Below are 69,358 nucleotides of genomic sequence, written 5' to 3'. Positions count from 1 at the left end.
ATATGCGGAGATAACTAGTCAGATCAGTTTAAGTCAGACAATAAGATCAGTTTTAAATTGAGACCCACTTGATTATCAGGTGCTTGAAACCTATCAAGGGCCACCTGGTCTCATTAGACCAACGACCATTGATCTCTTCCCTCTAATCCGGCCATCGCTTCCATGCATCCCTGGCTGTGACATCGGCTCCTGACTATCTCTAGATACTCAGCGCTAAAAGTGACCTCATTATGATGGACGTCTGAGAGCTCGAGGAGCCGCCCGAGGCCTGCCGTTTATCTGTCTGGGACATCTGACCGCCTTACGTCGACTGGACCTCCAGACACCTCCTTTTCGCTATCTCTCGTGCGATGCGTCCCAGGACCATCAGCAAGCTCGAACTCCCAGGTCCGCTGAGGCCGGCTGCTGTCACTAGTACCCCCCCCCCCCCCCTCCCCCGCCCCCCTCCACTCTCACCCCTGGTGACAGCCACCTTTGTCGATCTGCTTCCAAACAAGGCTGGCCTACTCAATCAGCCGGCCATCGCGTCTGGCCCGAGCAGGAGCCGGCGCCAACGTCGCCGCAGCCCGAGCAGGAGCCGGCGCAACGCCGCCGCAGCCCGAGCAGGAGTTGGCGCCAACGTCGCCGCAGCCCGAGCAGGAGCCGGCGCAACGCCGCCGCAGCCCGAGCAGGAGCCGGCGCCAACACCGCCGGAGCCCGAGCCCGCTGCCGCAGCTCCCGGGATAAAGCCCGAGCCCGTCCCCGGCCTGCGCGCGCTCCCGTCGAGCACGTCTCGAGACTGCCCACTGTCTGCGTTCCCCTCTGTCCCGTCCCTAGCCTTACCGCGCTCCCGTGTGTCCCGTCCCTAGCCTTCCCGCGCTCCCGTCTGTCCCGTCCCTAGCCTTCCCCCGCTCCCGTGAGTCCCATCTCTCCTGTCTGCGCCCCCGTCTGTCCTGGTTCTAACCCACTCGCGCTCTCCTGCCTGTCCCATCCCCCTGCCTACGCTCCCGTCTGTCCCGGCTCTAGCATGCCCGCGCTCTCGTCTGTCTCAATCTCAACCCGGAAAGAAGCGGGAACCTCCCTCTAGCCTGTCCCGGATAAGAGATGGAGAGAGAGAGAGAGAGAGAGAGAGAGAGAGAGAGAGAGAGAGAGAGAGAGAGAGAGAGAGAGAGAGAGAGAGAGAGAGAGAGAGAGAGAGAGAGAGAGAGAGAGAGAGAGAGAGAGAGAGAGAGAAAGAGAGAGAGAGAGAGAGAGAGAGAGAGAGAAGAGAGAGAGAGAGAGAGAGAGAGAGAGAGAGAGAGAGAGAGAGAGAGAGAGGGAGAGAGAGAGAGAGAGAGACGCCTGTCATTTCGCCTTTCCCGAGTTTTTTATATCACGATGCATGCGATGCGATAGACTTCGCATCTGTTTTGAAAGACCTTGATCTTGCAATGTGTTTCCCGGCCGCTCAACATTTTATCAACATCAACCAAAGCCTAACAAAACACACGAATAGCGGAAACCCTATCATCTTACCCCTGGCAAACATCTAAGCAGGTCTCCTTCCCTTACAACTCCGCGAATAATTTTGGTGAGGCTCCGCAGTTACTTTGCGTTCATGGTAAACGCAACTAAGCCTTTCCTTTGTCATGCAACACACCTATCCCGATGGAGCCGCCCGCTGTAAGCGGACTGGCTTCATCATTAGGGCTTCAGTTTTGCCGAGGTGTTTAGATCCATTGACCACAAAATGTCACTTCAAGGTCACGCTCCTGTATTAAAAGTTGTCAATGATGCAATCCCGGTCGTCGATGTGACCTGTTGAAGGAGCATTTTGATCTGCAAATTGTATGCCTCTAGGATTGGTTAAGCTTTAGCACTGCGAAACCGGCGCTCTAAAGGCCAGCCACGCCCTGCAACCTACCCGTAAAGCAAGCAGAACGAGCTGCTGACATTTTCCCAGCGTGTTGCAAGCTGCTGACCTAAAGGTGGCTATATTGGCACACTTTATCCATGGTTGTGCCGAGTATGTCGCAGTACTGTTTCCTGGCATCCTGTTGCACTGTCCCTGGTCACGACACCCCACTGCATCTTTTAATGGCGTGTGGTATCTGGGCGAGATTCACCGCACCTGGCACTGTACTCAACGCACCGCTGAACTGTACCTGAGCGGACGGCCGTACCGGCTGCCGCGTTACGCGAGTGAGCGGTACGAGTCGCTGAGAGGTAGCAGTCACGGCTCAGTTCCTGTCGCTGCAGTACGCCCCAGGGTGGGTGGCTGCACCACCCGCAGATACCAGCTGGGGCATGCAGCGACGCTGCTGTAACCGCCGCCGCGCGCACCGCCGCGTCCGCTCCCCCGGCGACGCGGCGCCTGAAGCCGGCTTCATGCCATCCTGTTTGGGCCTCGAGGTGTCCACTGGACCTAGGGGGCATTGTGCACGCTTCAGGCTGACATAGTACAACCGTCTCGTTTGACGTGTTGTTGTGTGACGTCTAGTTGCGAGTAAAACAATGGAACGCTCTTTCGGTAATCTGGGTAACTCGAAGGAATTCAAGGCACTGTGTGGGCATCTTTGTTTCACTGAACCCGTCATGAAGCGACATGATCACATCCGGTTTGACGGTGGGAAATCAACAGAGGCATTCATACAATTTCGGTCGTTGGCGAGGTCGACTGTCGTGGCCATAACCAGCAGGTAAATTCATTCGTCCGTTGCACCCAGCGACGATTTATATAATAGGCACTGCATCTCAAGCACCCTGGGATTCACAATCAGCTGAGTTCGCAAAATGGCCGCCAGCCACTGCAACTTCCCTGATCATGCGACGGCCATTGTTGTAGCGTAGCAAAATCCATTTCAACCGTCTAATTAACGCGGAACCGGTTTGATTGCTGCAGCGCGCTGACGTCACAGACGCTCGGGCCAATGATAGCGCGGCGCTCATTAAAGCTTCTAATTAACGTCGAGGCGGCGACGTCGGCTGGCGGCAGCGGCGTCCGGCAACCAGTGGCGCCGACTGAATATTTATCATTCGACGGGATGGGCGGGGCCACGTGTTTACGCGACTTATTTGGCTAAGCCCCGCCCCGCCAGCGTCTTTCGTCACCTCGGGCTGAAATTTGCATACAACGGAGGGCAGCACGCGCAGGCCTGCTCAGATGCAGCGCGGCGCCGATCGATACGGCGCGCTCGCCACTCTGCCGGCGCTCCGGCCTCTGCTCAGACGCCGTCACCCCCGGCCGCCGCCGACACATTCAGATGTGGTGAAGGCCGGCGCGGGCGGCGCGCGTGGAAGGGGTTCCGCCGGCGTGGGCTGGCGGCAGACGTAAGGTCAGACAGCGCTCGGCAAGGGAGTGACCTGGCGGAGACCCGGTCACGAGAGCCGAGGTCACGAGAGCTGAGGTCATCCGTCGGATGCGGTCGGCGGGGCTGGTTCAGTCGCGACGACCGAGCGGTCGATGTGAGTCTAATAAAGGGCACCGGAAATAAGTACGCCGACTCTCCTTGAGAGCACCATCCAGCGGATTCCGCAAACGCACTATTCCGGAGGGAGTTGCTTGCAGGGAATTCGGCAATGATCCGAGGCATTTCACACTAACGCACGTATGTCTCATGAACACTTGTGTCATGCGCTGCGGAACTAGTGCGCATCTGTACAGAGCATGTTTCTGATGAAGCCGTGTCAGGTCCAGGGAGCGTGTTGGCGCAAGTGTCCCGAGCAGTTTTCTTTTTTCCAGTGCATCAGCGAAAGCAAAGGTCTGTTTGTGACACGATATATGTATGGGAATAGCTTGCGGGGCCTTTCATTTGTGTGACGGGGATGACAGGGGCTGCTTGCGACCGCTGCCATCTGTTTTGCTGTTGAGTGGCCCCGCAGAGGCTTCTGGCTCCAAGGCCACGGATGGTTGCAAAAAATGAGCTATCGAGCTGCGCGTTTATCAATGAAAGACGCGCGCTGTCAGATGAACCGCATCTGGATTCCGCCTTGGCTGCCGCCTATCCTGAATACCCGAACAGATCACGCTTGGGGACGGAGGGCCAGGAAGCAATGGTACTAAACACCGAGGATTTGAGCCACCATAGAATAAGCCAAACTGCTCACCAGTTTTTTACACAAAACAACCGCGACATGCACATCTGCTTCTCTAACTGCGTCCGCTTCTCTGCAAGCCAGCCGGATACAGAGTGACCGGCGTGGCGCCTGTCAAAACACAGCCCCAGCGGCCGCTCTTGCGGCGGCCGCGCGGCCCGCCGCCCGCCGCCCGCCCGTCTGGCTGGAATGCTGCACTGTGTTTGCAGGGCCAGTTGGCACGTGTCGCAAGTCTGGTCGGCAGATAAAGCCGCATTGTGCCCGGCAGCCGCTTGTCAAAACACGCGCCATCGTCGCCGCGTAGCGGGCGCCGTCACGCAGCGTGACACGCCTGACTCACGCTGGTGGGACGGGCGCAGTGGCACATCGCCTGACTCACGCTGCCGGGACAGGCGCAGTGGCACGCCTGACTCACGCTGGTGGGACGGGCGCAGTGGCACATCGCCTGACTCACGCTGCCGGGACAGGCGCAGTGGCTGGCCTGACTGACGCTGGTGGGACAGGCGCAGTGGCTGGCCTGACTGACGCTGGTGGGACGGGCGCAGTGGCACATCGCCTGGCTCACGCTGCCGGGGCAGGCGCAGTGGCACGCCTGACTGACGCTGGTGGGACAGGCACAGTGGCTGGCCTGACTCACGCTGGTGGGGCAGGCGCAGTGGCACACCGCCTGACTCACGCTGGTGGGACGGGCGCAGTGGCACATCGCCTGGCTCACGCTGCCGGGACAGGCGCAGTGGTTGGCCTGACTGACGCTGGTGGGACGGGCGCAGTGGCACACCGCCTGACTCACGCTGGTGGGACAGGCGCAGTGGCACGCCTGACTGACGCTGGTGGGACAGGCGCAGCGGGGCACCGCTTGACTGACGCTGGTGGGGCAGGCGCAGTGGCACGCCGCCTGACTGACGCTGGTGGGACAGGCGCAGTGGCACGCCTGACTGACGCTGGTGGGACAGGCACAGCGGGGCACCGTCTGACTCACGCTAGTGGGGTAGGCGCAGTGGCGCAGCCCACCGTCTGCTCCCCTCAGCAGGCAGGAGGCACGTGCCGCGCTGGGGTGCCCTGGTCCTATGGGGGGCTTCTCGTGATGGCACACCTACCCACAGCCCTACATGCGTCCTGCCGAAGTGAGCCAGGCGCCTTCCCCAGCCGTCGGCAGCTGCTACCGTGCTGCTACACAAGTACATGCGACAGAGCCTGTCACGATAGCCCAGGCTGCAGAGAAGCCGACGCGAGGCTTACGCGAGCCGCGCAAGCCGCTGCAGATTACCAGCTGTAACCGTCGCTTGTCACATTGTAGAGGATCGGCGTACTCTGCCGCCGCTTTGGCATCCAGCCCGGTGTGGTGAGTGACCCCACTTGCTTGATGAAAATTTTGGGAACTCAAGATCATTAGGGCTGCGAGGCATTCTGGCGGCGCCGTTTGTGATCTTTCCATCGCATTCTTACGTGTAGTCATGTGCTTTGAACAGATCGGGTTTAGCTAAACACAAAATATTGATCTAGCGACGCACGATTTTATGACGTGTTATGTCGCGTGATTCATGCCAAACCTTAATTACTTGGACGGCTCAGCTGTGATCAATCGGTAAGTAGAGTGACAAGCTGTCCATTCCAGTGACTACTGCCCGGCTAGTATCGAACGCGACTGTTTTAGGTGGGTCAGATCGGTAGAGCACTCATAAAGACTTATCTGACCGACTTACCTTGGGCTTTACCCCAGTTTCTGTTGCGTTATGCTTATGATGCAGGAGGTGACCTTCCGTTGCCGCAGAGTCGCTCCAAATGATCTGATCTAAACATTGGGCCCTGAGGTAAAAAAAGATCAGAAGTACAATCAGACGGCCACAGTTCGTGAAAGGCTCGGGGCAGACCAGGTTAATCCCGTCGATGAAAGCGATCAGCGAAAGTCGCGCAGATTGTCCTCTTCAGTGGTAATGCCACCTCAGCAAAAAAGGCATCTTAGGGGCGACCTCAGCCGACGGCAACGCAAGGATGCGGGTGGCACCGTGTGAAAGCTCCTCCACAGGCCGAACATTTGGAGAACTGGATCATGTCAGCGAGTTTCGCTCCATTCATGGCCGTAGGTGTATTTCCGAGCTCCGTAAAAACTGACGGATGACGCATTGTCATCGACCGCCAGGTGGCGAAGCCCATAAGGCCATGTTTAGCCGGTTTTGCCGTAGACGAGTCCTGGAACGTGACCTTCCGTCCAATCAGCGTTTACCCATCAACAAGAGCTGGACGTTTGGCAGTCTGTAACGCGACTTTGGGTTCTTGCTATCATTTCGCTTGAAACGCAATCAGGCGCGCAAGCCATCTAAATACCAGGTGCTAGAAGGAGTGGGCGACGGCCGTAGAAGGCCAAATTGAAATCTCAGTCGGTATTTAGAAGGGCTTTCGTTGTATCCAGTGAATGCGCCGCACGGTCGTCAGAGTCGTCGTCAGCAACGAGTGGTGGGCTGCGTGGCCTCGATGCATAACATCGTGAATCGAATCAGCTTCTATCCCTTGAAGCACGGATTTAAGGGCAGGCGGGCGCTGGGGCCGAGCGGCTGGGGTCCGTGTCGCGGCCCTTATGGAAGGTCAGGAATCTGGCAGCCCAGTTGGTGCAGCGGCAGCGCCTGCAATGGAAGTGACATGTTAGGCGACACCGGGGAAGCCGAGTCATGCTCAGAACCACCGCCTTGCGTACACGCACTTGAAGATCACAATCCCAACGCTGTCCGCTTAAACGGACTGCACATTTTAAAGGTCCTCCGAATTATTTGTATCTAGAATGAAGAGAAATCCGAGTTTTAACACGAATCATTTATACTCTCAGCACATACCAACAACGATTTTATTCCAATTTTTACGATTGATTACTAGGCTGATCCCCAAGTAGTATCGCAGCCCCAGCAGTACCATGGATCGAACCACAGCTCCAAGTGTTGGCATATTTGAAAGCAGCGCGATCCATGAAACCACTTAAAAATGACCCAGAACAGGCAAGCATGCTTCAAATTGCCCCCTTCGGTGTATGCAAGCACAGACAGCCGCGCAGGTCTCCACTAATAGTGTGTATGCTAGATCATACCACGTGCCTCACATCGACCATGATCCAGCATCGACGTCAATATGTACCCAACTCAGTCAAACGGACCATTTGGCGAGTGTTGAAATATTTTCGGACCTAAATGGAACGACTCCCGGCTCATTTCACAAATCGAAGGCGGTACCGTTAAGCCCCAGGCGGCCGTGGCTAAGCTGGGAACTACCGTGATGTCGCATGAACTGGGGGCTCAGCTGGCTGCCCCAGTCGGAGCGGTACACACGCGCCTTGCGCCCACTCCGTGACCCCGGAGAATCTCCGAGAGGCGCGAGTGTCGCACGGCAAACCCTTCTTGGCCGCCATCTCGTGCGGTGGTGGGGCACAGTGCGACAGTGCAGCGGCAATGGTTGCGTCATATGGCCGGGAGTGGGCAGAAGTTGACGGTTGCCGGTCACAGACGGGACTGTTTGCAGCAGGTGCGGCGAGCCAGGACACTGGGTGTGCTCTGCTGAACAAAGCCGGCCGGCTGTGGCTCCCCGGAGGCGGCCGCGGCGCCGGCGAGGAGGCGGTGACAGCGAATCGATGGCCCAGCGTCGACAGCCGTACGCACCAATCAACAACGCTGTCCGCGCTGTTTGTAATACTTGAATTTGTATTATAACCGTTCCTGCGGTACGTATTTAGGTACCACATGAGCGCACCCACCTACCAGCGACCATTGGGACAAAGGGGGATGGCACTTGTCCAATGTCCTCTCTCTAGCAGGGCATTTAAACGGCGCTGTCGCTTTTTAGAAAGCGTTCACGTAACTTTTTTGAATGGGCAGGAGTTTGTCACACATATTAACGATGCGTCACTCAGCGCCCGTCGAAATCCCAACAGGCTGCCAACGTGCAGCGACAAAAGGCCCCTGGGACGGCAGTAAGGAGCAGTAAGGATGCATGTAAGGAACGGCAGATTTGGGTCGCGTAGGAGGCAGATGCCTCCTCAACGTTGAAAAGTGTAGCAGTAGCCCTTCAGCAGAGAATGTATATATATATATATATATATATATATATATATATATGAAGAATACACATTGTATATATAGATAGATAGAGATATATATATATATATATATATATATATATATATATATATATACGTATAATCTTATATATGGAACATTCTCCGACAGTAAGAAGAAGTAAAAACTTTATGGCGAGGAAAGCAGTAGCTATCATTTATGTGATTTTCAACATTTCGATACATTGCGTATCATCATCAGGACGAGTACAGTGATAAAAGTTTAATCAAGTTACTATGAAATATTAGAACGTTGGACCTACATCGCCAGGCATGATAACGGTCATAGGTACATCATTCAACACGATCCCTCTGCGCATAAATAGGTCAGATTAAAAAATGTTGAAATCACCTGACAAAATATCATCGTGACTGCGTATGAAATGTACGTATGAAAAAAGCTATCTTGCAATTGATAAAGGGTATGCAAACTCATGATATTCAATGGAGGACCTCATAACATTCAATATTTTTGGTGCATATGAAGTGATCCCACAATCCTAACATCAAGAAAATCGCTGTAACGCCCTAATACGGAAAAGTTTTCAATGTTGACGTGAGTGTCGCACGCAAATGGGCGGTCCCGGATGGGCGAAGGTTCTGGGTTGAAGAGAATGCTACCTGTACGATAAGACCTTTCCCAAATGTTGCTGCACTCTGAAATGCAAATTGCGAAGGAATGAACCAGTGTTTATGCTCCAAACGAAGCACAGCAATATTTATAAATGACTGCAGAGATAGAACATATGAGAGGCTTGTCTTTCAACTTAAAGAAAGATCCAGAAGTAAAAAAGTGTTTACTAACATCGTTGTACTCGTCCTGATGATGATACGCAATGTCTCGAAACGTCCACAACTACATAAATGATAGCTATGTTTTTGCCAAAAAGATTGTACTACTTGCACACACACACACACACACACACACACACACACACACACACACACACACACACACACACACACACACACACACACACACACACACACACACACACACACACACACACACACACACACACACACACACACACACATATATATATATATATATATATATATATATATATATATATATATATATATATATACATATGTTTCCTCAATACCCGATATACACAGCTAAAGTTGGCTTTGCATCCCATCTCTCTGAAACCTATCCAGATGCTGGTCTATGAGAAAGACCATAGAGTACGATACACATGCTACCTTGCTTTTTCTTATGGCAAGCACGCCCGTTATCTTTTCTTATTTCTAGCTCAGTAAGGGGCCAAACGAACGTTTCATTTTGGGACACTACGCTAAAGACAGCGTAACCAGGGGGGAGGGAAAGACCAACTTTCGTTTATTAAACAAGCTCTTATTACTAACATGCCCGGCCAGTGCACCTCATTCCAAGTTTTCCACACACAAAAAAAACATCCATATTGCCTTGAAATAGTAAGTCATTCATCCGTAGCCGAATGATTTTGTAATATATGAAATATTGAAAATGTGTTCTGTTAGCATAAGTGACAAATCAAGGTTGTCGAAATCCGAGGAAGAGTCTGATTTTGGGTTTGGTTTATGTCAACCTCATCGGCTCAGCCTCCCTCAACCGATTTTAGAAAGTGGCACTCCTGATTGCAATCGGCATTCGGGCCCAATGGGTACCGATACCCGGAGGAGCAACGGGTGTTAGCAGGGGCTCGACGGCTTTGTGGAAGCTGCAGACACCAGTGGCCTGCACCCCTGGGTACAGCACCTGCGCTCAGGAACACTAGGGACCCATGGATGACTCCGGCCTGCGCCCATGACCAGTCAGGCTGCCGGTCTTCGATATGAGACGTCATCAGCCGCAGCGAGCCGCCGCGGCAGCCCTCGGCGCGCAAACATGAGCAAATCTCCGCATAGCAAGCGGGCCAGACACAACTGTGGAATATGAAACCGTTCAGGAGTCGTAAATCCCGCGGGTCAATGACAGCTACGGCCGTGATCCGGCCGACGCGGCAACGTCCGGGGCATTGCTTCCGGCACCAGTCCAGGGGGCGAGCGGGGGCGGGGGCGGGGCCCCCGGTGACCCGGTACCGGAGACGGCGGGAGGAACCGGGCGGAGTGGTTCCAGCGCGCGCGCGGCGCGGAGGCAGGCACGCAGGCAGCCCAGCCGGCCGCGCCGTCCGCGTGTTAATATGCACGGCGGACGGCGGCGCCCTGTCTCTGACCGTGGTCCGTCTCCGAGGTTGATGACACTGGACCGGCGGTGAGCACCAGGTCGGCAGGCAGCTTACGCAGACAATGGCCGTGGCCGCCCATTTGTGCCAAAGAGCTGACAGCGGCCACTTTATTCGCGCTGCGCCTGGCACCGCATGCGCCGCCCGCGACTTGTTCGAGCCATCTGGCCGAGATAGAACCGGTCTTTCCGGACCTAAAGGGCAAATGGTGCACACGCATGGGGAGCTGCGCTGGGGCGATGCCTGACTGATGACAAACAGGAGCAAACGCACCTTTTGACTGCAGTGAAAAAGTCAAAAATTTATTTTAAAAATGCACACATCAATGCAAAAAATCATGTTCAGCGGGTACTTATTGCCTTTCGCTTATTACTGCGTACGTGTTCATTTGGCAAATTCTACACCGATTGGTGTACTCCCGTCAAAAGGATGCAACGAAGTGATATGTCGTTGGTTTTGGCTTCTACAGCGCAGCCTGTTTGTCTGCCCTTCGTTCAGCAGGGCCAGGAAGAGTTTTGGGGAGGGCCGCATTTGGATTAATGATTTAACATACTGTGTCAATGAACTTAAAAATTTATGTGGAGTTCAAGAGGCAGCTAATACATTTCAGCAAAATCGGATGAGTCACCGCCCTCAGTTGTTCGCCTCGGCGGAGGGTGGTCGCTAACAGCAGTGATTTTATGACGTTACTGCATTCGTCCTGTGACCTGGGCCGGAGCTGGGTCATTGCCACTCGTCACTGACCTGCCGCACACCGCTCGGGACCGCACACCGCACCGGCACTAACTTCCGGCCATGCGTCGGAAACTGGGGCTGAAAAACTGGTCTGAATGTGCTCTCTCCTTCCGACGCGCTTTCGGTGCGCACTATTCTGTTCCGTCATACCATGATTACATATCCAACGGGCCTCGGGCTATCCGGGCGCAGTGGCGTAGCCAGGATTCCGCCCAGGAGAGGACCATATCGGGGCCCAGAGGGTCTCTCAACCAAGGAAATGGCCCCGGTTTTGGGATTCAGAGGAGCCCTTTCAGTTTGGGACTCTTCTTTGATATCCGGTGCGTGGAGGTGGGGGTGGGGGATCCGTTTTGGGATATGTTAGAAGCTTACCAATCGTCTTAAACCATCTAAACAGAACGGGACCGTCATCCCTAGGAGACCTGCCACCTACAGAAGGTGGCCATGCCCCCCCCCCCCCCCCCCCACTTGGCTACGTCACTGTCCGGGCGGTGCCTCGGTTGGTTGTCGACCCGCATTGCGTCCATGCTCGTCACGAACATGAATATGAATATGAACATGAATACATGAGCTGCCCTTATACGCTGCAGGTGCCGGGCTGGGTCAGGACGGTCGGACCGGTCAGGGGAGGCCAGCGCGGCCCGGCCAGGCTGATGGTGGACACCATACGTTACTATGAACAGCGGTCAGCGAGCACGCTTGGTGGAACCGGAGCAACGGTCAATGTGTGGGCCTTTGTGTGGTCAGGGGGTTTCGTACAAGAGCCTGAAACGTAACAAGCGAGTTTCCCCCAAACCATTATTAAGCACACTGCAGCAAACCTATTTTGTATGAAAACCGGAGCAATGACTACTCTGGTGCTGTGTGGCAAAAATAAAACAGAAACAGAACCTTTATCAAAACCACTGGATATATTTTGCCCATTGCATTCACGCATCATAAAGAAACAACATGTCAGTGAGGACTGGTGAAAGAATACGTCCAGCTGATCTGCCTCAGCTGTATCACATGTGTATTTCTCTGATCATCTTTGATCACGCAAGTGGGACACGCAGTATCTCTTGATCAGAAGGCTGGTATTTCCTTGTTCTTCGAAACCTCATCAATTCGGGCTCTAGAGAACACTAGCAGCGCGCCGTCTCATCGTTATCCTCAGCGTGCCCAGTCTAGGATACCAGCCAGGAGCCACGAGCTCCATCTCCATTGACTCTCCCAGCCCACACCTTTTGCAAAGTTGTTCGTGGCTTACCCATGTGAATATTTACTTCTGAGCGAAAGCTATCGAGGTCTCTCCTTCCATGAAAAAGATTATATGGCAGCCTGTGGATGTCCTCATGCCAGGGGATATTGTGGTGTGCCCCACATTTGTATTGGACCCCCATAGTCCCTACCAACTCAGCACCATGGGAAATGATGGATGTGGACGGATGGGGTGTGGTGGATAGCATATGTCCAGGCAGTTCCATGGCGATCCACTCCTAACCTGCGCCATGAATGGCAGCCCGGAGTCCCTCAGTTGACGTGCAGTGACCTCTATATTTCGCCATACTTCCGGCTACATACGCGCATGCGTCTTTAAGTTGTTTTGACACTATCTGATTATCAAAAAAAAAAAACACGTACTCCCTTTTACTAAAAAGTACAAAGAAATCATCAAAGTTACCTTTTGATTTCTAAAAAACCTAATTTGTTTTGCATATCGTTCACTCATCGCGATTAGTGGAAATGCATGATCCCACCGTGCAGCCAGATTAATCTGACTGCTACAGCAAGTGGTGGCGAGGCACCTGCATGTGCTGTGTTTATCGCAGAGCCTCATGTCTCTCCTTATGTCTCTTGTGTCTCCCGCCAAGGCCAGATTGCCGAAGTGAGGCGATCTTTCTCCCAAGATGGCGGCCGGCCAATGCTGCGCCACTTTGTGTGGGGCATCTGTCGATCATGCGCAGTGTCGACAATGGCGCCATTGAAGGATTGACATGGGGTGATGACCATGAATGAATGTCACGCAGATAATTGGTCGACATTCGGCATACTTATGTAGAATCATAATTCTCACCTGAACAACCGAGACCGAAGCGGCAAGCATTGTGAAAACTCCGTAGCAGACTAAAAAGGTAAACATATCGTCATGTCCTATTCACGGTTAATTTGAAAACAGCACAGACGAGCGCATCATTTGAACAAAATATCGCAACGTTTACAGCTTGCCTATTATGTGAAAGACTTCATGCACAGCAAGGCATCAACACATCTTCCCCAACATGTGACACAATTTGCTCCCAGGGTTGGGTACGTTGCATCATTTGAAAGGGATCGGCTCAGAAGGCATTTACCAAAACGCGCTGCGTGCTCTCCAAAACTTAACCGCTTCGGTTGAGCTGAAGGTTAGGTAGAGCTGTCTGTAGATAAGTCTCAGTTTTATACCAAGAAGTTGCGGCATGGGGGGGGGGCTCCGAGCAAAACCTGATGCAACCCTGCCTGTTCCCACACCTACATTACTTGTCTGGGGCAACACTTCTCGAAGTGCTTGGGGACTCCAACAGTAGCTTTAGGCTTTTGATGCTATTGTTTCTCTACGCTGTCATAAGCTAATGTAAACAATCTGAAAGGATAAGAGGGCCCGTCAGCCGCTGAAGCATGTAAACGGGCACGCGTGCGGCGCGGGCCCGCCATTGGCTGGATGCTGGGCTGGCGACTCAGCTCCTCGGACTCCCCACGGCTTCGGCTCCGGCTCCAGCGGGCCCGGCCGCGAGTTACGCCGGCCGCGGCGGCCTGCAACCTGCCGAAATTAGCACGGCTCGTGTGACATCGGCCCGCCAGGCTGCGGCGCTGGAGCGGCGCCGCCAGCCGCCGATTGACACCATCGATCGGCTGCACACAGGCATACATTAAACCAGCGCGCCCGGACGGCCGCCGGCGAACCTCTGAACGGGGGGGGGGGGGGGGGGTCGCGGCGCTCCGTCCAGGCGGCCTGCCACTGCAGCCTAAATCGCACGGCGAACTTTCTCCGCAGGGCTGGCCGACGGTTGCTCTACTGTCCCGTTGGGGGTGCTTAGTGATTGGGTGCGTGGGTGCATTGCGTGGGTACGTGGGTACATTACGAGGGTGCATGGGTACGTGCGGAAGCGTCTCAGAAACGTTTTCAAAAACCCATCTTTATTGACGTTCTGGCGATTGCCTGGCAGTTTGTAAGCCTCCGAAGGTTGGCCGGTTTATTCGCACGACATTCTGATACTTGCGTGGTCGTGAGGCGTTCATCGGTGCTGGCCAGCATGTTAACGTGTCGGGAAAGCCCCGACAGAGCCGCGTCGACGGATTCGTTGTCGCCGAGCTGTCCTGCGGGTTTGTATCCCCGGTCTCTCGGGACGACCAGGCCGCAGTGAGATCATCTGGCGTACTCTGCCCGCGACCATCAGCTCAGGGCCGCTCCACTGCTTGCGGTGAGCTACTCCTGCTCCCATCACGAGTTCCTCGTTCGGGAGACGCTGGAATGACGCAGTTCGGAGGTGCGTACGCAAAACGCGTGCCACACCTGGTTTACAAGGACGTGACTGTAGTGACGTGACGTCACGGCCGTTATCCGCTTGTTTGAAGTCATGTGGGGCCTCTTGAAGTCATTGATTGGGGTCAAATATTCAGCTGACGACTTCATGCATGCATTGCCGACACTGATGTTGTAAAACGACACAGTTTTGCCTCCGTTGGTTGTTGTGTCATGCAGCAATGCGGGCGTTATCAGTCAGTTGCGTTAGCTCACTGCCTTATAATAAGCGATATTCAAGAAACTAGGTGCCATAAAGCTGGGACTGCTCGGAATTGTACAACGTCGAGAAATAATCAGGACAACTCAAGAGCTTTTGAACTGATTCTCGTAAAATGGTCATGCAAGTTTGATTTAGCAATGAAAAATAAATTATGTTCCAATTTTAAATTGCAGTCAGTGATGTAAGCTAGATAAGGCAAAGGTTCCCCCTTCACGGCAAGAGGTCGGCAAGTTAGGGAGGATTCTTGACGCGTTGAATCGTCTTTAGCAAACTACTGCAGTCGTTTCATGAAAAAGGCGAGCTTCCTCGGAATGGGCACAGCCAAGGAAGGTGCGAGTCCGCCCCCCCCCCCCCCTCCCTACACATACACTAACGCCAGTTGACTCCTATCAGAACGTTAAAAACTAGCATGATGAGCAGCTCCCCATAAGCTCCGCCACCACCCATTAGGAATGGCCTGCCCGAGCGCCTGGGCTTCGGTAGCTTTCCGTGGCTTGAGGAGCAGCTGGCTATCCAGTGCTGTGGTCTGGAGAGCCGCAGACCACCAGGTCCGTGTCCCTGGGAGCCACACGCCGTCAGGTTCGTGTTCCTGGGAGCCGCAGATCGTCAGGCCCGTGTCCCTGGGAGCCACACGCCGTCAGGTTCGTGTTCCTGGCAGCCGCAGACCGTCAGGTACGTTTCCCTGGGAGACACACGCCGTCAAGTTTGTGTTCCTGGGAGCCGCAGACCGTCAGGCCCGTGTCCCCAGAAGTAGAGAACCACCGGGTCGCGCGGTACTGAGGCAGCCGATAATCAGGTCCGTGTCCCTGGGAGCCACAGACCGTCAGGTTCGTGTCCCTGGGAGCCGCAGACCGTCAGGCCTGTGTCCCTGGGAGCCACAGACCGTCAGGCCCTGGGACAGACGACACTCGGATGCCTCTGGTTGAGGGAACAGCTTACACCACCCGGGCCTGTTGTCCGGAGACCGGCTGTCCCCCAGTGCTCCAAGGCTCGACTGACCATCCAATTCGTGTTCTGGGCATCAGCTGCCCATCAGATCCGTGGTCTGGGCATCAGCTGCCCACCAGATCCGTGGTATGGGCATCAGCTACCCACCAGATCCATTGTACGGGCATCGGTTGCCCATCAGATCCGTGGTCTGGGTATCAGCTACCCATCAGATCCATGGTATGAACATCAGCTGCCCATCAGATCCGTGGTCTGGGGATCAGTTGCCCACCAGATCCGTGGGCCGGGCATCAGCCGCCCACCAGATCCGTGGGCTGGGATCGGTTGTCTATCACATCCGTGGCCCGAGCACCAGCTGTCCGCCAGATCCGTGGTCGGGACATCGGCGAAACTCCAGATCCGCGGCTCGCAGGCTCTCAGCGCCGACGACGGCGCCCCTCGTCGGCGCTGAGACGGCCTCTGGCAATCTCTCGGCCGCCCCGTGCTCTTAATTATTGTGAGTAGGTCTGAGATGGATGGCGCCGCGGTAATGCATCATTCACACTAATTAGAGGCCGAGTTTCATCTGGTAATGCAATCACAGAGCGGCGATGGCGGCGTCGACGTCAGCGGAAGTGGACTCTGGAAGGGTGGGGCGACCTGGTAGACGTGACGACCGCCAGGGGTGAAGCGGTCCAGTGGGCGTCGCCACTGAGTCACTGAGGCGCTGTGGTGGGCATCAAGACTGACCCCGCCACGAGATCTTGAGGCTTGAGCGGGTGGCGCTGCGTTGGCGTTTTGTAGCTCTGTGGTGGCGGTGTGGCCCATGTGGCACGCATGAGCTGGAGCAGCGTGGTCACTTGTGTGGCGGTCGGCTGCATTTTTGCAATTATTTATTTTTATTGCTTATTTTTTATAATTTACAATTTATTTTGTATTTATTATTTCATTTTGTGGACCCATACACAACTCCTGGATTGACTGCGCCTTCCGCGAGCTTATTGCACGGCTTTGAGCTTCGAAGTGCCACAAAGAGTTGTGTGAATAGTTGCCCCCTCCCCGTGCTCCATCTCAGCAGCAAACTCTGAAAAGGACAATTACTGTTCTGATTGGTAGTTGGGATCAGACTTACAACAGGGCCCCTCTGTTTGGTAGGGCCCTTCTCTTATGAAGCTGTTCCGAATGAGACCCAAATGCGGCTGCATGAGCAGTCTGGTAGCCTGGAGTCATGCCCTGTATCTCCCAACATGGCTTAGATTCCGAACAGTGAGAGACATGGCCACAAGTTGTGTATCGCCGTCCCTGCAACCATCACTACCGAGCATCGCATCCCATGGTTTTTATTTATGACGCTGAGCAGGGACGAATGATTTCGAACAAAATTTATCTCTATTTCCAAAAGCATGCCAGGTAATTGACCAATGACTATTAACTAATGATGGCTATTGGTCGACTGGAATATACCGTATCGACATTAACCATAATTAAGAACTATTGGTCGATTGACCAATAATCATTGATCAACAGATGGCGGACCAATAATCACGGCTACTTTAAAGTAAACTGCAGCAGATTGCTTCCGTCTGGTGGCCATTTTCTGTAAAAGAGGCATTGCTTATACTAAGCCGAATCATTTAAGAAGACAAAGCCTGCAGTTTGCATTTAAACTTCGTAGATTTGTCGGGTATTTACTCTTCTTACTCCTATTACTCGTAGCATACTGGGTTAAGCTCCATAGCCTCATGTGCATATTCTTCACGCCCTCTTGCTTATACCCTTCACATTTGTATGTTCTTACCTTTCTACCATTTTTTATACACTGCATATCCTGTTCCACAACATTAGTGATGCAACAAAAAGTTCTACCACGGGAGTGCTACGACAATACGTCCACTACAAATACTTATGCACAGCATTAGTGTCAAACGACAAAACTTATGCTGTAAAACAAGTATGCTCGTCATTACTTCTACTGCTAACACTTATGCGGTCACTTCTTATACACGGCATTACCTCTAACGCAAAAACTTATACGCAACGTTAGTGCTGCACGACAAAACTTATGCATCAAAACTTTATGTTCGTCATTCTACTGAAAAATATGCGCAGACATTACATAAACATGACTTTACTTCTACTGAAAAGACTTCTGCGCGACATTAGTGCTACACGACAAAACTTTTCGTTCAAAAACTTATGCCCGTCATTACCTTTACTACAAAAAAATATATACAGCCACTGCTCATACACGGCATTACTTCTACTGCAAAGACCAATATACGACATTAGTGCTGCAGCGAAGCGATCAAGTCTTTGCTGTAGAAGTAATGACTGATATATGTTTTTGCAGTATAAGTTTTGTCGCGCAGTACTCATGTCGTGTACGAGTTTTTGCGGCAGAAGTAGTGTCGCGCATAAGCAAAGACTGCATAAAATTTGGCAGTAAGTGCAACGACGTGCATAATTCTTTGAGCGACAAATTTTGTCGCATAACATTTATGTCACACATAACTCTTTGTATCAGGAGTAATGTTATGTATAACGGATGCCGTAGCACTCCTATCGGCAAGAGTTTTTGTCGTAACACTAATATCATGACAGCCTCATATTGTTATGTATTTTTGCACGTCTCTTATGGCCGTGTTCTTAATTTTCTCTCTTTCACACACCATCCCACATAATTTTCCTTGCAATCCACTGCTCGATGAACAGTGGAAGGGTGCGATTAATGTACGACAACCATCTTGTATGCCTCCCACAGGTTTCCAAACACTCGCATCCAGTCTTGTTCCGCAACCTCCCACTCCCAGATGGCCTTCCAAATCCTGGCGCCGTTTCGGCCACTGCCGGCGCAGACAGTACCTGCACTTTGGTGAAATCTCCTCCCACGCGACGCCTGGCTGCGCAGCGGAGCGGTCGGGTAGCTCTTCTTACGTCATGTCGCGTATTCGAGCCATTCCATCGCGCGTCTATGCAGTCTAAACCAGTGCTTGCTCACGAAAGCACAGACGACGCCAGCACTTGTCGGAATGGCAGCCTTAAAGGCATTTCGTGTCATCTACCTGGGATAGTGGTAGTAAAGTGTGGGCTTGGAGCGACATCGCTATCGCCAATTATATTTTTCTTTTTAAGAGAGTGTGACCCACGTCATCACAAACTCTTTTATGGAAGGCCAGCGACCGACCATGCTCGTGTCCGGGGGGGGGGGGGGGGGAGGGGGCAACCGGAGTGCGAACCCAGGCAACCATCTGAGAACCAAAGTACCAATCACTAGACCCTTGGGCTTCCCACCAATTACGCTACAAAATAGGCAGCTCCGTTCCTACCGATAACAAAATCAACATTTAGCCTGAACTGAATCAACTGAAGCAGCTGAAGCAACTGTGCGGGCACCTGAAGAAGTTTCGTTAGTCTGCCACCGGCAGCGCACATCATCCCACCAGCCCCATATGGAGCCACTTCATAACTGCCTCGCCGCCATCTTGGTTACGTAACGGGCCAGCTGACAGGGCGACAGTGGCGATCAGGTCCACCCGTCCGTGCCGCGCGGGCCGCTCCAAAGCCCGAGCCTCGTGCCGCACCGACTCAACGGCGGCCGTCGAGTCGCCTCACGAAATTAGACGTCCCGGCTGGCATGCTGATCGGCTATCGACGCCAGATGAGGACGGCGCCGAATAAAAACAGCGCGCTTGCAATCGCCGCCGACGCGCCACATTTGCATCCGGATCAATACGTGCGCCGGAATTGCAGCGACAAATCCTATCTCGCCGGCCAAATTGCCCGGCCGGGCTTTACATTTCTCGCAGAGATGTAAAAAGATCTTACGGGGGATTATGTAGCCGGATGAAAGTAAAACGAGCGCTCGCCGGAGCTGCAGGGGAATTTACTTGGACTGGGAAGTTGTGAGGAGCGTGATTTGGGGAACACCATGACAGAGGCAAATCAGGTGGGTGAGAAGCTTCACATTTGCTCCGCATGGGTAGACCAGCGCTCTGCTTTGTGCTAAACATTTGCAAAGATGCTTGTTTCAGCCGATTATCGTCCGTCGAGAACGACGCCAAAAGGGCAAGTGTGCCGTTTTGGACAAAACAACAACAAAAAAATGGTAAAGGGGCTCTCTCATGACGTATGCATGTGTAGTGCCGCTCAGCATTGCGACTGAGACCACCACCCTTGATGGGGCCATGAGCACGTGTGCCGTAATGTAGGCTGAAGCCCACCACCACTTCTCCGGAACTAGGACTAGCGCGGCTGTGGCCGTCACGGGCCGCATAAATCGCGGAAGGCTCCACACAGGCATCACTCGCCGCCTGTGTATCCACAGTGTACAGAGACGGGGTCCAGCGTCACCGGGTGTAGGTCCAGCACGTGGTCCTTGTTGGCGCGGCCAGCACACCAGTGTTAACTGGCGTGCTGGCCGCGTATATCCACATGGCTGGGTGCAGCCATGTCATGACATTTTACTGCTAAAAAAGGCTCACTTGTGGCCGTTGTCTGGAATTTCGACGGTATAATGGGCCTTTGAGCTTCAATGCCGTCCGCCCTGCGTGACGTGTTCGCAGTACAATCAGCCGTCTTTCCGCAGTGTACATCCATAGCCCGGCCATGGCATGGCGCACAAACGACTGGAAATGAAGATGTGCTGCGTGGTAAGGGGTAGAAAGGGAGAGGAGAAATATAGGGAGGAGCTCCTCATGCTTCCCACAGCTTGCGGTGGATTTTGTTTTGTAGTCACTCTGTACCTCCGATTCAAGTTTCCCACCGTATTTCCGTTCGGCTGCCCACATTGTAGTCATCACTTTGGCTGCTCCGATTTGGCTCATTACAACCCACTCCACCCTCCAATCCGCTCTTCGCCCTCTAAGGCTGCCGACTCGCATGGTCACTCGGTCTCTTCTGGTACAGACCTCTCTTCCTTGTGTGAGTTGTTTGCAGCCTCTCTCACAACCCGTAATTAATCAGTAAAACTTGTCCTGTGTCGGAATTCATAACGACCTCTCCAGGCCATTTGTACTTGCAAATGCGGGAGGGCCTGCCGCCCGACCGCCGCTCATGTTCGACTTTGCTTAACGCTTAAATGAACTTCATGGCTCTTGCGCCTCTCTGAAAGCCGCGCGGATTCTGATCACTAAGCTGTTTTCTCCGGGACGCCAGAGTAATGAAAAGGCCGTTCTCGCACATATAGGTGTGGCAGCTACAGCAGCAGCTTCGAAACGCTATGTTCGGTATAGGCGGGTCCAGAGGATTTAGGGCTCTGAACGTTTTAAAAGTGCGACAACATTTTGAAAGCAATGCCGTGTACCACAATTGACGATCATTGTAGTGAAGGAAAGTCAGCAAGTGTTCAACAGCGTTCAACAGGAGCTTAACGACACCTAACAAGTTTTTAGGTTGTTAGGTTCGGGTAATGTGATATTTGGAATGCTTTACAGTTCTCTAAAGAAGCTTCAAATGAAAAAGGGCAAAAATTTTCCCCAAAAAATCACGTATGTATTTCAGATGAAACGTACTGGCTGCAGTCAGTTACACGCTTACCTGGTTACGATTTCGAACTGTGTATGGAAGTGCTTAGAGTGAGACGTATTAGTGACTCAACACAGACATCGGGTTTAAAACCAGCGCATTCAAAGACATTTTGGTTGTTTCGAATTCAGGCATAGAGAAATTGTGTTGGTTTTATAGGTTGCCGGGCATTTCATAGGAATCGAAGAAGACCGCCGATCAGAAGAGTGGAGCATTGGGTTATATTCTGGCCTTAAAAGAGTTGAATATATTGTCATACCCATCCATCGATAAGCACCAGCAATGTCGAAAAACTCTAACATGAGTACCACCGCCGCCTGATCGGACGCTGTTCCGCAATGCAAGCCGTTCGGGCCCTGGCAAAGGTCTTTGCTGGAATTTTGCGATTTGGTCAACATGAAATCCCGGACATGTTTCGGTATTGCCTGATCACACCGCGCCTGCTCCATGCATACACAGGACTGGGGGTGGCCGCAGTGCCAATCCTTGGAATGAGGGAGCCAACGCGGCGCGGGCAGCTGTCCAAGGTGACACCTCCTGACTGGCAACGTGTCTTCTCCAGTCTGACCTGAAGCACATTCAAATCGACCCGTGTCTATGCAGCTGATCACTAATAAAACGTGCCACGTCGCATCGTGAGGGATAAGGCAGTTCCGCGAGCGTGCCGGCTGGGTCGTTCCGTGCCCGGTCAGCCGCGCCCGCGGCCCGTCCTGGCGCACGTTCTGGCACCGTTCAGCCGGGTCATCGACTTGCCGGCTCGATTTGCAGGGATCCGGCGAGAAAAAACCGGCGTGGCCGCGTCTCCCGTGCAGCGCTGCCGATCCGGGCGGCGATCGGGCTGCCGCCGCCTGGCCCGAAGCAGGTGAGGCCCGCCTCTGATGACCCGCCTCTTGCCGGCAGAGATCGCCCGATAGCCGCCCCCGTTATCCAGCGGTGAATCCGGCAGCGTCGGGTTACTGGTCCCAATTGACGGGCGGACATGTCGCCGACCTCCATCGCTGCCGCGGTCACGGTGCAGGCGGCTGGTGACGCCGGCGCCGCCACCCCACCGACCAATCGGGGCCCTCGACCGCCCGGCCGCTAACGCCATGTATTCTTATTAGCCAGCAGGCGATATGAGCGCTGGCGACACTAAAACGAGTCTCGCATCCACCAGCCGACGGGCTTTTATTAAATTTGGAGGTTTCGGTCGGCATTTAGATGATTAGTTTAGCGGCGGTGAGTTATAAAATTGTGATAGTGCCGTCCGCACGATGTCACATAATGTGAAAAATGACGCCCGGAGATTAATGAGCGGAATAAAACGCATCGGTCGGCGCGCTGTAATGAAACTGATCGACGTCCGCCAAAGCTGGTCATTTATTCCGGACACGAAATTAGCGGACAGCATGAATAATGCGACAGTGCCGGCGACCGCGCGGCGGCGGCAAATGCATGCAAGAATGTCGCCGGTCGGCACCAGTAATGGCGACGATCTGATAATGCGGTTTGGTGAGCGCCGCCCGCATGCCACTGGACGAGCGGGAGCGCTGCACTGATCCCAGCCTCGAGCGGATCCGGTGGCAGTGACACCTGACAGCGGGGTGCAACCCGCTGTCACACGACTGACTCCTGCGCCCCGAAGGGCCGGGACTCCGTGAAAGGGAACCGGGGCGGGGCGACGCGCCTCCGGGACACGCCATCGGATGCCGACGCGTCTGTCACCGACGCGTCGTCCGCACCCCTCCGCGCACGCTGCAATCACGATTGAAGTACTGGGAGCGAGGCACGGTCTAGTCAGGTGGCTAATGGAGAAAATGTGTCGCGCCGGCCGGTGGCGGTGGCCGCTACCGGCCGTCTGTCAGCGCCGGCGGCCTTGAGTGGATCTGCCGACAGCCGGAGACCGAGTGACAGCCGTCCTGTGACGGCTGCGGTCGGGGCAGCCCGCTCACAATCAGCTGCACTCCACAGCTCTCGCGCCACGCCGCGCTCCGCCGCCATCTTGTGCAACAGCTGCGTTGCAGCCGCACACGCTAATGGGGGCTGTGATTTCGGCGGCGCCGGACTGCCCGGGGGAGGCTCTGTCTGTGCATGGGAGTAGCATGGCGGGGGACGCTGACGTCTAGAGCTGCTGGTTACTGGTGGTCGCTGAATGCGTGGAAAAATTACTTGCCGTGCAGTTAAAATCGAACAAGGTCGTCCAAATTTTGGTGATGAGCTGAAATATGAGAGAAAGTTGTTTAGTTTATAAAATATTGGTATCACCTGGCTAGGTAGGCCACATGTTAATAAAGGGGTGCTCGACATTCGTATGGGGTTTTAAACCGAAACAGTCATTTTGAAGATCATTCAGTGCAGTTCACGGCGCCGCCCTTTTTAATAATTTAAGCCGTTTCTGACCAACACGCCCGCAAAGATATGCACACTTTTTCGTTCAGACTGTTTCAAGGCCATTCAGGCATGCAAGACGCCTGAGCGACATCATCTAAATCGCACCAACCCATGGGCCATGCGGTGTTGAAGGCTAGGAACATTATTATCGTCCAGCCGTTCAGAACAGGTGTCCGTGTGCATAATTTTCATATGAAGTAAATGTCAGTTGGTTCGGAATCAATGTTGAGGAGGCTATACGAGTTTAAGTATGTAAATACGAGTTAGCATCTTAAACTCACGAAAAATATACAAGAACACCACAAATGGGCCAAAACACAAGTGCGATAGCGATATTTGATTTAGAAACACTTCCAAACCCTACTGCCATCTCCCGGCGAGTCTGAAGTACTGCAAGTGAGTGTTAGGGCGACAATTTCGCTCGGCAAGTTTGGCAGCACCTTAACGGCATGCAAACGCTCCATGACAGAATAAATAACGTATGTAGGAGTACATTTACCAAGTAGAGAACTTGTGTTGTTAAGGGCAGTTTTTCCACTTAAAAGCATACCAATGGTTACAAGTGAGCTTATTTCATCATATTTGATGTTTGCTTCATTGTCGTCAAAAGTGAACCATTTCCTATAAGTAATGGTCAGTAGTCATTTCTGACACACATGTACGCGTGTACGCACAAACGCACACACACGCACCCCCCCCCCACCCCCACCCCCCCCCCCACCCCCACACGCATGCACGAACGCACGCACGCACGTACGCGCGCACCCCCCCTCTCTCTTTGTATATACATATATATATATATATATATATATATATATATATATATGATATGCATTCAACTATATTCCGATATGCCATGTATCAGTCATGCGCCATGACTATCCATGAGTGGTCGTTTCACTCGCCCATGCATCACCCACGCGCCAGCAGGGTTTTGGGAGCGAGAGTTACACGCAGGTCAAACGGTCTGAGCTTATGGCATTTGTTCACGCACACAGCCATTGGCGGCGCAATGCCCTGGAGGAGTGCCGCCCCCATGATGCCCCCTGGCGCTCCCACCCAGGGGGCCGCCGAGGAGAGTGTGGTCCTGTCCGAAGCCGCACCGCCGCCCGATGGCCGGCCAAGGGTCTCGGCAAAACGGGCTGCTCGCAATCGATCGGCGGGATTTGCCGATGTAAAATAATTCCAATGCGAACTGTATTGTAAAAAGCATAATGATGCGTAATCCAGCACGGAATCAAATCGTCATGTTAGAAGTGGACTGCAAAACCTTCTGCAATTTCGTTGGAAGGAATGCGGTTCGGATCTTACAAGCCTGTGGTCAAACTATCTCCATCCATGAGTTATGGAGTGAAAACGTTTTTGAGGATAAACCGTACCCACCGTGTTCAATTGTCAACGAGTTTCTCCCATTGAGATGCACATTTGTGCAAGAGAGAAGGATGATAACAGCTTTCTCGTTGAGGCCGCTTTAGCAGACCTCCCCCTCCAAAAAAAAAAACACATGGGTAAAAAGTGTCACGAACGGTGTCACAAGAGCAGGCTATGATCTCCATGGGTCCTAGTGTGGCCCTTCTGCTTAGCGGATTATCCAGACGCAAGACAATTTTTTTTTTTTGCTGGCCCTTCAAAATGTAGAAAACTAGCTCCCCTAGAAAACTAACTGCACTCTCATCGTTACGTTTGCTTATGTAAGCGTGTACAGCCGAGTTTCTGCAAACATCCCTTTAAATCCTTTTTCAGATCTGGCCTGACGTGACATTGATCTTGACTGACCCGCAGGAGCATCACCATCGGCGACTTGTAGTCATTCTTGTTTATGACATCACGGCATTCCGATGTTAAATCGACGACGAATATCAACATTGAACTCAGCATTGGACGTGGCGTGGCCTTGCCTAAGAATGAGCCTTGTGAAGTTCACAGACAGTGATATGACGATATGACGATGCCCGACTGCGTATTTTGCAGCGCATGCTGGGTGATACTGCGTGTACATCAGCTGCAAAACATCTATCATGACCGATTTTATGCTGTGCAATATCTTAAAGACGTGGTCATATCTCTTTGATCTGGTTCGAATGTATGCTACAAGTTAAACGTTAGGTGCAATATGGTTTTTAACTACGCTGGCCAACGCGTTATTTTGATCCGCCCAGTAGCTCAGACATCTGTGAAAAGCTGGAATCCGTTCCACCGAACCTGTTTTTTGACCCGTCTTGTTTGGAAGCAGCGCAGGAGCAAGTGTAGTGCCTGAATGGCGCCACTTGGCACGATTGGAACATCCATGGGTGGTGCAGTCTGGATATGAAAGCTGTCGTTAAAGAAAAAGCAAGCCAGACGAATGTTGTGCACGTTTAGACCAAATCATACGAAAGGAATTTATGCGAACATGTAACAAACCGTTCCGATTTTTTCTCTTGCGAATACCTGACTTTCATCGTACCAGAAGTTGTTTGCTGATTGAGGTAGATTTTGCTGGTGTACAGTTTCCTGGACGTACAGATTAAACGAGTTGTAACCCACTCTACACAGGAATAAAATTCTGGCCACGTGCCTTGCTTAACTGAGATCCACTCCACATTGTTGATACCATGGGTATAACCATACCTCTACTCTTTGAGATTGGGAGGAAGGGACAAACCAGGATTGCAGGGACCACACTAGAATTGTGAAGGGACAATCTGATCTATAAATGTTGTTTTGAATGGGAAAAATGTGCAAAATGTGCATTCTACGGGAAAAATTGGAGGGGACAGAATCTTACGCTGCCTGAAGATTGGAGGGGCTTGTCCCACATCCCTTCTCCGACCCCACACTGGTTATACCCATGGTTGAAACACGATACGGATTACGGCGGAAGTGGCGGACTTACCGACGCCACCAACGGTGAAGCTCCGCGCAGCAAAGCAAGAAAGAACAGCTGTTTCCCTCCTATTTTACCGAGTGGGTGAGCATACGGCTGCACGAGACCTTTAATATCTACACTCATGCTGCTCAAACCTGTGCTTCATTGCCTGATTTACAAACCATATCTGCCTTAATCTGAATGCTCCAGGGTTCCTCCCGTGATGGCCATTACCCATGTTCAGGGAGCTCTTTACTGTAGCTATTTGTATTCGGACAAATTTTCTTGCACCTAGCGATTACACCTAAATCTGATCTGGGTCAGATCCGTTGGGCAGGATTAAATACGTCGGGCAGATCCGCTGGGCACTGTACAATACAATGCGATACATTTGTTGGGAGCAATCGCAGTTGTTTAGCCCGGGGAACCGTGGATATCCACTTAGGCTGGATGCTAGCAAGCATGATGCGGTATGACAGGAGACTCGAACGTCTAAGACTTCACTGAAAATTTGTATTTGTTTGATTATAATTGATTATACGGCAAATTGGCGGGCTATTTTTTATGAAGGTGTTCGAAAATAGGGATAGTTGTGCGAGTTGCATCATATCTGAGTAATATCCGAGTGATTTACTTCAAATCCTTGTGACGGATGGCAGGCTTGGTGCCGCCTGGCAGCTGACGTACAGCAGTGCCATCTACCGTGTAGTGTACTTTAAACTGCATGCGCGCGCGCATCTCGGGGTGCACGCGATAACTGTGGTTTGTTTGCATGCCGTTGAAAGTTTGAACAACCAGTGGAAATGTTTGTAAGGTCACACGATATAACCAGACTAATCTGAATGTTGCACGTAGAGGTGGGGAAGCATATGTACCACATATGCCGCAAAACATTTGGCGTTTGCCGCCTGTCAAGGATACTGAGACGGCGCAATCTTTCTTCCAAGGCGTTGACCGGCACATGTCGTATCAGCTGTGTATGGGTGTGTTGTCTCAGTAATATAAGGTAGGGAAGATTAAGGGAGTTGCATCATTTTCTACTGTGACCTCCCTTATACCATGACTATAGAGGATAGGACTAAGGTACTGATATCTGCAGACAGAATGATATTCAGGTACATATGAAGTGATTAATGTTTAGAGAACGCACAGACATTTTTTTGGTAAGTTACCTCCCTTTCCAAATAATATAACCTAATCCACCCTGAGAGCAACTCGCATCACGGGATAGAGGTGGCTGCATTCATTTTTCATTGGCATGAAGAGAGCTACATCAACAACGAGCTGAATGTGTTAGCATACGTAAACCTTACGCTCGTCTTTGCTATTTCGCGATTTGACGTCATTTCCGCGCGACTGGCTCCTGTTCTTTTTGATCAGCTTTGCTTAGTTTACAACTATTGCCACCTCGTTTTCGGTTGCTGAAGTATGAATTGAGGATCTTCATAGGTACTGAGAATATCGACTTATGTCTGAACGACAATGGGTCGTGGCAATCATGTCATTCAATCATTGACGGTAGATCAGCAAATGACATCAACATGGGTGTCGCTCAAAAAGTTGTGAGCCAAAGTAAGGAATAAATATATATATATATATATATATATATATATATATGGATTTATATGTATGTATGCATATATATATATATATATATATATATATATATATGTGTGTGTGTGTGTGTGTGTGTGTGTGTGTGTGTGTGTGTGTGTGTGTGTGTGTGTGTGTGTGTGTGTGTGTGTGTGTGTGTGTGTGTGTGTGTGTGTGTGTGTGTGTGTGTGTGTGTGTGTGTGTGTGTGTGTGTGTGTGTGTGTGTGTATGTGTGTGTGTGTGTGTGTGTGTGTGCCTAGGTGATTTGTTCATTATTTACTTATGTATTCACAAGAATGGGCTGCCCAGAATATATGTAGCGATTGCAGCCCGTTTACACATACGCTCGTGACACACCAAAATTTAATAGGCAAAACAAATGCATTTAATTCAACATAAAACAAAACAAAAGAACTCCTCCGCGCACCATTTAAAACAATGGGACTCAGCATTTCCTCAAACACGCTCAGGCAGATGCTCTCCTGTTGGGAATGTCTTTCCCCCGCTTCTTTCAATCAACACGCATTGTGACCCTGCTGTACTCTTCAGGTACACTGTTGGACGCAAATAGCCATCGCAGTTGACGCGCTCTTAAAACCCAATGACAAAGGAACGGGATGCACTGTCATGCGATTATACTTATGTACGCATACACGGTGCTCAATGAGCTCACCCACGCCCAGCCAACCTGACTGCCTTCGGAGTCCGGATGGCACTGATAACGATGGTGCGTTTGAAGCTTCGCTATCACTCTGGCCGAAAAATGCTTTCAAAGGCAGCATCCGTGCGGCGCCAGCGGCGCCTACAGCAGTGCTGCAGCAGAACACATCCGCCAGCGCTGGCGGTTGGAGTGTGTGACGCATGCGGTTCCTTGTAATCAGATGACGATGGTATAATATCACAACCGAAATCCCTGTGCACGCAAAATTCCATGAAGTTGTGATGGCCCAGACAGGGTTTCACAGGAACGTAACAACGACGCTATTGTCAGACGCTTATTGACTTCATGGAATAACCCACCAGCGCAATCAATTCTACGGTGGTTCGATGGAGTTTCCACACTGATAACACTCAGGGCCTTTGCCGGATATTTGGAGGGTTTTACAGAGATGTGCATTGAGGGCTTTTTGAACGTAGATGGTACATCAACATGGTATAAAAGACGTGTTTTGAAATTGCCAAGCCACAATCGTCCGGAAATTTCCCCCTTCATTCAGAATTGAATGGTGAAAAATAGATGAGATAGTTATGAACATGCGTGCTCGCAAGTCTCAGAAACGAAAGCCCGACGCCCGGCAATGCACTCTCCCAAGGCCACTGGTCGTCGGCCTCTGGCTAGCACTGGGCCGTGGCCAACAGGCGGACAAAAACGGCGACGGATCTGAAACAAGAGCATGTGAACGCTTAAGGACATCAATTAGCATGCTTAGAAGGTAGTCCGGGCGGATAATTTACCCGCACGATATTTAGACGAAGAATAGGGACGAATTAACATGTTTGCTGGGGAGTGCTTGGTTTTATATGGACTGCAACCCTGGCCCATAGATGTTCTTGCTCCTAAGATGCCGAACGCCCAGGCTCAAAACCTTGTTAAGCAGCTTATTCCACTAATAAATTCTGCAAAAGCACTGATGTCAAAAATGAAAACATGTGTGGGTGGTTTTTCATTTTGACCACATTGAGATTAACTCTTATAAACACTTATCAGGCGCTTCCATTTTTTTCCGGGCAGGAAGAAGTTTGTTATTAGTTTGCTTGATGCCATATTGTCACTATTCTCTGGGTGATATACGTTCAAGTGTTTTGCCATTTTGAGCAATGTTCGATATGTTATGGATTTCCTCTACAAAAATACGGTGTTTAGATTTAAGAAGTAGAAACAGGTCTTGAGTCTGAAGTTGTAGCTCTGTAGGTATCCATTTTTCAGTCGGTACCTTAGTTGTGTGCAATGTGCAGTGCCAAAACCCGATCCAGTTTCCAAGATGTTTTCGATGCGGTCGAAATGTTTGGAGCTTGTGATACCGCCACGTGCCTCTGGTGTGAGCTGCCAGTCGCCTCACAACGATATTGATCCACCTGTCCCTTGACTCAGGTGCTTTCAGCTTTGAAGGGGTGTCCGCAGGGGTGTAGTTTGGCAAAACAGGTTTGGGCACTGAGCGGGGAACATGGCTCAACATAGCCTGAAAATACACAAAAACAGACTTCTCCCGGATTTGACCTACATTCCTGTCAAAGCTAGGAAGCTGTAGCCTCCCTCAGGTTAATATGAAACTACATTCCTGCTCCAATACGTTTATTTGCTCTACTTCTGAGGGAGATGTTGTCTTCGGCATCATTATCATTCCATTGGGCTTCGATGGTCTGCACCAAATTCTAGTAATCGACGTACGATCAATGTTATGCAGTTTTAAACGTTGTTGGATGTGTATGGCTTCAGAAATAAAGAGTGTAAGTTGATGTGAGCGACTATTAAAGACTGCCACAGAAACCGCCAGCAGGTGGCCGCGAGACGGGCTTCAAGACGTCATGCGGCATTCGCGAGAGGCATGTTCGAAACGCCTCGTGTTGTTTTGCTGATCATTGTCGCGCGATCAGCGCTATTGCTTTATTCACGTGGTGTCGACCGTCGGTTTTCGTGCTGTTTCACTGCACACTCACGTCGAAGTGGAGGTCGGCACATCTCAAGAATGCTTCTGAGCGTGCCGGCCGGGGAGTTCGTGACATTTTTGGGTGATAATATTCGACCGCATGCTGCATTCTCCGATAACACGTCGCAAGAAATCCTTGCAGCGAACGCATTTTGCTGCTGTCTTAAGACTTGAGCATCGCTGAGTAATTCTAACACGCGCAAGCCATACCACACAGCTAGACCTGAGTGAACAAGACACACACACTTTTCGATCAAAACGCGCAGAATGGAGCAAAAATAAAAATGTTGTAGTGAACATGGTACGAATACGGAGCTCTAAAGGTTTGACGAGCTACGCCAAGTGCTCTTAAATGATCAGCACATCGAAGTGTGCACTTAATTTGTTCCTTTTGCCAATGACACAACTCTAATAAACCTTTAAAACTTGTACAACTTTGAGCTCTCTTTGCCCCATTCTGTTTGTACATTATATATTATGCCACATTCTGTTCTTAGAGTTCAAAAGGTTCGAAAGGGCAAACTTACCGTTGGGATCCAAGCACAGCACTCACCGTTAGGGTTCAGCAAAAGGGAAATTCCACCGTTGGGGGTCAAATTGAGCTTGGGGGGGGGGGGGGCGCACTGAATCGCCCAGAATAATACAAAGCGACACCCGTGGATATCAATGTCCGTGCATTGCATTACTGATGCAACATGCCCCACGCACAGAGCTGTACATATTGTATCAGCTCTGATACAACATGATATCAGCTCTGACACAACATGTACCGCCCAACAGCCCCGACATCTTGGAAGAAAGTTTGCGCTACTCCGAAATTCTTGGTAGGCTAACGCCAGTTGTTTTGCGGCATATGCGGCACGTGCATTCCCACTAGTCAGCATAACATCCAGATTAGTCTGGTTATATAGTAAGACATAAGCACACATTCCCACCGAGCGCTAGAGTTTTCAGCGGTTTGCAAATGACATGTTTGTCGCGCTCGCCCCCCAGCGCGTGAACGTACGCTGCCGGAAGTGTACGGGAAAATAGAGGGCGCTGCTGTGCGGCAGCCGAGTGGCTCTCGACTGGCATCTGTCGCAAAAATTTCCAGAGAGCCGCCCTTATAGTCTTTGGACAAACAACGATGTCATTTACTGATTTGCTGTCCATGATTGACTGGCTCGGGTGCCACGACTTGACGTCATCCAGACAATAAGTCTTCAGTTACAGTTCCTTTGTAGATCTATCATTCTTATCTGGGCAGCCGAAATGAAGGTGGTAGGTGAGTTGTAAAGCAAACATTGACTGATTAAAAATGACAAATATGTTATCTCTCAATTATAAAGATTTACGAGCTGTCAGAGAAAAGCGTATATTGTTGGCATATCGCTACGCATTCAGCATGCTTGCGACGCCAGCTACTTCACGCAAAAAAAAACAATGATACAACATCCCCACCATGAGACACAGTTCACTCCAAGGCATGGGGACTGGTTGTGGGTGGTTGGGGCGGCTATATCGCTTGAAATAGTTCTCATTCATACCGGGGCGGACCCAGACATTTAAGAGAATACGCAAGAATACGCAAATCGTATTCGGATTTTTTACGGCGTAAGCGATGAAAAAGTCCAACAGTAGACTAACAAATGGGGTCGGGGGTCACATCTTTGTACTAAATTTGGGGCTCGACCCAAGGGGTGGGGCGCGTCGGCATGTGCAGACCAGCACCAATGGCTTAACACGGGAGCACGCGAAATTCGCTGGTCAAAAATCGTGGGAACGTTTGTCGAAAATCGGCTCATGGTCCAGCAAGGAATGGTTACAGCGAAACGGGAACAGCATATTTCGAAACAGAAAACGGCGAGCGAACGTGTTAACAAAAGCGCGAATCGATGCACTCCACGTGCACTTGCACACGTGCACAAATTACAGGTCTGTCGGTTCTGGAGGATCGCAGGATTGATGTCAGATCTCGACAACGCGGGCGGATAGCGACATCAAATCGCCTGTGCTGTGCAAGTGTATGCGTGCCGTCTACAGCTCATCAGCCAGCCCAACACCGCTAGACAGGCGAGGTTGACAGGTGGTGACAACACTGTGACAGGCGGTGACGCCAGCAGTCGAACGGGAAACGACTACGTCGCGTTTTCTGCAAACCAAACGATTTCGAGTGCAATCCAACACGCTGACGCCTAAAGCGAGCAATCCGAGGCAAACAAATTGCAATGTTTTTTGTCACAGTGCTTTGGTTGCGACCGTTCAAAACGTTCGTCGCTGCAAAATTTGCCGCTTTTGTCGATATAAAATGTCCCGCTCATTTGCCGGCATGGAGCCAGCTGCGTATTGGCAATGAAGTCACAGATTCGCATTGGGGGCTTCCTGGCGCCGAGCATGCGAACGTGCCGCTGTGTATTTGACTGCTGAGGATCGCAGCTAAAGGTGACAAAAACTAATCGGCCCAAACAGCAGTATGCCATGACACTGGCGCTCATCTTCGTTTTAATGTGGAGTTGACCACGGGTCGTCTAGTGCAATGATTGGATTGGCTTATCTGTCACAGCTCATGTGCACCACATATGCGCGCGGCGGATGCCTAGGCGTTTGAGGATACATTTCGCAACCCAGCGCCGTAAGGAGACAGTGAACAACCAGCACTTCAGACGATGCTTCCAAGTTTCCCCTAAAATTATTGCACTGTAGTAACACGCACCAACGACAGGGGCGCAGCCAGAGCCTTGCCAAGGAGCATTGGTGGGGCGCAGGGTTGACAAGGGCCCCCTGATAGTAAAAGGGTCCCCGAAAAAATCGCTGTATATGGCCCATTTGCTTTTAAGAGCATGCTTTTCTGATATATATATATATATATATATATATATATATATATATATATATTACACGTTCTACCTTCTCAATGGAAATATAGGCCAGATGCTACCACGAGAGCAATTTTGGCTCCAGTTTACAGAGAATAAAATGGAAAAATCATGCGTTCAGTGACTGCATGAAATAAATACCCGGCGCTCTTCATTTTACAGTGATCCAGCACACTCTTTTCAACGGGTAGAACTCAGAAATGCCGTCAGATTTTGTATGTGGGTTGTACAGAGTTAGCAAAGATTCTGTGAAAGTAGATTGAAGACCAAAATAGGTTAACAATTTGTATTAACATGACCAAGTCATGTCTGTTTGGGTACATTGAACATTAAGTCAGAGTTAATTAGTGGTATAAATTTTGTAACGTAGTTTTGAGCATGCACACTGACATATCTTAGAACAAAAAACTCGACGCCAGGCGTTGCAGTGTACCTAAGCCGTGCAGCGTCGGCCCTGTGGCTAACATTAGGCCGTTGTCAACAGATGGGCAAAAATGGTGACGCATCTGCAAGAGGTACCTTTGAACGCTTTTGGAAATCAAAACGCACACTTAGAGATATTCCAGTGGCATATTTCACCTGTGTGGATTCTAGACTGTAGCGTATGGTCTTTGGTCTCTGACAGTAACGTATGGTCCCTACAACACCGCAAAATGGTCCTGGAATTTTGAGGTGGAACTGAAAGAGTAGGGTGAAATCTCCATTTTCTGTGTTGCTGTAGCTTTAATCTGTTCAGATGGCAGTCTCAAAGTTGTAAAAAATATTTGCCCAGTGCGATCTCTGAAATTTACGAACCAATTTTGAAAGACATTCAAAAGCATTATCTTGCGATGACCATTGCTGCACGTCCGGCGCCCGCCCCCTGGCGTTACTTACAGAATGTGAGCACTCATCATAAGTTCGTATGTTTCTTTCAGTTGTCGGAAGGCCGCGGCCAATGCAACAGACCCTCTGTCATTCGGGCTCGCGTCCCCGTCCCTGTTGAGCAAATCTTCCTGTGATCGAATCGAGACTCCTGGTTGGCAGAATACCCTGTTAGGCACTGTGGGCTCCTGAACGATATAGGAGCACGACCAATGTAAATTGCGGGCCTGGCCTTGTCTTTGCTTGGGAAATGGGCCCACAGAGCTCAGACCAACACGGAGCCGACTGTTCGTTGTTTGTGATCTCTGGTCGAGATGCAGGAACACTCTGTCTCAGGGATTCCCATCGGTGCAAGAGATCATCCCACTGACAATTGAGATCGCGACCCCATGGACAGGGTCCTTAATGTGACCTACAGCCAGCCGTTCGGACCCTTCAGCCATCCTATCCGGCTCCTGATCTTTTGTCTCGAGAGACCCTTCGGTCACTCTTCGGGCCTCCCTCAAACACCGCTTCGACTCAGGGCCACTTGACATCGCAGGACCCCTGTCCGTCACTGTGACCACTAATAGAAACAGGAGCCCCTCATTGTGTCAGGGACCCCGAACATTGCAAATCGCGGGCCCCGGCCTCGTTTCTGCTTGGATAATGATTCTTGGGGAGGGGGGGGGGGGCACGGCCCCAAATGGCCATGGAGCCGACTGTTCGGTTTTCGTGGTCTCTTACCGACTTAGACACCCGCATTGTCTCAGGGGTTTCTCAAAAGGTGCAACAGAACCTCGGACTGATATTTCAGGTCACTACCCCACGGGCCGCGATTCTTTATGTGGTCTACAGCCAGTCCTTCGGTTAGTTATGTCCTCCAACCGGGCCTTTGATCGTCGGTTTCCGAGAACCGTCTGGGCTCCTCCTCGGGTCTCATCAAGCACTGCCCTTGGTCGGCGCGAGGCCCCTTGCGAGCACAGGGCCCTTTGTTAGACACTGTGGGTCCCTTACAGATGCAGAGGCTACGACCAATGTAAATCACTGGCCCCAGCTTTGCAGCTGATTGAGAAGTGGGTCCTCAGGCCAATACCGACACGGGGCCGACTGTGCGGTACTGGCAGTGTCTGACTAACATATAAGCCCATGTTGACTCAGGGAGCCCCCGATCGGCGCAAACGACCCTATGACTGTTACTTAAGGGTCCGTCTTCGCAGGTCGGGCCCCTCAATAAGACTCCGACCAGCCCTTTTTGTCCTTAGACCCTCCAAAAGTGCCCTTGATCGTCGAACCTGGTGGGCCCCCTAGGCTCTTCATGCCACATGGCCCCTGTTACGCGCTGTGGGGCTCCGAGTAATGTAAATCGCTGGCTCCGGCTTTGTCTTTGCTTGGAAAATGGGCCCTCAGGCCCATGCCGCCACGGCCGACTGTGCGTTACTGGCGAAGTCTGACCGAAAGATAGGCCCTTATCAACTTAGTGGGCCCTGATCAGCGCATAGGGCCCTCTGGCCGGCAATGGAGTGCCCGGCCCTGAATGAGACCTCTGTATTATCCTTAATCGCAAGTTCCGAGGGAACCGAAGGGCCCCCGGAACCTAAGGGAGGCACGTGCTTCCTGGTCCCCATCCCCGCCTGCACTTCTGGTTAACGCTAAGGGAACTGCTTTCTCAAACACGCTTACGACATTGTTGCACTAGTGGAAAGCCTACGGTAGGTATAGCCTTGAAAGCTTTGAGGGATTAACTCTTACTACAAAGACCTAAAGGTACACGCTTTCCTGTTCCCTACCCACGACGGAACCCATGATTGTACGTACTTAAATGCCTATGCCTGTCACCAGTTTGCGCTGTCAATGAATTACCTGACAAATTTTGGCAAACTCTCAAACTACTGGTCACCCAATGGTTACACTGGGGCTGGACAACCTTATCCCCTAGTTACGGGTGTCAAGCGTAGCGTCACGAAAACGTGACGCCCGTTTGGCGGCCAAACGGCAAAGGCGCTGAGAGGCGGAACTTCGAAAAATGTTGCAGATGTTAATGTAAAATTGCAGATGTAAACAAATATCTGATCTCAATTTTCAGAGATGTGCAGGATGCAGCTGTGTGCCCAATTACAGTTAAGATACATTAATGGTTTGGCCCCCAATGGAGCTGGATGCAAGAAACATAAACCACGAGTTGGTTGTCATGAGAAGTCAACTGTAAACGTCACCCCCTTGTTACCCTTCGGTTACGCCCCATCTCCCCTACCCCCTTAGTGCGTGAAAAAACGCATCTGCACCTTCATGCGTGGTGTAACTTATGAGCGGCTTATAACACTCCCTCGTTAAAGTAATATTCTTAGGTTTTTGGCACTTCACTGTGCTCATGATAGATTGTTATTCTCGAAAGTGATTGGCTGATGGCAAGAAAATATTGCTTGCCGTCTGGTGCTGTGAACACATGCAATAATAGCTCTTGAGCAAATCAGCTGTCCATGTAAACAACGGAAGCACGCGCGGCATATCTGGCTCCGTGCGGGCTCGGGGGCTTGTGCTCTCGGGATGCATAGGCGTTCCGCAGGCTCCCGATGGTTTATTGTTTTATTAGTTACCTTGCTCATCTTTTTCGAACCCAAATGATGAAGTAAAACCGGTTCTGTTCCTTATTTTGGCGTAAGGTAGGTAGTCATTATCGTTAATGGTGTGTTAGTGTAACCCAATGCCCTGATCTAAAGTAGGCGAAAACCCAGCTTATTTGACGAGGTGTGGACTTGGGTGGCTGCATAACGCCTATGGACAGTTAGGCAAACAAACACGTACCTATATGATAACAGTACATGCTGTACCAGTGCGTTAAATCAAATTACACTGATATGGATGAAGTATTGTGCACTTGTCATGAGCAGACATTTTCTTTCATACATATGTAGACATGTACTGACAAACCATGTACTTTCATGTACTTTCAACAACCATGTTTTGGGCGTGGGTGGACACTTGGAAAGGTGGAACCTGTAATGAACATTTTCCCACCACATGCTATATTTCGTTATCCGCTTGGGCTTTTGGGCATTGTAATCTGGCTTGTACAGCATGAAAGGTGGCAATGCCTATCTATGGTGTGCAGTATACACATTTTATGAGTGAAGTAGCATGCCCCTAAAAGTTAAGAATCATAGACAAACCAGCTGACAGCACCCATGCTTTCAAAGCAGTGGTTACTGCACATTGGGATCACTCTGGGTAAGTTAAAGTACACCATGCTCAAGCTCATATCTTGACTTAAGTGTACAATGCCTGAGCTTGTGATCAGCCTCAATCTTATTGTCTGGGTTGTCATCTAACAGTATACAGAGAATCAACCATTTAATAACCACTGTTATAGAAATAAAATAGGGCATATGCTGCTTATGTGCTTCTTAAGCCATCTGGCAATCACATTGAAAACATTTTGAAAGAAAGCAGAAAAGCTTTTATTGTCAGCTGAACATGCATACCCTTCCTTTCATAACTTATGTTTACATTCAAGGGGACTGTAAGTCAAGCAGATTCCAGTTTGTAGTTGTCTGTTTGATCAAACTGCATCTTGCCTTCCAGGCCTTTAAATCAGAATGCATCTTTCTTGAAGGCTTTGAAGGTGCTGTGGCTTACCCCCATGTGCACTCAGTCTACACTGACACTTTTCTTTCTGTGATTGTATACATGGATGCTGGTCTCTAACTCTTGGCTGCATCAGCCCAGCCTGACCAGCTGACTCAGCTCCTGCTTCCATTCCCAGGAGTCGCAGCCTGGCAGCATGGCTGGCTGGACACTGAAGCTCAAGTGGTCAGATCACCTGAACTCTGCCTGGCTGGCTGAGCGGCCAGAGGAGCTGTGCCAGCGTGATGTCACTGAGCAGCTGTATACCCGGCTGCTGGAGACCAAGGTGGGGCATCAGTCTGCTAGACTGCCCCGTGGCACTGTCTACCGCGCGGCGATGCAGCGGCGCTGCGGTGCGGGTGAGAGGCGACAGACTCTCCTGCTATCCTGCCAGGCGCGATGGGCAGCACTCAGGGCAGTAGGCAACTTAACTTGTTTAGCAGGTGGCCACTGCTGGCTGGTGGCGCCACCGACACGGGTGTCGGCGCCTGCCTCCGGGGGCAGCAGGTCCGACATGCTGCGGAGATGTAGAGACTGTCGCTCATTTGCCTCACTTCCCATTCATGCACCGACATTCCATTCTGTTCCCCACCATTCTTCCTCCTGCGGGCGCAAGCCGCGCGATCGGTGGAGCGTTATTCTATCGGTGACCGTGATTGTCTCGAGACGTTGTGACCCTCCTCCAGCCAGTAACAGTCGCATGTGTCAGCAAATTATCAGCTGTTATCACCTGACAACGTTGTGCCCGCTCCGCCGCCGCAGGAGGTGGTGCCGCAGCACGACTCGTTCCCCATGCTGCCGGGCGCCAAGCTGCCGGACTTCGAGTCGGACAGCGGCGCGGCCGGCGCCGACCACGAGGCGTTCGTCAACAGCCTGCTGACGCTGCAGCTGAGCCTGGCCGCCGCCGAGGTGGCCGAGGCGCCGTTCTCGGCGGTGCTCCGCCGCCGGCTGGTCGTCCTGCGACGCATTTTCCACGCGCTCTCTGCCAAATATCACGATGCCGGCCAGGTGAGGCGGAAAGATGCGGTATGATGCTGTAGAACGATTGGAAGGCCTGGGGCCCGAGTGTGTTGGATTGTGTGCTTAGAGGTAGGTCTACCTGTAATCTGCATGGCCAGAGACTGCGGCTGTACAATGTCTGAACGCGGTTCCTTGTGCTGGTGGCGTGTGGACAGGCTGCAGCTTCGCACGATGTGGCCGTGCGTCATTAGGGCTTTACGACGCGCTCAGCTGCTGGGACTGTATGGTGCCGCCTGCCTCCCACCCGGGCGGAAAGGACGGGCACCGCGGGGAATCGAACCCCGTTCCTCTATTTTCCCCGACGCGCAGCTGTAGGACCTGTGTGAGCGGCTCTGCGCGGTGTCTGAGTGTGACTGGCCTCAGACTGACAGTGCCTGTGTGGCCGGCGGCCAGGCGGGCTCGCTGGCGCAGAGTCGCCGCGGCTCAGAGCGGTGTCTGAGTGTGACTGGCCTCAGACTGACAGTGCCTGTGTGGCCGGCGGCCAGGCGGGCTCGCAGGCGCAGAGTCGCCGCGGCTCAGAGCGGTGTCTGAGTGTGACTGGCCTCAGACTGACAATGCCTGTGTGGCCGGCGGCCAGGCGGGCTCGCTGGCGCAGAGTCGCCGCGGCTCAGAGCGGGCCGGCGCCGAGGGCGAGGCTGATGACAGCGGCGGCTGCGGCGGCGGCGGCGGACACTCGGCCCTCATCGCCATGAGCGTCAAGACCGGGCTGACGCTGGTCTTCGCGCTTCTCCGCCAGAGCTGGGCACAGCAGAGCGGTGCCGGTGAGCTGGACCCACCTACAGCTGGGCGTGGCCGCTGATAGCTGTGGGGGGGGGGGGGGGGGGCGAAATCGCCGCTGGTTGGTGCAGTGAAACAAAAGGAGGAGCTGATGGGAATTAGTGCTAGGTACTTCGCTCGTAGTGCAGTTTATACTGCTTCGATAGGATGAGTATCTAATGAAGACAAGTTCCGTACTCGTGTGCGGAGTATCGTGCTGTGGTAGAGGAGATACGATTGGTGCGTGCATTGTGTAACTCTGAGATGCCACATGCAGAGTTGGAAGAGAGAACACGGACTGCCGGTCAGAAGGACGTAAATGAAGATGTAACATCAATAATATGATTCTTGCTAGCATGCTTGCAAGGCGAGGTGGTTGAACGGCCTGCGCGCTGCTCCGAGCGTGCCCTGACGCGGCGCCCCCTGCCGGCAGCGATCGGCACCGACGTGCTGCAGACGGCGCTGGACACAGTGGGCGCGCTGCCGCCGCTCTCGCTGGCCAGCGACGCCAAGCTCTCCCCGATCGGACGGCAGAGCCTGGCTGATGTTTCGCGCTTCCTCCGCTCCGTGGCGCTGCCGTCGTCCACCGCCGACGCCCAGGGTAACGGCTCGTCCTGCGCAGGGCAGAGCGACTTGGAGACCGGGGAGCGCCCGCAGAGGCGGGTGGCCATTGCGATCGGGTGTCTGTGTGTCGTGTTGGGCTTTGATTGTAATGGTTGGATCTACAGATCTGCACCTGGGCTTCTACCCTCCTTGTTGCGAAGCTGAATGAAGTTTTGAAAATAGGTTCAGTGTATCTACTGATGATTTCGCAGACCATTTCAAGCACAAGTTTTAGTTACATTGTATCTTAGTTAATCCTTTCATCGAGTGTAGACAATGAGTACCGATATATTCTGCTGCGGGACACCGATGGGTTCTACTCTGGGGCGCTCTGCAATGTGCTGTGATGCCATCTAGTATATTGTGACGCTGTGCAATATGCCGTAGCAGTGTTTGCCGTGCTGCGCTGCGACCGCGTGCGCTCTATGTGTCCAGTGTGCTGTGACGCTGTGTTGTGTGCTGTGGTAACGTCTGCTGTGCCGTAACCGTGTGTGTGCTGTGGTAACGTCTGCTGTGCCGTAACCGTGTGCGTGCTGTGCTGTCCGGCCGCCTGTGACGCTGGTCGGCCGCCTCCAGGCCGGCTGCTGGCCTCCCAGCTGCTGCTGGGCCTGGCTGTTCAGCGGGGCTCGCTTCGTCACCTGCTGGACTGGCTGGACATGGCGTTGGCCGCCTCCACCGAGGCCGCCCCGCGGCCCGACGTCAGGTCAGCCCCCCCCCCCCCCCCCCAGCCTTCATACCAACCACACGGACTCGTGGCGCGGAGGCGCCATCGTGTGTTGGCCCGGCGTGGTGGAATGAGCTCGGCCCGGCAGCCTGGGAGTCCCGTGAAACGGCGCTCACAGTCGCCATGCAGTGGAGGCAAGGGAGACTTGCTTTCATTGCTGTTAAAGACCATCAGAAAAAGTAGTAGACCATTGCGTCTTCTGTGTGTTTAGGCACAACGTGTCGTCACGTGTTGGCCGGGTCGGGCCGCGGTGCGCGCGGCTCTGCGGGCGCGGCCCCTGCGACGCGGTGGGTGTGACCCTCGTGGCTTGTCGTGCTGTGGTTCGCCAGTCCGCCGCGTGAGGGCCACGCCGACGCCCTCTGACGGGCCTCGGCCGTCCCCAGCCGGCCGGTGCTCTCGGCCGAGTACCTGGGCCGCATGCTGCGCGTGCTGGGCGGCCGAGACACGACCGGCGACGGTCCGCCGGATCGGGAGGTGCCGCTGCTGGACGCTGCCATGTGCCTGCTGCTGAGACTGGTGGTGATGGCCGGTGAGCACGGCGGCGGCGGCGCCGGTGAGGGGCGTGATACCCTCAGTCGGGGGAGGTTTGTCAGCCGGCCTCGCTGGCTCGGGAGGCGTGGTCTTCCGTGGCGTCGTGCTCCGCCCATATGTGGTGTGCGCTGTGCGCTAGAGTTTTGTGTGGATGAAGTGGCTTTAGCACCCACGGATAAGATTGTGTGGGTTTAGCATAAAGAGACTGTTTGTCATTGTCCCACTGACGTTCTGCTGACCGGTCCGTGTGGCCGAGCCGGCCACCTCAGCGCCGCGGTCTGAGCCCGCATGTACCGCGCCCGGCAGAGGAGCACGTGGCGCCGAGCGACGGCGCCCAGTGTCCACCGCGGGCCGACAGCTGGGCCGTGTACGTGTGGGGCAGCAACTCCTCGTGCCAGCTGTCGGAGCCCAGCCAGGACAAAATCCTCGCCGCCCGGCTCGCCCCTGCCTTCGAGAACGTCCAGCAGGTGACGTCCGGCGATGGAGTGTCCGCTCGCTTTACTGTCGGCGTAGTCCGAGCGTGGGCGTTTTTTAGGGGAGCTGTGTGAAAGGAACGTGTGTTTCAAATGTTTCTAATGTCTTAAACTTGTGTGGTGTGCTTGACGTGCCCTGCTGCATGACTAACCGTGTGAAGTGCGCGCGCAGTCCGTGTTGTTCGAATCCCGCCCGCAGTATGTGACCGCTGAAGTCGATGATATCCAGGCTCCCATGGGGAGGTCCATGGCACCGCTCCCAGGCACCGCACAGCCAACAACCCAGCCTGCGCCGGCTCTACGTCGCTAGAGCCTGACGGCAGCGACACGTGCGGCGCTGTTGACGGCGCCGCCCTCCGCCGCCGCCAGATGGAGGCCGGCCAGTACTGCTCGTTCACGGTTCACGCCGACGGCACGGTGTCGGCGTGCGGCAAGGGCTCGTACGGCCGGCTCGGACTGGGAGACTCGGCCAACCAGCCGCTGCCACGGAGGTGAGGGCGCCGCTGGGGCACGGCGGTCGACGCCCGCTGCGCCCTCTGAGGACGCCGTCTGTGTGAAGGGCCGATGGGTGCAGCGGTGCGGTGGATTTGTGGGCATCCGCTTCCACTACGGCGTAGCTGCACGCCGGGTGTATTCGGCTGTCAGTGTATGACTGTTGAGAAGCTCTAATGGTGTGCTGGCAGAAGTAGGATCGTCATAAGAAACCATGCTACAACTTCGTCCTTCGAGATCCTTATAGCTTCCAGCGGTCGTTGTGCAGTAGTGTTTGATATCAATGGCTCGTGTGAAAACTTCCGACCGGACTTTGTATGCTGTCAAATGACTTTTATAACCCCGTGCAAACACATTTCTGGCCGCACGGTTTTATGCGTAAACGCGTCTAAACTAGTTGGAGCACTCCGGCGGTGTCTTTTCGAAAAGAACCCAGTGGTTTAGCAGCGTGTGCGGCGAGTCGGCGGGTGCGCCGCGAGCTGACGGGCCCGCCCTGGCAGAGTGTCGCTGGACCCGCCGTGTCGGGCGGTGGCCAGCAGCAAAGGCAGCGACGGGCACACACTGGCCGTCGCCACCGACGGACGCGTCTACAGCTGGGGAGACGGTAGGTGCCCGCGGCCGGCTCCGGCTCCGGCTCCGGCGCCAGCTCCCGCCGCCGATGCTCCGACCGCCGGCAGACGCCGTCGGCGTCGACTGAACGCTGCGGCTGTTTTTCTGGTCGGGTCGCATTCGAGCAGGGGACATGTGTAGGGTACCCGCGACGAAAGACGGGGAGGTTTTGGCTTTTAGAGCTTTGTGTGGCGTATCGTGAGTGTTTCTTACGGAGTCTTTTATCGCTTGCGTATCGCTTTTCCTTTATGGTATCGTTTCCGGGACGTAGCGGTGTACTCCTACAAACATGTGACCGTTGGTGCGCCTGCCAGCGCGGCGTGACCAGGCTGGGTTCGGCCCGTGCCAGTCTCTGCTCTCGGCTCTGCTAGCGGAGCGTCCTGCCAGGACCGCAGCGGCGCCAGGCTGACTGCCTCCCCCGCAGGCGACTACGGCAAGCTGGGACACGGCAACACGGTCACGCAGAAGTACCCGCGGCGCGTGGACGGCCCGCTGGCGGGCAAGACCGTGACGACCGTGTCGGCCGGCTACAGACACTCGGCCTGCGTCACCGCGGACGGTCGGCTCTACACCTGGGGAGAGGGCGAGCACGGCCGCCTGGGTGAGTTCCACCGCTGCTGGCCGGTGTTGGAACGGTAAACGTATGCGCCGCCCCGCATCTCACTGATTGGGTGAGGACATCGTCATGGATGCAAGATGACCCTGGGAATTGACGCGCCCGAAACTGCCAGCGTGTGTTTGTGACGCGGCCGCCGCCGCCCGCCAGGTCACGGCGACAACAACAGCCGTAACGTGCCGACGCTGGTGTCCGAGCTGAGCGCCGTCGGCCAGGTGGACTGCGGCTCGGCCCACACGCTGGCCGTCTCCGCCGACGGACGCACCGTCTGGTCGTTCGGCTCAGGTCAGCGGCGGCGCGCGCCGGTCGTCGCGCGGCGCGGTGCCGAGGCGCCGGCCGACGCTGAGCTGCTGCCGGCCATCGGTCTGGTCCGGTCCGCCGGGAAGGCGCGGCGGCGGATACAGCGGCCGGTCGATGTGGACGTGCGGTCTGCGGCAGAGCGCGCGCTGATGGTGGGAGATGTTTCGTAATTGCACCTGAAGGAGCTGTTGATGCGCAACGTACGTGTGGATGGAATACCCCGCGGCTAACCGCCTCTGCTTTTCCCATCGGCCACCTGCGTGCTCGCATGACATGCTGGGGCTGGTGCCAATCTTTAGTTTGTGTACGTGTGTAGACGCGTGTGCGTGCGTGCATGCGTTCCGTGCGTCCGCGTCACGGCGGCGCGGAGTCGCCGCACTCGTGTGACCCCGTCGGTTCTTGATCCGCCTGACCTGCGCCCTCGGACAGGCGACAACGGCCGGCTGGGCCACGGCGACCTGGCGCGCCAGTTTCGGCCCAAAGTGATCGAGGCGTTCTCCGGCCTCACGGTGGTCAAGGTGGCGGCCGGCAACCAGTGCTCCCTGGCTCTGACGTCGCAGGCGGCGCCGGTGAGACGGCAGCGCACGCGGGGATGGGGCGGCGCGCGGGCGTCGGGGGAGGCTAGTGAAGTGCTCGGGGACCGGGGTGTGCACGAGGACCCTGCCAGGAGTCGGGAGCTGCGTTGTTAGGATGGGCCATGCCAGGTGCGGACGATAGGGGTTTTCCCCAGACCTGGTTGTTGTTCGGATTGTATGTAGTGTTGTTCTGACGCCTGGTGCACGATCGGGCCTAGACCCCCTCCCCCACCCTCCCACTGACCCCGCGTCACGGCCGCGTCGGCAGGGCGAGGAGGCGGGCCCGCTGCGGCTCTGGTCGTGGGGCGGCGGCGTCTGCCTGGGCCAGGGCTCGCCGGACGTGGCGTGCCTGCGCCCCGCCCTGGTCGAGGTGCTGGCCGAGCTGCGTGTCACGGACGTCTCGCTGGGCGACTCGCACTGTCTGGCGCTGACCCAGGTACGGGCGCCGGCGCCGCTCGCGCGGGCGGCGCCGTGGGGCGGCATCGCCGGGCTGGCCGCGGCGATGGGGCGCAGGGCAGGCTGCCCGACGGTTGTCAGGACGGCGGTGTGCGCTGACATTGGGGTGTGCTGGTCCGGAAAGTGATGCAGCCGGCCATTAGTGCTCAGCTGTTCACGTTGCGCAAATTGAAGCTTGTGTATCAAAACACGGAATGTGGACGACTGTGCCCGAGGAGCTGGACGTGAACTGTGTGCCCGCGTTTTCGGAAGCTGTGTCCGACGATCTTCGAAGGCGCCGTGCCCGTGTACCCCGCATCCTAGTGTGAGCCCGGTCGCTGGTGTTCGATGCGTTGCGTCTGTCGGCAGGACCACGAGGTGTTCGCCTGGGGCAACAACTCGATGGGCCAGTGTGGGCTGGGCCACACCAACACGCCCGTCTGGCGGCCGCGCAAGGTGCTCGGTTTGGAGGAGGTGGCCGTGCGTCAGGTGTCGGCCGGCACCAGCCACAGCTGCGCCTGGACCGCGCCGCCCCGCGACAGGTCAGGGCGCCGGGTGAGGCCCGCCCGCCTCCGGGGCGGGTCACTGCCTAGGACGGGTCTCCTCTCCCGGGCGGGGCTCCGAGCCGGGGCAAGTTGGACCGCCGCCTCGTCCAAGGGACGCGTCCGGCTGGCGACCGCTCAGGGAGCGGGCGGCACCTGACCGGGGTTGGGTGGGACCGGCAGCCCCGCGGCCAGCCCCAGGACAGGTCGGACTGAGGCCCCTGGGGGATGTCTCCGCCCCGTGCCATGCCACTCGGCTGGGAGGTTCCGGTGTCCTGATGTCTCCCCGGCGCTGCCCGGGATGATATGGTCACATGCCACACTCGCCAGGCAGCTAGGGTGGATAGCGTAGCCCCGTGTCGTTCCGAGCACTTCACCCAGTGGGTGTGGCAGTGCACGTCCTTGTCTGATGCCCGTAAACTGTGAGCTGTGAAAAGCCTCCGCGATTACAGAGCTCTCATTTAACATACCCGTGATTTAGTTGTGTGCTTCGTACTGAAAGGCACTGCTGTCATGTTTTCACGTCCGTGATTTCATGCTTTCATGCTCTCACTTTATGCTAAGTAGGCAACTTATTCCTGTTTTGTAACATGTTCGAAACTATTGGTCGAATTCCTGAGAGCAGCACCCATACTGCGCAGTAATTGTTCCCTGAGCGCTGGCCCCACCACCCGGCCTTGAAATTCCAAGTTAACGGCGTCGAAAGCATAGCGTGCCGCAATGCTCGGCACAGGTAGTCTAGCGCTTTGACGTCACGACTGAGCGCGGCTGCTGCCACCAACCGCAGTCCTTTCCAATCGGGGACAATACAACCATCTCATTCACCTCATCCATCCAACATCACGTCTGCATCGTCCCATGTCGTGAAATCCCCTGAATTTTGTCCGAGGTCGGGGTCAGTGGACTATGAAAATACATTTCACAGTGTGTCACCAATCTAACACTGCATCCAGCTATGCCTCGCCAGTGTGACCCCTGGTCTGGCCAGTCAGGCGAGTACGTTCTGACCCGATGCCCGCTGGCTGCCTGCTGATGACCTTGCGCCCGGGGTCAGCAGACAGGCGTACGCGCTCAGCCGACCGTACTGCGTCAGTCTGGACGAGACCACCCTGGGCCTGATGCACTCGCTGCTGGAGCGCTACTGCACCGGCCTGGAGTCGGACCGGCCGCCGCTGCCCTTCGGCTCCCAGCAGTACGTAGCGACCGCGGCCCGTGACGGCTCTTGCAGTGGGCGTCGCCGCGGTGACGCTGGCGTCAACGTGATTGACAAAGTTGCATATGTTGCATGGTTTTATGGTGAGCGTGACGGTCCCGAGACTCTGCGCATTTATCGGGCTTTGTTTTCTGAGTTTCTTCCTTTATGCCACTACCGCGACCACAGTCTCGACATTCAGCGCCGTCCTTGCAACCGGCGGCTCTCCGTAATCTCCGCGGCCGCGGTGTCAGCGGGTGTGCGTGCGACTGTGGGAACGGACACTTTGACTCGTACGACTTCGCTAGCTGCAAATGGCGTCTTGTGGGAGTGCGAGCTGGCGTGTTAAGCTCCATACCGTCTCGGACCCGATCGCCGTGAGCTCGGGCGGCGCGTCACTCGTGCCGTTTGGGTCGCGTCGACGGACGCAGGCCGTGCGCTGGACCGTGACCCGTCCGTCGCCGGCCGCTGCGCCAGGCTGCACCTGCAGTTTCTGCAGGCGTTGCTGGGCCTGCTGCGGACGCACCTGTCGCTGGCCATCCGTAGCGGGCTGGACGCCGGCGTGACCGGCGGACAGGCGCGCAGCCTGCGCACGCTCCTCTTCAGGTCAGGCCTCGTCGGGGTCACCGCACTGCCGGAGCGCGCGGCCGGGCGGCTGGGAACGTCGCAAGGGGGTCAGCGACAGCGGTGGGAACAACGTCGTGGTGGACGTCTGTAGGTCAGGTTGAGGTCGGGATCACTTGGGAATTGGCTACTGCAGCTCAGGTCAGGGTCAGGGGTACCCGAAGACAATGCTGGTTAGGTCGGAGCGCCAGGACTTCCTGCAGTCGGCATACTATACTTCAAGTCAGTTCGTTGTACGTCGTACGTTAATTGTGCGTCGCACGTACAATAAACATGCATTTGACGTTCGAACTACGCTCGAACGTCGAACGTTTGTACATTGCTGCGCGCGACATACGGATGTTGCGCACAGCTACATGCGCGTGCTGCCGCTCCCAGACTAGTGTGGAGCGCGGTTCGTCACACATTCGCGGCCGTCCTCAGACTGGTGTGGAGCGCGGTTCCTCACACGTTCGCGGCCGTCCACAGACTGGTGTGGAGCGCGGTTCGTCACACGTTCGCGGCTGTCCACAGACTGGTGTGGAGCGCGGCTCCTCACACGTTCGCTGCCGTCCACAGACTGGTGTGGAGCGCGGCTCCTCACACGTTCGCGGCCGTCCACAGACTGGTGTGGAGTGCGGTTCGTCACACTTTCGCGGCCGTCCACAGACTGATCGACACCAGCCTGCCGAGCTGTCTTCAGACGGCCGTGCTGGAGGCGCTCAAGATCGGTGCCCCGCTGCTGCTGCCGCCCCTCCGCGAGCGCATGGAGATCCTGCACTCGCTGCTGCCGCAGGGGCCCGACTGCGCCTCCAGACTGAGCGACGGACAGGTGTGCGGCGCCGGCGCTAGCACTGAAGCCTGGGGGCTGGGCTGATGCTGGGGCGTAGGGCTTGTGGAGCTTGTGGGGCTCTGGGGCTCTGTGGCTGGAGCCGGGGCTGGGCCTGTAGGGTTAAGGCTGGGGCTGGAGTAAGGGCTAGGGCTAAGGCTGGGGCTTAGGCTGGAGCTGGGGCTGGGGCTAGGGCTAGGACTAGGGTTAGGATTAGGGCTGAGGGGCTGGGTCTGGGGCGGAGTGGGGCGAGGTGGAGCGGGTTAGGGAGGAGATGGCAGGGTTGGTGGTGCAGCTGACCTCGCCGTGTACAGCTGTCGCTGGTCGGTCTCTCGGTATACTCCCCAATCTGCCCCAGCTCCAGGCAAGTGATGATAATGTGGCGAGCATTACCATTTTCTCTCTGGTTAAGCCTTCTTGTTTACTTATAATAAAGCCCCCAGTATGTATTTCAAGTACATTCTTTCGCCTTGTGTGTGGTTGTGTTTTGCCCACAGTGTAGTTCTTTGGCTGTCACTGATGTCCATGTTGAGGCCTGAAATCGTTCCTAAAAGCGCGAAGGTTCGTGTGCGCTTCTATCAACGTATTCACAGCCACCGCCTCGTTGTACTCCCGAGTCGTGCCCGGCGCTGGCACAGCTGACCGCGCCGCCCCCGCTGCGCTCCAGGAGCTGCAGCTGAGCATGATCCTGACGTCGCTGGAGGAGCACACCCAGGTGGCGGCGCTGCTCGGCTACGGGCCAGCCCACGGCACCGCCGCCGACCCGGCCGTCGCCCTCCTGCTCATGAAAACGCTGCTCAGGAACGTAGGCTTCGACACGGTGCGTAGCGCGCGCCGACGCCGACGCCTGGCCAGCGGCGGGCCGTCAAACTGGCAGTGACGCGCCGGAGATGGCCTGTGCCAAGCTGGGTGGTGTACATTAACCTCTTGTGTTCATAGATCAGTGTTTCGTACGTGTGTTGAGCATGCATGTGTGAGGTCCAGCAGGTGGTGCAAGGGTAGGTGCTGGGTGTGGCCTGGTTGCGCGGGCGGTGTAATGGCGAGGCGCGCCGTCTTAACCTCCCAGGCGTGTATGGTGTTGTACCGGCGTCCTCAGTACTGCACTGGCCTGATGCAGCCGCTGCCCAGATGGCAGATGTAATTCGGCAGATGGAAGACAATGCCGTTTTGCACACTGCCGAGATGGGATCCTTCCCCTCCGGTGTGGGACTGCGACGCGGATTAAGTCGGATCCCGTCTGTCGCCGTGCCACGTACAGCCGGTGCGAGGGGGCGTGCCGTTTGTGCCGCAGGAGCGGCGGCTGGTGTCTGTGGAGAGGTCGGCGCCGGGCGAGGCGGCGGCCGAGGCGCCCACCGACCATTCGCCGCACTTGTGCGCGCTGCTCATGTCCCTGCAGAGCCACCTGCTGGCCTTCTGCTACACGGCCTCCTGCAACGTCGACAGCGCCGAGGTCTGTCCCGCTGCGCGGCTCAAGCTGGCCGCGTCAGGTCGCCTGCCCGCCAGCTGCTGCCTTGTTCATTGAATGGATGGATCGGTTGTGTCCCCCTTTTTGGTCTCGTTAGGCCTGGTAGTTGTCCTGTGATGTGCCTCCCAAGTTTGGAGTTCGATGCCCTCGTGAAAGCGCATTACCGAACGACTTTTGAGGGTAGGCACGGCTCTGCACGACGATACCTTAGCCGTCAAGTTGTGGTGGAATCAGATCAGTCCGACTCTGTCGTGCCCGGTACTCCGTCTGTAGGCTCTTCCGTCCTCTCCGGAGGTGGGCACGGTCGGCGCGCGTGCATGTGCCCCGGTGCAGTGCAATGTCACAGCAGGCTGCTGCGGCGCCAGCTGACGCGTGCTGATCCGCCTGCTAGCCCCGCCCCGCCCCGCCCCGCCCCGCTCCGCCCCGCCCCGCCCCGCCCCGCCCGCCCGCTGACCCCCGCCCGCTGGCCGGCAGTACAAGAGCAGCCTGGGCCTGCTGCAGAGCCACTTGTCGCTGCTGTTCCCGCTGGCGCGCGAGGCGGCCACACACGCGCTGGCCGTGCTCGCGCTCCGACCCAGCTTGACCACGCCCGTCAGAGGTGAGGCTGAGCGCAGCGGGCGCAGTGGCGCGCCGGCTGGGACGCTGGCCGACGGTAGGTTCAGCTCGGCTGGCGACCGCGAGGTGGCGGGCTCGAAACCCGCCGCCGTCAGGTTTCGGTTTCCGCTGCAAATCTGTGTGAGGTACAGATGATGAAGAATGAAGAGATGTGCGTTTGTGTGCGCTGTCGTTGTCACGTGAGTGCGCACATGGTCGAAAACAACACAGATAAAGCAGTAGTATTAGCCTTATTCCTCTGAAAAGCCAGGGAAGGGAAATATTTGGTTACTGGAACCAAACTATATCTAGAACCAAACTACTCTTCTGGTTATACTATGCTGGAACCAAAGTATATCTCCATTCTCCTGATTTTTTTAGGAATAAGGCTAATGCTACCGTCTTATCAGTGTGAATAATGCTCCCCGCTAATGCACTGAACACCTTACGTAATTTTGAAAACAACATATTAAGAAGGGGGCTGGTACAGATGCGCGCCGCGGAGGTTTGGGCCTGGCGGTGCGGGCCGAGGCGCGCTCCGTGGCGATCCGCGCGTGCGGCGGGGGCCCAGAGAGCGACTGTGTCTCTACGCGGAGCCGGACGGCGGCGGAGCGGTGCGGTGTGCGGCGCCGGCGTCGGAGTGCGGAGCTTGGTGTGCGACTGCAGGGAGCTGGGCCGCGTCGGTGCGGGGCCCCGGTGGCTGACAAGCGTGCACGCGGCTTACATAAATAAGTGTGTGTGACGCCCCGGAGTGGTGAAAAGGGTTCCCAGGGTGGCAACTGCTAGCCGCCGTGTTGCTGGTGTAGGTGGTGACGGTGTTGTGTGACTGAGGTGGAGTCAGCTCGGCTGGTGACCGCGAGGTGGCGGGTTCGAGACCCGCCACCGTCATTTCGACTCGTGTTTTCAGTTTTCAATCCTGGCGTGATCCTCCTCCCCGCGGGATGACGTGACTCGCCCCCCCCCCCCCTCCCCGCAGAGGTGCTGCTGCTCTCCTCGTGCGGTGCCATGCTCTCCAAGGTGGTGCACGCTCTGCTGTTGCTGCCCGTCAGCCTGATCTGCTCACTGCTGGGCCACCTGACGGCGCTGCTGCCATCTATCGACGGCCTGGTGAGGCTCACCACCGAGCAGCTGGCCGACCCGGCAGGTGAGTGAGCGAGCGGCGCACCGTCCCGGTAGCGGGCGGGAGCTGCCGACGGGGCCCGCGGGCCGGAGGCAGGCAGAGCAGAGGCCCCTGCCGGCAGAGCGAGTTGCTGGCCATGCACCAGTGGCGCGCGGATATCTTAATGGATGACATTCATGTGGGGGTCCGAAGCAAATACGTTCTTTGAAAGATGAACTTTCGAAAACGCGCGAACCGCAGATATGCAGGTGCAGTGACTGTGGCGTTGTGTTTGCTTGCTGGGATGGTGTCTGGCGTAAATAATGCCCCTGACTGGTGTTGTGACTTGGCTGGCGAAGGGGCGTTGCTATCAGCCATGCTGCTCCATCTGGTGTCGTACTGAGCGAAACCGCCTCGGAACGCCGGTGTCGGCGCCGACGCCCCTCCTGACAGCGCCCCTTGCCGTCCCGCAGAGCAGTGGCAGTGGCTGTCGGACGCGGAGCAGGCCTGCGCTCTGCTGGTGGGCCGCTGCGTGGGCGGTCTGTTGGCCGGACCGCCGCCGCTGCCCGAGGAGGCCGAGACCGCCCGCTGGCTGGCCAGCCCGCTGCTGGCGCGCGGCATGGAGGCTGACGGCGAGCTGATCGGTGCGCCCCCCTCCCCCCCCCCATCCCTTGCCCCTGTCATGGCGTGGTGCCGCTCTGGTGCCGCGCAGAAGTCGTTTGGTGCGCCGTCGTGGGTCACAGGCTGCCGCTCTGGGGCGGCCGCGCGGCATCAGTGTTCACCCGGCCCCCGTCTGCTGTTGGCGTTGCTGGCATGGTCCGTTGCCGTTTTACTGCGAGGATACTTGAACAGAACTAACAGCAGAAGACGTGCGCTCCTTCGCCACTTAACGCGTGAGGTGCCGACCTCCCCGTTGTCGGCCCCTGACGGCCAGCTGAGTCGGATGACTGTGTCCTGTGGCGTCGGGTGCCTCACAGAGCCGGCGCTCCCCAGCCTCGAGCGTCGGTTTATGCGGGCACCCAGAGCAGAGCAGGGCGGCCAGCCCGGCGTCGTCGTGAGCCTGGACGCCGCCGGCGTCCGCCGCGCCACAGTCGCCCCTCCCCAGCCGTGATTAAACCTGAGCCCGAGCCGGCCCGGCCGTGAGGACCAGTTTTCAATCTGAGCGCCGCTCACGCCGCGCCCGCACGCGCCGGCGCCGTGACCCCGGTGACCGGAGCCCGGCTGCGGCAGGGGTGCGGCTGTCTGACCTGCTGACCTGCCTGACCCGGGACGGCCAGCTGACGGCCGAGGTCAGCCTCACGCGGCTCAACCGGCTGCTTGACACCGTCGCCTGGTGGAGCGACGCCCAGCGGCTGGGCCTGGCCGCCGCCGTCGGCTTCGGTGCGTGCCGGCCTGGCGCGCTGAGCGGGGCTGAAAGGCCTCGTGCGCCAAGATTATGTATTGTTTTGTGCGGGCGGCGCCAGAACCGTTGTAACACGCCTTTAAGTTGACATTGAGGTCGATTGAGTTGTGCCTCTGGTTATTGTTACATTGTAATGTCTTCTGCGTCAGTCGTGGGTTTCGCAGTGGCAGGAGTGTTTTTTTCGCTTTCACACATTGCACACAGCACTGTTCTACAAACGGGACGTGAGACCCGCTGGAGGCCGCTGGCAATGACCGCGTGCGTCTGTGTACGGGCGCAGACAAGCAGGAGTACGTGTACGAGGAGCTGTACGAGTACGGCGTGTCTGAGGGACTGGAGCCGGCTCCTGACGAGCTGCCGCGCCAGGCCGAGCTCGTCTGCCGCCTGCTGCTCGTCACGCTGCTCAAGCACACCGGCTGCGACGCCGCCACCGTTCAGCAGGCGCGGTGCGTGACGCCGGGCGCTCGCCGCTCGCGCCGTGTGACGCTGTGACGTCGCTGTCAGGCGGGTTGTCTCCGCTCCCGCGCTCCCACGTCTCCGCTGTCCCTCTCAAACACAGCCGCTTCGGTGGCGCTCGGCACCCCTGAAACCTTTCGCGCGTCCTCTTTCCTCGCGCCTCATACGTCTCGTTTTCTCTCGCGCTTTTCAGCTTCCTGTCCCTCGCCTTTCTCCGCCCATCTCGCGCCCATAGCGTCTCACGCATCCCGCACGCGTGATTCTCATGCACTCCTCACGCCTCACGCCTCTGGCACCCTTTCGTTGCACCTTTCTCTAGTCTTCTTCTCACTCCTGGCAGGTATTTTCACAGCTCACCCGAAAGTATAACTGTTCATGCTGCTGCATGCTTGTCGCAGATAGAGCGACGCCTCAGCTTGAAGACATCGCCTGGTTTATTGTGTATTTTGCGTGAGGTTCTATTTGTGAGTGTGTTAAGTATGCAGGCCAGTCAAGTGGTCCGCCAAATGACCCGAATGCCGAAGCAGCTCTGCGGGTGCGTACCTCTGAATGCCATGATTCACTCCGCCGGCAGCCGTGGCGACATGGACATGATCTACGAGACGGTGTACCGCGTGCGACACGAGCTGCTGGGCCAGTTCACGGCGGAGAGCGCGTCTCCGCGGACCGGCCGTGAGTACGCCTGTCGGCCCGCTGGCCACCGGCGCCCGCTCCGCGCTCTCCGCCCACCGCCCGTGCGCCGGCTGCTGTCGCGTCGGTCATGCAGACACATCCGATGCTGCCGCCGCCTGTGCGCGTGGTTAGGATGTGCACGTCGCTTGCATCGCACGGGTCGTCATGTGTCCTGAAAACAACTGATTCAGCATCAGCGTTGGGCTGTTGCCCTAACCGCAGACTGCTCTGCTGGGGTGTTCATGTCTGCGTGTCGCGGTTGCGAAACCCTTCCATTTGTGGTGGTCGGCTGGGAGCGCCGGGCACCGTGCGTGCCCGCCGTTGTAATCGCCTCCGCGTGGCCCCGTGCCCGCCGCTGCGGTCGCCTCCGTGCGGCTCCGTGTCCGCCGTTGTAATCGCTTCCACGTGGCCCCGTGCCGGCCGCTGCGGTCGCCTCCGTGCGGCCCCGTGTCCGCCGTTGTAATCACCTCCGCGGGGCCCCGTGTCCGCCGAATAGTCGGGTCGGGTGCCTCACAGAGCCGGCGCTCCCCAGCCTCGAGCGTCGGTTTACGCGGGCACCCAGAGCAGAGCAGGGCGGCCAGCCCGGCGTCGTCCTGAGCCTGGACGCCGCCGGCGTCCGCCGCGCCACAGTCGCCCCTCCCCAGCCGTGATTAAACCTGAGCCCGAGCCGGCCCGGCCGTGAGGACCAGTTTTCAATCTGAGCGCCGCTCACGCCGCGCCCGCACGCGCCGGCGCCGTGTACCGGCCTGACCCCGGGGGCGCCGCCGGCAGGCAAGCGGCACCGCACGCGCACGGTGACGGACGAGGACGAGGAACGCAAGGCGGCGGCGGCCGACGGCGACGAGTCGGACGAGGACGAGCGCTCGGCCGAGCAACCCCGCTTCCCGGCCGTGTGCACGTCCGTGGCGCGCGCCTGCCTCTTCCTCTGCCTGGCCGTGGTCGGCCCCGGCAAGCTCGATCCAGAGTCAGTGAAGCAGCGGCGGCGGCGGCGAGGAGCGTTGTGGGATTGGGCAGCTTCTCGGAGCGCTGTTCGTGCGCTACGTTCGTCCGGGGCGTCGCGAGGATCGCGGCGGGAGTCATACCGGACAGTTACTCTGTCATGTTGTATGATATACATGTGCTCCCAGCTCTGAATGCTTGAAATGCGCCTAAGACGTAGTTGCGAATACGTTTGATACGACTGATTCAGACCAGCTGCGTGTGTGGACTGAGCCGCGCGCCGACATGCGTGCCCGCCTCGGCGGCCCCGTGGCCCTGGCGGCTGACGCGGCGTCTCGCCGGCCGGTGGAGCAGCGCCCTGCGGGACCAGTGCGCCGAGGTGCTCAAGTTCGTCTGCCACGACTGGGCCAACCGGCGGCTGGTGGGCGGACGGGCGCGCGCCGCCGCCGCCAGCACCGACCCCTTCCTCCTGCTCACCGCCATGCAGCAGCAGCAGAAGCGCGCTCAGGTAGGCGGTCGGCCGGCCGGCGCCGGCAGCGGCGGGTGCGTCGGTCAGCTGGGGCGACAGTAGCGACCTGACGAAACGCTCGGCCAGGCGGCGGTAGTGACGTTCGTGCACAGAGGCTGGCTGGGCGACAGCAGCGACGCTCGCGCACGGGTCGGCGATGACGGGTGTCAGCATTACCGTGAGGGTCATGTGTGAAAGAGAGCTATTGCCTAGCGGGGCGCTCGGACGCGTAAGCCCGCCGGCGGCTAGCAGCGGTCACATCATTGGGGTCTTAAGTTGCGGGCGCTGTCGGGCTAGTGTATGCATGGCCGTCACAGGCAGATATGTAAAAATGTGTACGGCCAGATGTGTGCGGATGTGGGCTGACGTATACGGCCAAGTGGATATCAGACTATGTGTGTGTGCGTGTGTGTGCGTGCCGTGCGCTGCGCTTGCCGGTGCAGAGCGCCGCCTGACGGAGCCGGCGCGGTCGGCAGTCCCGTCTGGTGGGGCTGACCCAGGTCAGCGAGTTCCTGACGCCGATCGCGGCCTGTCCCACCGCCGCCGCCGCCACCACCGCCGCCGCCGGCCCGGACCCGGCAGCCGCCGACAGGCCCATCACCGAGGCCACGCTGCTGAACCAGGCAAGGTCCCGGCGCCGAACTGCAGCCGGTGTCGGCGCCCTCGGGCCACGGCCACGCCGAGGCCGCAGCGCGAGCGGCGCTGGGATGGTGCGAGCATCCTCGGGGTTGAGCCGGTTGGATGTTGTTCTGACGGATGGACTTTCCTGTGGCGCGTTGGGTGCCCAGACGCGGTCCAGCTGGCTGCTGCCGCCGTGCTAGTGGTGATCGCCAGTCCGTCCAGCTCAGCGTGACGCTCGCTCGGCGACACGCTGTGTGGATATCGGTCGATTTCGCTGTGACGACAACGGCGCGGGGTGGCCGCAGCGCCTCGTCCATCAGTGGACATGCAGTGGGCCGATTTGGGGCGGCGTTTGCATTCATGTTTACGGCTATGGCGTGCGAGGTCTCACTCAGGGTCCGCGCGAGGGAACGTTCTCATGAGGTAACATTCCGTGCCATGCTAACCCCGCGAGTACTGACAAGAAACTGCGCTCCATCGTGATGCCGTCCTCTTCACCGCACCACTCTGAACGTGCCGCGAGTCGAGCGGTGCCGCGCGCGACCGTCCGAGCGTGCAGCCTCCGGGCGGTGGCCGCCCCAACGCCGGGGCGTCGGCGCCCGCTCCCCGCCGGCGCGGCGGCCGCGTCTGACGCCGCCCTTGGCCGCCGCCGCAGTCGTACGAGCAGTTCGTGGCCGGCTGCTTCGGCCTGTCGGCCGTCTCCGCCGAGCCGCCGCGCAGCCGCGTCCGCTTCTACACGGACGACGTGGCCACCAGCGGCTGCGCGCTCCGGCAGCGCATCCACACCGTGCTGGCCGACATCTACCGGCTGCTGGTGGCCGGCCTGTTCCGACACCAGGATCGCGGCGGTAAGCGGCCGTCGCCGAGGCGGCGTCTGACGCGCGGTTTCGGCGCCGAGGCAGCTGCGTAACGGAATTTTAAGGAAGTGCCGTTTTTACCCGCTTTTCTACTTCACGTTCCACTCGTCAGCTCCGAGCCTGTCACACGCGACTCACCCGTTACAGCGGCGCGTCGCCCAGCTGCCACGTGCGCCGTGTTGCCAGAGGTGCGCTACCGGCTGGAGCTGCTGGGGGTGCTGGCGCTGAGCGTGCAGCACCGGCCGGACGACGTGACGCGCGCCGCCGACTCCGGCCTGCTGCACCTGCTGGCGCGGCTGGCCGACGGCAGCCTGTGGCTGACGGGCGCGCTGGGCTCGGCCCACCAGCCGCTGGCCGCCGCCAGCATGCGCTTCCTGCAGGTGCTAGCCATCATCGCCGGGTGAGTGGTGCCGGACGGTCCGGCAGCAGGGCGGCGCGTGTGGAACGTGCTCTCTCCGAGGACGTGGCATAGGTCACCCACATTCCGGAAGTGTTGCGAAGGGCGTGCCTCACTGGCTGGGGTGGAGAGGCTACCTCGGAGAGAGCAGGGGGGCGGCCGTCTTTCCGGCGGTGCAAGCCCCATCGGTAGTGCGCCAGAGTGACCGCCTGCGCCGCCGCGGCTGGCTCGTGTCGGCCGTGACCCCCAGCGGCGGCTGACGCGCCGCCCCTGCCCGCGCAGCGTGTACGCCGAGAGTCTGCCGGCGTCCACCTGCGACGAGATCACGGAGCTGCTGCGCCGCCAGCTGGCGCGCCTGCTGGACGCCTGCTCGCGGCCCGAGCTAGAGTCGGACGTCATCACCACGCTGTGCGACGTCGGCCAGCAGCCGGCCGCGGGCAGCGAGGACACGCCCCAGCAGGGCGCCGCCGCCAAGTGAGACGGCCGCCGCCGCGCTGCCCGGCTCGGACCGCGGTGTATCGGTGGGCCCCGGACGTCGGACGTAGTGTCGTGGCAGACTGCGACGCCGTTACACGAGTTACGTCTTCTTTGGCCGCATTAACACATGCAATCATAAGTCAACATGTTCTATTGGTTAGTTTAACAATATGTAGGATGTCCATACGATCGCAAACCAAACAAACATCTACGTGCTGGAAGTGGCGGCACAAAATGACCAACGTAGTCCACGCGCCCCAAAAACCCAAATATCTTCCTGGAAGCCGAAACGCCGTCGAGGATTCCAGTCCCGCCCACCAGGATTCGACTTGCCTCGGTTCTGGTCAACACTGCGGCGCTCGCTGTCCGTCGCCAGGCACGCCAGGGCCGCTGCGACCTCTGCCTCCGAGTCTACCCTGGACTCGGTTACCGCCAGCTCCAACGGCGAGGACTCCGAACTGGTGACGTCAGCGGACGAGAGCGAGAGCGCCGACCAGCCTCCAGACGCGGCCGGCAAGGTAGGTCTGCCCCACAGCCAATCCGAGGACTCGGGACTAATGACGTCAGCGGACGAGACGCCGACCAGCCTCCAGACGCCGCCGGCAAGGTAGGTCTGCCCCACAGCCAATCCGAGGACTCGGGACTAATGACGTCAGCGGACGAGAGCGAGAGCGCCGACCAGCCTTCAGACGCCGCCGGCAAGGTAGGTCTGCCCCACAGCCAATCCAGGGACCCTGGACTAATGACATTAGCGGATGCAAGTAAAATAGCTGCTTCTTTAAAGCGAACTGTGGCGCTAGGCAACAGCGTCAAGCTAGGCTAAGATTGGCCGTTCCTGAGTCGGGTTAGATTGTGTTCAGCACTGCCACAAGAGGTTTGGGAACAGTGTCGGCCGGCGGATCGGCGCTCGTATCGCAGCAGAGACCCCTCAGTGGCCTGCCGGTATCGTCGGAGCAGCTTGTCGGTCCGTCCGTGTTGCGGCGAGCCAGGACATCCTTCATTGGTGTGCCCCGGCCATCAGGAGGGCTCTGCCCCCCCCCCCCCCCCGGTTTGGCAGCCGTGCCTCCTGTGACCAGCCCGTGTCACCGGCAGGGCTCCTCCCGGTCCCCGGTCTGACAGCCGTGCCTCCGGTGACCACCCCCTGCCACCGGCAGGGCTCCTCCCGCCCCCCGGTCTGGCAGCCGTGCCTCCGGTGACCACCCCTTGTCACCGGCAGGGCTCCTCCCGGCCCCCGGTGTGGCAGTCGCGTCGGCTGACCAGCACGGCCCGAGCGGCCGAGAGCTCGCTGGGGGACCTGCTCGTGTTTGTGCGTCACGTGGCCAGCACGGCCTCGGTGCGCCGCCGCATGACCTCGCACGCCTGGACCGGCCTCCTGCTGCGCATCTGTGGCCAGGTGGGTGGCGGAGCCCGTGTCCGACCCCATCAGCTGCTGTTGCGCCCCGCGCCGGCGCAGGCGGACGCAGCAGCGGCGACCACGCCCGTCACTCCGCTGCCCCCGAACACGCGGAGCTTGTGCTAGCCGGTCTTGAAAGGGTTTTGAAAGGTGGCTATTGTGTTTGCGTCGGTGATGTGTGAGTTGAATGGGGACAGTCGGCGAATTGATCCTCATGTATCACATGGCTTAAGACCCCACTGCACTAAACGATTTGCGCTGTTTTACGACTTACATTATCTGGCTCTTTTTCCTCACACACCGCATCATTCTGAACTATCGCAACCCCCGACCCCTTCCACGGCGGCCGCCCGCATTGCTGCGGCATTCACTACTCACCTCCCTTCGTAACCCTATGCCCATCAGAAGGTAATTGATGGCCCTAACCCAGGCCAAACCAGAAGACATCAGGCGTTGGATGTTATTGGTTGACTACGCTGTGTGACCTGTGTTATGTGTCCGGGATAGGTGCCCGAGCCTGGGACCCGGAGGATTCAGGCGCTGCGACCTCGGCTGTCACTGGCTGGTTATGCTGTGTGACAAGTGTTACGTGTCCGGGCCAGGTGCCCGAGCCTGGGACCCGGAGGATTCAGGCGCTGCGGCCTCGGCTGTCACTGGCTGATTATGCTGTGTGACAAGTGTTACGTGTCCGGGCCAGGTGCCCGAGCCTGGGACCCGGAGGATTCAGGCGCTGCGGCCTCGGCTGTCACTGGCTGGTTATGCTGTGTGACAAGTGTTACGTGTCCGGGCCAGGTGCCCGAGCCTGGGACCCGGAGGATTCAGGCGCTGCGGCCTCGGCTGTCACTGGCTGGTTATGCTGTGTGACAAGTGTTACGTGTCCGGGCCAGGTGCCCGAGCCCGGGACCCGGAGGATTCAGGCGCTGCGGCCTCGGCTCCTGGCCCTGCAGCTGCTGGGCACTGTGCTGCCATCGCTCGACACAAAAGAGGACCGCGCCTACGCCGCACAGGTAATGGTCACATGATATGTGGATGTCTTAAGAGGCAGACGCTCACGTGGTCACATGCTCTGTGAACATACAGGATGTTTAAGGCGGATATTTCTTGCTTTATGATGACATCCGTTAGTTACTCGGTTTCCCGTGTTTAACGTATGTGGGTCTCATTTAATGTGATGTCGTTAAATATCGCTTCTAAAATAATGACACATGGCTATGAAATACCTATTTGATAGTGACCGTTGCAACCTCGGGAATCAACTTATATCGTTACGTCAGACCGTGTAACCACAAAAGAGCATTTTGTTTAAAAAACCCTCCAGCGTGTTTGTATCAGACTCGTGCGGGGTTTGTATCGGCTATATTGGCCAGTCGGCCTGGTGCAGCCCACTGCGTTACCACCGCGACGACTGGCGCGTCGCCGCCGCGCCCCCGCCGTGGCCGGAACTGCCGCCCGCGCGCGAGCACGCCCGCCTGACGGCGCCGCCGCCCGCCCGCAGCTGGCGTCCGAGCTGTTCCACCAGCTGTCGGACAGCCTGTGGGTGATCCCGCGCGCCGTGGCGCGGCTGGTGGCCGCCCGCCGCGAGCGCGACCTCCGCCGCCGCCTGCTGCGGCTCAGCAGCCCAGGTCAGCTGACGGCCGCGGCGCCGCGGCGGCGAGGGGCTGGCCCTTGTCGGCTGGCCTCTGTGGGTCACTCTCATCCAGCGTCGCGTTTTATGTTGATGGAAACAATGCCAGACGACTCAGTCATGTCATTAATAGCCGTTCTATTTGGGCTGCCACTGAAACGTTTTGCTACGGCGTGATGTCCGTGCGGCATGGGCCGCCCTGCCGCGTGTGACCACGGTTACGTGCTCCGCCTGCTGCCGCGCGCGCCGTGAGGGGTGCACACTGCGCGTGTTGGCCGTGTTCGACGGTCGGTCGGCTGACGCCGCCTGGCCGGCGCCGCAGAGTGGTCGGTGGAGGCGGACGCCGCCGAGAACAGCGTGCCGGTGCACGAGGCCGGCTTCGACTCGGACCGCTGCCTCTACTGCACCGTCGAGAACGGCCAGACGCTGGTGCACTCACAGGGCGGCAAGGGCTACGGGCTCGGCACGACCGGCATCAAGTCAGGTCAGGCCGGCGGGCAGGGCGGGGCAGGGCAGGGCAGGGCAGGGCAGGGCAGGGCAGGACAGGACAGGAAGGACAGGACAGGACAGGACAGGACAGAGCAGGGTAGTGCAGGGGATGGGAGGGCAGGGCGGGGCAGGGCAGGGCAGGACAGGGCTGCCGGTCGGTGGTGCCGTCACCGGTGGCTCGTCAGCGCGCCGGCCGGCCGCCGGGAGGCCTCAGCCCGACCCCACTCCCCCTCTCCCGCCACCAGGCTGCTACCAGTGGAAGTTCCTGATCGTGCGAGAGACCCGCGGCAACGAGGGCACGTGCGTGGGCGTGGCGCGCGTGCCCATCCGGGACTACAGTCACCGCACCACCAGCGACATGTGGCTATACCGGGCCTACAGGTGAGGCCTGGTCGCCGCTGCGGGGCGCCGCCGTCCGCCGCCGGAGGTCCCGTCCCCGACACCGCCGGCGGGGGGTCGGCTGTACGGAGGGCGATCGTGTCCCGCGCGACTGCGGCCAGTGTGACAGGAGTGGGCTGGCGGGCTGAGAGCTTGAGATGCGTCGTCTGTGCGGCTGCGCGGTGGCGGAGAGACGTGCTGCAGGACCCTGCCTAGTGTGCGTTGCTAGTCTGTAGCTGCACTGGCGACATATCCGGCAGGGTATGGCAGTGTCCGCTGCGGCTACATTAATGATCTGTCTGCCTGTTTCCCCGGGGTAGTCACGCTCGCGGCGAAGTGTGTCGTTCCGCTTCTGCACTCGCGGGGAGCGTGTCTCTGGCCGGCCGTCGTCGTACTCACAGACCCTCAGCAGTTGCGGGCGCGGACCGACGACGTTGTGCCGCCACTGACACCCTCACGCACGTGCTCCTTCCGGCAGCGGCAACGTCTACCACGGCGGCGAGCTGGCCTCCAGCCTGCCATCCTTCACGCAGGGCGACTACATCACCTGCGTGCTGGACATGGACAGCAGGTCACTCAGCTTCGGCAAGAACGGCGACGAGCCGCGCGTCGCGTTCGAGGACATCGACGCGGCCGAGCTGTTCCCCTGCGTCATGTTCTACAGCACCAACCCCGGCGAGAAGGTGGGGCCCGGCTGGCGTCGACGCCCGTCTCGGCTCTCAGCCGTACGCTGCTCGCCAGTGCGGGCCGCTGAGGCGGAGCGATGGGAAGGGGCCGCGAGCGGTGTGACCGGGGGTCTGGTGTCGTGCTGGTCCTCGTCCGAGATCTAGAGAATTGAGATAGTTGAATGCGTACGGCTGGTTCACGTGCGGGATATGGTTCGATAGTGCATTACGCCGTTGTCAATGAGTAGTTGAATACAACTTAATCCGGAGACGGCCGAGAACATCGAGCATGCGGCATTTGTGGGCTCTGTACGTCGTCGGTGTCCCGAAAACTACTACCGAACCGAACCGGCCCGCCCCTCTGATTCGGGACGCCAGCGGAGTGCCGCGCCCGCCGCCGCGGGCGCAGGCTGACGGCCGTTTCCGTGCGCTGAGCTCAGGTGAAGATGACGGACATGCAGCTGCGGGGCTCGCCCCGGGACCTGCTGGCCGGGGAGCCGCTGTGCGCGCCGGCCGCCGCCGTCCTGCTGGAGGCGCACGTGGCGCTCATCCGCACGCTGCACAGCACGCCCGCCTGGACGGAACACGTGAGCTCCCTGCACGGCCGCTGGACTGCGTGAGGGGCCGGAGCTCGAGCGGTCAGTGCGCGGCGCTGTTTTCGCAGTGAGCTGTGGGTCATTGTACTGTCGGTGAGTCGGAGCTGGTGTTCTGCCGGTCGAGCCAGGCGACAGCGCTCTGTGACCGCGGAACACCAGCCTTCGGTTCCAGAGGCTGGGCCCGCGGTGTGACGGCCCTGGTTTTCCTCGCCAGGTGAACAAATGCTTGCTGCGCCGACTATCCCGGATCAAGGAGTTGATGCCTACAGCCGACAAGGATGGTGACAGCCCCGATACGGTACGCTTTGGCCGAAGAGAAGGCAGTGTGACGGTCTGGGGCCGAGTATCTGTGGCGGACACGCATCCGTGCAGCTGGCGGAAGCGTAATGTATACCTGACGTGCTCAATTTTTAGCCTCCGATTTGGCTACCTCAGCCAGTGCATGCATTGCCTCCCTCCTAGTTACTTGCTAAGCCTTCATCTCCGCGGCAGGAAAGACATGTACACCGACGTAGAGAGCGGCTGCCTTCACGCTGTATCACTGCCCCCGCTGAAACGGGCCGGCAGACCCTACACCCAGACAGTCCGCGTGACGTTGTGTGGCTGGGAGAAACGTAGTGGAGTGATCCCGGTTGTGGAATTCGAAAGTGCGGAGAGCACATAATCATGCTATGAGGGATTGTATCAAATCGTGTTGAGGGCGAGCGATGCTGGCCATGCGCTGCCAGCGCAGGGGGCCGTGGCGGGCTCCGCCGATGGCCGCTTCCGTGAGGAGCCGGGCTTTGACGGAGCGCCGGTCTTCAGGCGGCGGAGACGTCGCCGAGCGGCGCCGAGGAGGCGCGCCACTCGCTCTCGTCCGAGTCGGAGCGGCGCCGGCCGGCCGAGGTCGGCATGATGCCCATCGAGGAGGAGGCGGCCGAGGCCGACCCCGAGGCTGGCGCGGCCGATGGCGAGGATGAGCCGGCGGTCGGCGGACCGCGCCGCACTCTGGTCCGCCGCCTCTGCAGGGAGGTGAGACCCGCCAGAGTCCGGTCCGCCGCCTCTGTAGGGAGGTGATACCCGCCAGAGTCCGGTCCGCCACCTCTGCAAGGAGGTGAGACGCACCAGCGGCTTGGAGGGTGGGCTCGCCGCCTGAAGGGCACGTTAATCTGGCCGGGCCTGGGCTGCTGGCCTAGCTGGCCTAGACGTGCCTGGTAGCTGGCTGAAACAGGCAGAGTTGGTCATTATCGTGTGCGGCATGCGCCATTGTGTGTCCATACGTTTCTCAAATGTTGTAGCACAAATGCTCCTCGCTGCATGGTTTTTTTCTCGTGTTTCGATGAAGGCGTTCACAAAAATATCCGTCCATGATTCGCCAGAGCTGCTTCATTCGTCACCACGTTTGGTCCTTGCACACCCCTGCCCAGCCCAGACCCGGCCGTGGCCGACGGGCCGGTGTGGGGGCCGCGCACTGGCGCTCCTCTCCGCCGCTGACCTCCGGCGCCGCCCGGCCCAGGTGCTGCCGGCACTGGCCGTCATGGCAGGCGTGGACCGGGGCCTGCGCGTGGGCGGCGTCTGCCTGCACCGCTCCTCCGCGCGGCGGGCCGTGCTGCTCGGCATGCTGAAGCAGGGCGTGTCGTCGGTCAGACTGCAGTGGGAGGACGGCGAGGCCACCGTCAGGTCAGCGGGCTGCGGCGCTTCAGGGCATGGCCTGCGGCTAGGTCAGGCCACGGCTCAGTGGCCAGATTACTCAGTGGCCGGTGGTCAAGTCGTGGCGTGGTGGTTAGTCCACAGCGAGGGGGCTGGCCGGCGCACAGTGCCGGTCAGGTCTGTTCCCGTCCGGTTATCAGGTGGGGTCGAGAGATGATGATCAGGTCGTGTCTCGGCACGAGGCCGGGTCACGTGGCGTCGCCGTAGGGTACTGAGGTCCGGCCTGGTTACCGTTATGATGGTGTGGGCTCAGGACCCGACGAACTCTGGCTGCTTAAGCACGATCCGATCTGATTTCGCAGGGCCACTGGGTTTGCTGTGATGGGTACATGTTTTTACGATCCTGTGTAGGTGGCCCGATATCGTGCTGTGATGACACTACTTCCATGACATTGTACTCGTACTTGCTGGCATGGATCTGTGAGGCCTGCCATGTCTGTTTCTCGGAGCCCCAGCCCATGTCCGTTACGGCTCCTGTCTGTCAGAGCCACGTCTTTTGCGACTGCTGTCTGTCAGATAACTATTTCTCGTGCGGCTCCTGTCTGTTTGAGTAGTATGTCTCTTACGGCTGCTGTCTGTTAGAGCTATGTCTCATGCGGCTCCTGTACATCAGATTACTATGTCTCTTGTGGCCGTTGTCTGTCAGATAACTATGGCTCGTGCGGCTCCTGTCTGTCAGATTATTTTGCATATCACGACCGTCGTGTGCTAAGAACTTGGACCTCTATGCCACGGCCCGGGTCTGGTAAAGCTGGACTGATCTGTTGGTCCGTCTGTCCAGGCCAGTTACACCTGTCATGTCCACCACGCCCTCACCAGAGCGAAGTCCACACGTCACACCCGTCACGTCCCAATCAGAGCCGGTCCGTCTGTCCGTCCGTCACGTCCTTATCAGAGCCGGTCCGTCTGTCCGTCCGTCACGTCCCAATCAGAGCCGGTCCGTCTGTCCGTCTGTCACGTCCCAATCAGAGCCGGCCTGTCTGTCCGTCCGTCACGTCTCCACCAGAATCTGTCGTGCCGCCGTGTCTTTCTGAGCCGCCGGGCCGCCGTGTCTCTCGGAGCCGCCGGGCCGCCGTGTCCCTGAGTCGCCAGTCTGCCGTGTCTCTCTGAGCCTCCGGGCTGCCGTATCTCTCTGAGCCGCCGGGCTGCCGTGTCTCTCTGAGCCGCCAGTCGGCCTCTGACAGTCTCCGTGCCGCTGTGTCTCTGAGCCGCCGGGCCGCCGTGTCTCTCTGAGCTGCCGGGCCGCCGCGTCTCTGAGCCACCGGGCCGCCGCGTCTCTGAGCCGCCGGGCTGCCGTGTCTCTCTGAGCCGCCAGTCGGCCTCTGACAGTCTCCGTGCCGCTGTGTCTCTGAGCCGCCGAGCCGCCGTGTCTCTCTGAGCTGCCGGGCCGCCGTGTCTCTGAGCCACCGGGCCGCCGCGTCTCTGAGCCGCCGGGCTGCCGTGTCTCTCTGAGCCGCCAGTCGGCCTCTGACAGTCTCCGTGCCGCTGTGTCTCTGAGCCGCCGGGCCGCCGTGTCTCTCTGAGCTGCCGGGCCGCCGCGGCTCTGAGCCGCCGGGCTGCCGTGTCTCTCTGAGCCGCCGGGCCGCTGAGCCTCTCTGAGCCACCTGGTCGCCGCATCTCTTAGAGCCGCCAGTACGCCGTGTCTCTGAGCCGCCGGTCCGCCGTGTCTCTGAGCCGCCGGTCCGCCGTGTCTCTGAGCCGCCGGTCCGCCATGTCTCTGAGCCGCCGGTCCGCCTCTGACGGTCTCCGTGCCGCCGTGTCTCTGAGCCGCCAGTCCGCCTCTGACAGTCTCCGTGCCGCCGTGTCTCTCTGAGCCGCCGGCCCGCCGTGTCTCTGAGCCGCCGGTCGGCCTCTGACAGTCTCCGCTCCGCCGCTAGTGACGCGGCCGTCAGCAGCCTGCAGCCGTGCGAGCCGCCGCCGTTCGTCGTCTCCAGACTAGGCGCCCTGTCGGCTGGCGTCATCCGCCAGCTGTCCCGGCTCTCCGGCATCACCGACGAGGTGCCGGCCGGACCGGGGACTGGAGGCGGTGTGGGCTGGCGCGGTGCAGATACCTGGCCATTATGGCCTGATGCTGGCAGCCATCGAAATGGCGCGGAAACTCGTGTATATTGTGGGCTTTGGTCACCTGGAAGGAAGCGGTAGGCGTGCATGGCAAGAAATGAAGCGCAGTGCCATTTTGGGTTTTAGTCAAACCAGATCATTGCTCTGCGAACGGACGGTGTATTCATGCGAAGTTTTTAGTTCTCCCGTCCTCACAGCTCGTTCCTCACCAACGACGCAGGTAGGCGCGACGACTCGCCGCCTCTTGGGCGAAGCACCTGCTGCCGAGCGGCGGCGCGTGCGGCCGTCTGACACCTCCCGCCGCCGCGCAGGTGGACCTGATGACTGCGGCGGCTGGTGAGGCGGAGCGACCGACGCCGGACGTCAGCCCGCCTGCCCGGCCCGTCACCCAGTGCCGCAGCGCCGGCCCGTCGCGCGCCGAGGCCGGCCCGCCCGACGACGCCGGCCGCCAGCCGGTGCGGCAGTCGCACAGCCTCGTCACCATGGAGGCGCTCACCGACGAGCTCGTGGCCAACATTATGGGCGAGGTGGGCGCGGCGGCGGCGGCGGCCCGGCGCCGGCCTGTCGTGGACACCGTGTGGAGCGCTAGCTACGGGAACGTCAAGTGCCTATTCCTTGTGGCTGTACACGGCAGTGGCGCTAGTCCACGACCGCGCTCACGCTCTCAGCTTGGCTGTGTGTGGTGCCAGCTGCCGCGGGCTCTCGAGAGCGGCTGTGCTCGCGGCCGCACTGACCCCGCTCGTCTCTGTCGGCTCGCCAGGTGACGGGCCGCGGCGCCGGCCGTCTGGAGGCGGGTCCGGCGCAGGAGCCGGAGCCGGCCTCGGCCGCCGCCCTCCAGCTGGCCAGCGAGGAGCTGATGGTGCGCGGCGCGCTGCTGCAGGTGGGTCCAGCGGCAGCCGGCGAGCGGCGGTCGCCGGGGCTCGGCTCGGGGAGTGGTCAGAAACGCCCCGCGGCCCGCGATCTCAGCCTGGATCGAGGGCTCGAGTTGAGGTGCTGGGGGCACGACACGCCGAGTGGCGTCCGAGCGGCGCGCTCTCGTGCTGGATCGAGGGCTCGAGTTGAAGTGCTGGGGGCATGGCCCGCCGGGTGGCGTCCTAGCGGCGCGCTCTCGTGCCGGATCGAGGGCTTGAGTTGGGGTGCTGGGGGCATGGCCCGCCGGGTGGCGTCCGAGTGGCAGGCTCTCGTGCTGGATCGAGGGCTTGAGTTGAGGTGCTGGGGGCATGACCCGCCGGGTGGTGTCCGAGCGGTACGCTGTCGTGCCGGCACGGCCGCTGGGCCGGTACTGTTCGCAGAGACGCCGGCTGCAGCCACGGCTAGCAGTCAGGCGCTGGATTAGGGCGGCCTCCGGGGACCCGACCCGTCCCCAGTTCCACCGGAGACTCAGGCGGGCTGAGGGGCGTGCCACCGTATGGGATGGTGCTCAGAGTGTTGGTTCGGGCTGTCAGCTCTTGCCTCCTTTTTGCAATTTCGCGTAGCGTCTTCATAACCGGTGGGTTATGAACCCCGTGACGACTCGCGTTCTGGAGCGCTCGATGACTGCGCGTGCCGTGCGGCCAGACGTCGGCTCTGAAGGCGCTGTCGGTGCTGCTGGGGGAGGCGTCGGTGGCCGACCTGCTGTACCCGGCCGCTGGCCCGGGCCCCGCTCACAAGGAGAAGGAGCCGGCCGACGAGGCGGCCGAGGAGACAGCCGACGAGCTGCGCGCCGAGCTGCGCCGCGCCGTCACACACATGGTGTCGGCCGCCATCAAGTCCAGCCCCATCAGACGGTGAGTTACGTCATCAGGCCCAGCCCCATCAGACTCTGAGTGACGTCATCAAGTCCAGCCCCATCAGACGGTGAGTGACGCCATGTTACGGCGCCGGCCGCCATTGAAGCACATCGGGGACACGTCCGAGCCAAGCCCGGGCGAGTGTGATATCATCAAGTCGTATCAGTTCCATCAGAGTGGGTAACATCAGGCCTGGGCACGACGGATGGTGTGCTGCCCAGCCGCGCGTCAGGTGGCGTGGCATTGCCACTCACTGTCACTGTCACTGTCACTGGACGTCTCAACAGACGCCTGGTGTCGGATGTGGAGCTGACCTGACCTGACCTGCCCTTAGCCTGGTGTCGGCCGCCGAGCTGGAGCGAGCGCTGATGGTTCCGACTTGACCTGACCTGACCTGACCTGACCTGACCTGACCTGCCCTCAGCCTGGTGTCGGCCGCCGAGCTGGAGCGAGCGCTGATGGTGCTGACTTGACCTGGCCTGACCTGACCTGCCCTGCCCTCAGCCTGGTGTCGGCCGCCGAGCTGGAGCGAGCGCTGATGGTTCCGACTTGACCTGACCTGATCTGACCTGACCTGACCAGACCTGGCCTGACCTGACCTCAGCCTGGTGTCGGCCGCCGAGCTGGAGCGGGCGCTGATGGTGCTGCACTCGGCGCACCTGCGGCACCTGGCGGAGAACGGCTGCCGCGTGCGGCAGACGGAGAGCCAGATCGCCGCCCTGCTCAGCGCCCGGCCGGCCAGCCGGTACTCGGTGCTGCGGGTAAGGCTGCCTTGTCAGGGTCACACGGGATCACGGTGGACACCGCACGGTGTGCAG

At 57.5% G+C, this 69,358-nt stretch overlaps 3 protein-coding genes across 3 annotated transcripts; all 3 read left to right on the top strand.

Annotated features, from left to right (window-relative positions):
- Positions 1-37,003: 37,003 nt before the first annotated feature.
- On the top strand, positions 37,004-42,005 carry LOC119105625 (putative E3 ubiquitin-protein ligase HERC1). Its single transcript, XM_037229083.1, has 8 exons — positions 37,004-37,128; positions 38,229-38,375; positions 38,852-39,097; positions 39,687-39,870; positions 40,299-40,466; positions 41,045-41,171; positions 41,576-41,649; positions 41,980-42,005. The coding sequence occupies exons 2-8, from the start codon at positions 38,247-38,249 to the stop codon at positions 42,003-42,005; spliced, it is 954 nt and encodes a 317-aa protein (XP_037084978.1). The 5' UTR covers positions 37,004-37,128; positions 38,229-38,246.
- A 25-nt stretch (positions 42,006-42,030) lies between these two features.
- Positions 42,031-63,639, top strand: LOC119105624 (putative E3 ubiquitin-protein ligase HERC1). The gene is made up of 36 exons (XM_037229082.1): positions 42,031-42,190; positions 42,566-42,687; positions 43,189-43,292; positions 43,722-43,898; positions 44,064-44,198; positions 44,643-44,782; positions 45,057-45,224; positions 45,593-45,765; positions 46,823-46,957; positions 47,435-47,563; positions 48,230-48,392; positions 49,057-49,209; positions 49,681-49,839; positions 50,329-50,452; positions 51,425-51,592; positions 52,021-52,191; positions 52,778-52,927; positions 53,230-53,395; positions 53,980-54,077; positions 54,849-54,880; positions 54,923-55,041; positions 55,371-55,437; positions 56,801-56,993; positions 57,165-57,217; positions 57,350-57,402; positions 57,682-57,873; positions 58,253-58,394; positions 59,093-59,269; positions 60,157-60,276; positions 60,765-60,891; positions 61,216-61,377; positions 61,628-61,763; positions 62,239-62,443; positions 62,866-63,012; positions 63,236-63,319; positions 63,589-63,639. Exons 2-36 carry the CDS (start codon positions 42,566-42,568, stop codon positions 63,637-63,639), a joined length of 4,695 nt encoding a protein of 1,564 aa, XP_037084977.1. The 5' UTR covers positions 42,031-42,190.
- Positions 63,640-64,002: 363 nt separating this feature from the next.
- Positions 64,003-67,504, top strand: LOC119105622 (putative E3 ubiquitin-protein ligase HERC1). The gene is made up of 5 exons (XM_037229081.1): positions 64,003-64,032; positions 64,517-64,680; positions 66,588-66,708; positions 67,083-67,107; positions 67,461-67,504. Exons 2-5 carry the CDS (start codon positions 64,538-64,540, stop codon positions 67,502-67,504), a joined length of 333 nt encoding a protein of 110 aa, XP_037084976.1. The 5' UTR covers positions 64,003-64,032; positions 64,517-64,537.
- The last annotated feature ends 1,854 nt before the right edge of the window (positions 67,505-69,358 follow it).

This window comes from Pollicipes pollicipes, unplaced genomic scaffold (assembly GCF_011947565.3).
Source record: "Pollicipes pollicipes isolate AB1234 unplaced genomic scaffold, Ppol_2.1 Scaffold_6138;HRSCAF=7277_pilon_pilon_pilon, whole genome shotgun sequence".
Lineage (NCBI taxonomy): Eukaryota > Metazoa > Arthropoda > Thecostraca > Pollicipedomorpha > Pollicipedidae > Pollicipes > Pollicipes pollicipes.
Note: the sequence above shows the minus strand (reverse complement) of the source record. Positions and strands in the feature narration are given on the sequence as shown.

Bases quoted from the DNA above. Each gene is read 5' to 3' on its own strand.
- LOC119105625 (XM_037229083.1), top strand. From the start codon at position 38,247: ATGGCTGGCTGGACACTGAAGCTCAAGTGGTCAGATCACCTGAACTCT. The intron at 39,098-39,686 runs GTGAGGCGGAAA...GCCGGCGGCCAG, and splicing joins AATATCACGATGCCGGCCAG to GCGGGCTCGCTGGCGCAGAG. The intron at 41,172-41,575 runs GTCAGCCCCCCC...GGCCGTCCCCAG, and splicing joins GCCCCGCGGCCCGACGTCAG to CCGGCCGGTGCTCTCGGCCG.
- LOC119105624 (XM_037229082.1), top strand. From the start codon at position 42,566: ATGGAGGCCGGCCAGTACTGCTCGTTCACGGTTCACGCCGACGGCACG. The intron at 48,393-49,056 runs GTGTGCGGCGCC...GCTGCGCTCCAG, and splicing joins CCAGACTGAGCGACGGACAG to GAGCTGCAGCTGAGCATGAT. The intron at 52,928-53,229 runs GTGCGTGCCGGC...GTACGGGCGCAG, and splicing joins GGCCGCCGCCGTCGGCTTCG to ACAAGCAGGAGTACGTGTAC.
- LOC119105622 (XM_037229081.1), top strand. From the start codon at position 64,538: ATGGCAGGCGTGGACCGGGGCCTGCGCGTGGGCGGCGTCTGCCTGCAC. The intron at 64,681-66,587 runs GTCAGCGGGCTG...CTCCGCCGCTAG, and splicing joins GACGGCGAGGCCACCGTCAG to TGACGCGGCCGTCAGCAGCC. The intron at 66,709-67,082 runs GTGCCGGCCGGA...GCCGCCGCGCAG, and splicing joins TCTCCGGCATCACCGACGAG to GTGGACCTGATGACTGCGGC.